Raw genomic sequence first — 60,948 nt, forward strand, 5'->3', positions numbered from 1 at the left:
TAGATTTACTACAGCAGTCACGTCCCCCTGTGTATTTATGACACACCTGAATGACGCAGTTTCCTTGGCATAACTCCTGGGACATAAAAGGCAGGCGAAATGAAGAAGCATGACGAGCCATTATGCAGGTCTAAGACTCCTCTCTGTCTTGTTATGACACGTAGCCACATAAAGAGGAAAAGATTTTCTATGAAAGAAGTCATACAGCCCACTTGTGAGCGTAGCACAGGACGAAACTGTGCTTTGTTTGGGACAATGGTGGATAAAAAGTTTAGTCACTGATATTTCCTTTTCTATTTTTTAAACAAAACAAGACGAAGCTTAAACACAACTACACATTGATTTATGTTATAGAATCCTTCAACTGTCTTTGAAAGTACAACAAACACACAACTTGACTGGATCGGACTGTTAACTCCTTCAGAGGAAGGCAGGCGGAAGAACTACAGTGAGTGCGGATGTGTGTGTTTCGTCACGGTGCCCTCGCATTGCCACCTGGCATCAGCCATTAGGCTGTCTGCCATGTTGGCAATGTGTGGGCAGGAACAGCAGATGCTCCTGCCTAACTATGCTCTGTTAAAATACCCACACATAATTTAGTTTAACCCAGCACAGGGAGACGTGTTTTGTTGCGTCGAATTCAATCGGAGAAATGGTACATCATTAGATAGTAATGGTTTGAAGGATTGTATTTAAATAATTGTAAATCACACAACAAAAGAGGCCAGCCAAGTGCCTGTTGACAAGTCAGACACTCAATCTTTATGAATCGACCTAGTGATCTAATTCAAACGATACCAATAATATCTCTCCACTCAGATGGAGTGAATTATGAACAATATGAAGCCACTGATAAGCTTGTTTGATCTTGGCATGCCAAAGCCACAATAAAGGAAACAAAGGCTTTTGGAGCTGGGGCTTTGCAGTAACCACAGTTATGATATGTGCACACACGTAAAGCACACAAAAGTTACATTGTACATGTGATGTGCTTTCACATTCACAACTATGTTAGTTTTATTTTTGTGCACTCCTCATTGTTTTACTGTTTTATTCTGCTTTATACATTTAAATTCTTCCTTTAATCTTATTTTTGCATTTTTTAATCCTGTTAGAAACTTTATATGTAAAAAAAAGTTATCATAAACTAAGCATCAATATTATTTAATTAATTAATTTATTAAGTATCTTTAGAACTGAAAGAGAATCTCTTTCTTGTCTTTCAGGACTTCTATATGCTAAATCAAAAGACACTGACCATCATTAGGGCAAGTAATTACCAACAAATTGGAATTATAAGGATTTATCTAATGTTAAAAGACAAACTCTAGATGTAAAATAATTATTTGTGTTTGATATGTTTTTTCTACAATTAATTAACTATTTAAACATCCTTCAATTTACATCTACTCCCTCTCTCTCACTGACAAGTCCAGAATCTATTTCAAAAGCTTAACTACTACTCCACTGAAGTGTATGTGCACTAGAGGTTTTAGGTTTCCATGTCACACTTGTTTAAGTTACATACTGGACCGTGATTGGCTTCCAATCTAGTCACATAATCCTGCTTGTACACACATATTCAATTCAGATTTAGATGAATGTGAAAACAGCCTTCTAATGTCAAACTCTACACATACTGTGCAGAGTAAGTACTAACCAGAAGCAAAAAACATTTTTTAATGGAGGGGTACTTTTACAATAGAAGCTACAGTTACAGTAAAGATAACTCATTACACGAGTTTGATACTACATGATACTGTATCTTCTCTCGTTCTTAAACAGTGTGTAATTCTGGGTGACATACCCATAAATTGTAACTTTACTTTGGTAAGCATCGTTTTCTGTACCATTCAGTCTGCCTGCTCACTCCACTGTGGTCCGATGTGACCTCCTGACTGCTTCTTACAAAAACAAAAGGACCGTAATGTGATTTTGAATAAAAAAAGGGAAGGAAAAAAAAATCCACACGGTCAGCATAATTTAATGAGACAGAGTGTGAAAGGAACTAAGTGGATAACCAAATGCAGAGTGGGCTTTGAGTGGGTGGGTGGTGGATGAAGTCAGTGATATTTCAGCATCCCTCAGTGGTTAGCCTGCTGACAGGGGGGGGACTGGAGTGAGAGACAGTTAGGGGGTGGTGTGCGCAGGGGGTTGAGGGGGTGGGACGGTCACTGTGCCAGAAATTAAACCAGCGCCACCGGATTCAACTGTAGTATATGTAGAGCATATGGAGAGATCAGAGGGAGAAAGAGAGGAAGGACAAAAGCAGTGTCATTATTTGAATGTCAGTCCCCCAGCCTGTTTGGACAGGCAGGATTTGCATGTTGGGTTTTCAGCCAGAGCCCTGGGGCAGGGTGGGGTGGGGTGAGGTGGGTGGAAATAGTCATCTTCATGGTGCTAAGGGTGTGGCTGCTCTGGGAACGGGACTTTTCTCGACAGGGGTCTCACAGCACAGGTCACACGTCTGACCTCAGGACACAAGATCACGCAGTGTTCGCACACACCAATGTCAGGCTCCTGTTTTCTTTTTTTCACTTCATAATCACAGAACTGATCTGAGATCAAAACCATCATGCCATAATAAAATGTATATGAACTGTATATAGTGTATAATGAGACATGAATTTGTGATTAATGTATTGTTTTTTGTCCAAATAATGTAATAATTCTGCTATAACAGATTTTATACCTAAATGTAGGTCATAGCAAACATTTTGTATAAGTAGCTTTTTCAGTAGAATAATTTTGCAATAAAACACTTAACTAACGTTTGACATTAATATTTACTAATACAAGTAAAGTGTTGAATTTAAATACAGCGACAGGAGCATAAGTGTAGCTATAATTCACAACTCATAGCAAAGGCTTAACCTGGAATCTGAAATCGAGATGATGTCAGTGTGGAGGGAGCAAATCAGTAATGTGATAAGCGTTTGGATGTGAAACATTAGACGGGGAAATCGGAGTTGTGATGGACTCGGTATCCTCCTTGTCCCTCTTTCTCGGCTGACATGTGAGATTCTTTGGAGGCCTGAGGGTCAACACCGGCCTGGTGTGGTCAAAACTTATCACACAATGAACAGAACACCAATCCTCTTTTCAGCAGACTTTATTTATAGTGAAAGCAGATGGAAAGAAAACAGTGCATACACATTTTAAATAACCCAGGTACAGACACCTATTAAACCAGAAATACAGACAGTTACACATAGAAATATAAACAGAATTTCTAGACAAACATGCACACACACATTCAGACAGGCATGCCAAAAGGGGGCTCCCTTATGAAACAGGACATCCTGAAACTGCCAAGAAAAACACTCTGCACGCCAGCGAGCCATTCCAGTGTTATCCAATGATTTTGCTTTTATGACCAGGAAAAAGTTTTACCCTTTTGCTCTGTTCTAGAGAAAAAATAAGAAGAATCTAAAATAAAACTGAGGCTTTGCGGCAAAAGTATCCACTGGTCAAGCAATGATTTTCAGCTTTGTATAATTACCAATTTGTGGCCCTTAGAAAAACACCCCCTCAAGAGAGTTGTTCCAATAAAATGCAGCCTCCTACAAAAAAGTGTGTATTGAGCAACAGAAGAAAGTACTAAAAAGAGAAGAAGGAAGTGTAAAAGGGAAGGGGAGAGCTGGGTGAGCACTGTGTGTACCATACCTAGGACAGGATGTCACAATGTGATGTGTTGCAATAAGGTGTGTACTATCAGGATTCTCTGGAAATTCAAGGGGACAGGGCCAACTCTCTCTCTCTCTCTCTCTCTCACACACACACACACACACAACACACACGTACAGAAGTATACTATTGACATCACTACATCTGCATTTGCAAACATGCGAGAACACAGTTCCCCACATAAAACCACATAAAAACCCTCAGAGACGTCAGCATGGAGGAAATAAACAATAGACCCATGTCTCTGACGTTTCACAAGCGGTTGGGATAAAGAGAAGTGACATCGCAGCACACGCCTCTAAATGGGAACTGATGCTAACTGAGACAATGACAATAACAGAAGGAGGACAAAACAGGATGCTGGTCAGATGAAAGAGCCCGAAATGTCAGACAGCCTACAGACTGTTGTCGCCTTGCAATCTTAACAGCCAACACCAGTCTGATAAGCTATCTGACAGGCCGAGAGAGTGACGGACATGCCTGAGACGTACGCATGTACGGACACGACAACAATGAAAAAATAAAAAAAAATAAAAAATAAAATAATAAGAATCCTAATCCGACTTACCATGACAGGAGAAAAGAGGAGATGTGAATGTTCTGACTAGAGCTGGTGCAGAGCGCAGGGTTCAGCCTGCTCAACAGTACCCCTCTGTTTTGAATCTACTCGAGTGATTCGTCTCCTGGCTCCGTGACTGGGGCAGTGCAACGAGTTCATTCGAAGGTTCAGCTGAGGTAACGGCACAGACGCTTTTCACTGTGCGCTTGAGGGTTTTTTTTTCTCCCTCCTGCTTGTGCCTGCTCTAGCGCCCACTGTGCTCAGTCCAGCGTAGCACAGCAGCGGTACAGAGAGGGAGAAGAAAATAGCACATTTCACTGGCAATTATGAAAAAAAAAAAAGAAAAGAAGGTACGGCATGTGTCGAGAGCCAGCTGACGTTATCCGATGAGCAAAAAAAGGCAAAACATGAACACTGATCATATGAAATGCAGAGTTTTGTTTTAGGAGCTGATCATGTAATGTCCAACATGAGCTTGCTGTCCTCATCTGGGGTAAAAAGGATTTTTAAAAAAGCTCTGTGGACAAGTGAAGACAAAGAAAAACACTTACCATGACACAGACTGTCTCTAAGTTAAAGGGAACAGCTATCTGCTATACTAAGACTTCCAGGCAGACTCCTAGCCTATTAGTGGAGCACAATCTGCTTTAATCCATAAAAGATAAAAGGGAGAGCAACAAATGTGGCAGCCACGCTAGCGCAACCTACTATCTCCGTCTCGCTCTCTGTCTCACACACAGCCGTAGATCTGATTCAATATATGGCTGCATCTGGTAAAGTAGCCCCGGGCTGACTCATGTGCTCTCTTCCTGGAAGCAGAACAATAAGGGCAGACAAAGGGACCAGCAGGGTGATTCATGGCCGATTTATCATTTCTCATCCAAAAGTACCAAAACGGGCTTTACGGCACAGACAAAAGAAGTGGTCATCTAAAGCACCATGAACAGCATGACACATTCATTAACATCTCTACTAAGACTGACTTCTACAATATGTAGAAATGAGATGGCTCTTAAGTGGACACAATTATTTACAGACAATGTACATGTCTTATTTACCGAAGCCAATACTGCACAGCAACTCTACAGTACAGTCATAAATACAGAATGTCTTATTAATAATCTGGAAAACATAGATAATAAATAAACAGGTTATTGAACAAATTACTGTGCGCTGGTTTTACAGAACACACCTCATAATCAAAAGTAACAATCCTAGCTTATTCAAGTAAGTTGAATTCAAGTGACTCTATGGTCATCTATGGACATTCAGACTTTAAAGTTCTTCTAGTGGAACAAACAGTGAAGCTTAAGGCCTAACTGAGAAGAATTATTGCCAGCAGCTTCTTCTCACGTGCTTAGGAGCTGCTAAAAGCACCAACACAGGCACTTAACAACACAACAGCTTACTTACATGCACCCCAACAAGCACCTACCTTACAGAGAACAATCACGGAAATCACTACCAAATGCAAAGCCTTCAAAAGCAAGTAAATGGAAGTCCGAGTTTTAACATAAACAGGTTGCTACAATAACAAAAGAGAAACCAGATGGAGGCTGATATTTTGCTTCAGATAATGGTGGGGCATCAGCCAGGAGTGAGAGCAGAAATTAGTAGAGGAGTGGTGGGAGCTTTGGAAGTTGATGGTTTGCCGTGATCGCTAGCTGGCCTTCACTCCGTCTTGCCCTCCGAGTACTTCTCCTGCTGCTTGCGCTTGGCGTAGCTCTGGGCCATGGAGTTGACAATGGAGCAGACAAAGAAGCATACCATGATGACCACAACCTTCTCAAAGAGCCACGACAGCCAGCTCTCCTCCTGCCAGGAACCACAGAGAGAGCAGAGAGAGAGGAGAGGAGCTCGGTCAGTAAGTTTGAGGGCCACCTCCCTCACCCCCCCTTCACCCCACACCCTGCTCTCCCCTCTGCTCCTGATGCTGTAGGCTAGGTGGGGATCCAGCTCCATGTGCAGGACAGATAGCGATCAGGGGTAATAAAACACGCGGCAGCCCCCACCATCCTCCCTCCTAACGCCCCCACTGACCCCAGCCTGCAGCCTGCCTCCACCAAGTTAAATTGCCTCGCTTCTCTCCTGTAACTGCAGGAGGCTCAAGTTACAAGAAAAAAGGAACATTGTTCTAGAAATGCCTTAATCTGTCCTTGTGCAACTCAGTCATATCCTTTTTTTCTTCTCCTTCCTAGTAAGCGCATAAAAAAAGAAAAATCGTTTTCAATGAATCACTTAGAGCAAGAGAGAGAAAGAGGGAGTGAGAACTAGAGAGGAGGGAAAAAAGCTTTGAAAGAGAAATAGGCTACAGCTACAACTGGCTTTTTTGTTCTAGACAGGGGGGTTTTGATGGATTGTCACTGGGGGGGGGGGGCTGCCCCCGCCCCAGTCTACAGTCAGTGCTGGGTTCAGGCGGGGCACTGAGTGCAAGTGTGTGTGTGACACATAGGGGAGTGACCACACTCACACACACACTCTCAATTGGTAAGATGGAGCATGAGTCAGCACGCCCCGCGCTACAGTAGTACAGTTCAATACAGCGAGTGGAGCCAGACCCCACACTGGCCCCTCTCCTCCTCCCCTCTTTCTCCTCCCTCCTCTCCAGCCCGCCCAGTGCAGTGCTAACCTACTCTGTCATTCTGGCCCTAAACAAGCCTCTGTAATCTACTGTATCACTACAGGTTATAGTAAAATCTACAACATCAACATTTCTCTTCTGAACATTAAATTAGGTTTAAAAAACATATATGAAACTGACATTGAAATTTTATTTGAAAGCGAACAGTACAGGTAAAGAGGGTGAAAACAGGATGAATTGTGTTGATGAAAGAAAATAGGTCAGAGATATAAAGGAAGGCTTAGATAAAGAGAATAAAGGGACACAAAAAAAGTGGAGGGAGAAGGAGTGGAAGAGGCAAAAGTAAGGGGGCCGCATTCTTTTCTTGGCGCGCACACGTGAATGAATAGAGGCTGTGAGCTGGGGGCTGAGGCCCCTGTACTTACAGTTGGGATCCCCTCTCCAGCGTGATGGTGCAGCTTGGCCTTCTGGGCCTCCAAGTACTCCCTGAAGGGCTTCTGCAGTGCCGCACCCAGCAGTGGAACAGCTCTGCCTCAACCAACAGAGAGAGAGAGAGAGAGAGAGAGAGGGAGAGAGAGAGCGGGGAGAGGGGTGGGGGGTGGGGTGGGGTGGGGTGGGAGGAAAAGGAGGGAAAGAGGGAGGGAAAGAAGAAGAGAGAAAAGGGGGGGGGCATGTGGGGAAGAGGGGTGATGGGGGGGGGGCACAAATCACGTCACATCATTGTTACTCACCAGCCCAAGGGCAGCAACAAAGGGAGGCATGCTGTCCTATGTCCTGTACAGTGTCGGTCTCCCCGGCTTCCTCTCTCCGAGAAGAGAGAAACACGGAGAGAGCAACGAGTGCAATCCCTTCACTGCTCATCCCCACAAACACACACACACAGAAAAAAGTACAGACTGTACCACAGCTATAGAAAAATAGTGCTGCACAAAAACAAAACAAAAAACAGAACAAAGATTTTTCTTTAAAAAAAGGGAAAAAAGCTGAAATAAAGTTGGCTGGTCCTCATACAGCAGCCGGCGGCAGCAGTAGTCACCCACATTCTCCCGCTCTGTTCTCCTCTCCTCTCCTCTCCTCTCTCTCACACACATACTCGGCTTCCTCTCCCTCTCACACACACACATCGGTGAACTCGTTCAACTCCCCTGCAGTGCCTCCTCTGCCGCTGCAGCGAGGAGAAATGAATGACTTCTCAGAACTCTCACATTTATCACGAGTGGTTCCTGTAAGAACTGGTTTGAGCCAATTAATGAGGAAGTGAGTCGTACCCGAACTGTGTCATCACTGGCTGAGATCTGGGGGGATGGCCCACAGAGGGAGGCGCTCCTGTAAGACGGCCCATATTAGGAAAACCCTTTACAAGATTTAGCCACCAACTACAAGCATACTACTACCCCCCTGCTCTCTCTCTCTCTCTCTCTCTCACACACACACACACACACACACTCAAAGAAGAAAAAAAAAAAAAGAAAGACGCGAGAGACTGCAGAGAATGCCCTAGAATAGCGAATCAGTGGCCCATCCCTAGGCTGGAGTTAGTGATTAATCACTAAACAAATACATACTAAAGACCTTCACTTATTCTCTTTTGTGGCTATACACAGTGAATTACATCCTCTGAACTATTGTTTTAAAACATTCCTCATGTTCTACTTGTACGTCTTTTGTTCATGTTAGGGAGGCATCATCAAAGCTCAGAGACACATCAAAGATTTTAGGGCAGGTTTGCGTGGGCAGTCATGTCACATACGGTTGAGTTTATAGCTGATAACTTTCTCTGAAGGAGGCTAGTCATTTCCGCCCCCCCCGATCCACACACACGCAGATACACGTACACACACCTATGTTATGGTGAGAAAAAAACTGGTTGTGTTAAATGATTGAGTTTACAACAAGGAAACCTTTTAGTAATGATTAACTTTATACCAGGTAATGGATATCCTACATGTGAATGGGCATAAAGCAGACAGGAAGTCTAACAGATGGATCACGCTTTAAATTACACAATAGAAAATGGTTAGGACACACGGTATCAAAAATCAAGCTAGAATTTTCTTTTGGAGGGAAACAAAGCCTCTCCTATTCCCATCCCCCACTTCACAAATTCCTAACATCTATACACACAGAAACTTAAATAATTAAAAAATATATAACCTGGATGAAAAGTTGAATATGAGATTGCACAAGAAAGATTAGAAAACACTGGGAAAACACACTAGTTCAGCAGATAGAAGTAAACAGGCAAGAACAAAGAGCGAGAGAAAAAGTTTTCAGAAATGGCGGGCGAATCATCTCCTACACGATGAGCAATACTGAGTCATGAGCCTGGGCAAATCCACCAACAAAGAAGCCCAAAGCTAGCAGTCTAAAACACGTTTTTAATGCCTCAGAGTCAGGGCTGTCTCTTGGTCTTTCCATTAAAAATCTGATGATTTTGTGGCTTTTGGGAATACATTTTCACTTTTTGCAGAAGGGGTTGTGAATTTGATGGATTTAAGAATTTCTACTGTAAGTGTATTCATAATTTATCCGTGAGTAACTGTGCTTAACATCTTTGTGTTTCTGTGGAAGAAGTTCAAAAGAGTATTTCTTAATCTGATATCAAATGAACTTCCTGTTAACTGGAATTAAATGAGACATGTGTGTAACTTGTGCATGCATTAAATATATATAATAAATAGTATTATACTGTAAAGTACTGTAGCTGCTGCAAATGTTGACTTTAATGTTCAGTAAAAGTTTGGAAATTTAAAACAGTATTTATAGTTCTTTCTAAATTGAGACGAGGCGAGAGAGGGAAAAACTAGAAGCTGAAATTTATAACAGCCATAAGATGTAATTTGGCAAACATTAAGGGTGATCTATTTACTCAGCAGCTACTGAACAAACTTTAACAACTGGTTTGTTATAATCCTCTGCTTTAAGTGAGAGTAACAGAAAACTCCACACTTGCATCCGTTTTCCTCAGCAAGGTTCTGAAACACTGTGGCCTTGAGAAACAGGGAAATAAATCAATTTGAACAAATCTATTTACAGCACTCATGTAAAAAGTAAAAAAGTAAAAAGTCAGATTTTTACACTCTAAAAACTTTTGCCAAATTGCTGTATTAACTATAAAAGCTAATTTCTAACAAAAGCTGATCTTATTTTATTGCATGGCGGGCATCATTTAGTAAAAAATACTGATGTAGTCCTGTAGAAGAGCATGTATGTGTGTATGTGTTAATTTAGTTCTTAAATCTATAAAGTACTCATGATGAAAATAAAGCTCATAGATTCATGTCTCTAATTTTATTTAATCAGATTTAACATAAATGTGCCTAAAATTACATACATTTTCAAGTTTTTGTCTTCAACAGTTTTTCTCGTCATTAAATGTGGCAGTAAAAGACAAAAAACTGACAATGGATTTTTCACCATTTACATAAGCAATTCTTGTATGCATTTTGTGAGTCTGTATCCAAAAACATAAATGGGCATAACAAATTTAGTATAAAGTATAATAGGCAGTGCAGTAAATCCAAACAGATCCATAAAATATGACTCTTCTCACTTTATTCTTATAAAGAGAAAAAATATGAGATAGTTAAAAAGGATAATAATTACAATAATGAAAAGTCTTAAAATGTAGGTGGTTTTACAACCTGAAAAGCCTGCATGTGTGGATCCTATCAAACTTTATAACAGTTGTTCTCCAATTCCTTGAATTACTTCCAGAAGTTGTGCAAAAAGCATACGGTGGTCCACTTGCCTGGATTATAAAACTGATTCCCAGTAAATATATGTGGCTTATTATCAACACTATATGTGTATTTTATATACCTGAACATATTCTTAAACATAAACAGTGTGTGTGATAATTCATTTCCTAATCAACCTCAAATAGGTAACGTGTAGGATTCCAGATATAGAACAGTAAATGATAGTAGCTCCATCCAGTCCCTAAATGAATCAATACATTAAGAAGAAAGAAAAACTAACACAATTTTTTGCAAATATATATGTGTTTAGCAGTCAAAAATAAATTAAAGATTTATTAGATGCAACAAGGACACTTGTATTCAAGAACCTATCAGATGTAAAGAACAATAAAAGCTAAGGGGTTATGCATAAAATGCAGAATTGTAGCAAAAAGAAAGAAATTTAAAAAACATGACTATACTGTATGTGACATGTGTAAAGCAGAGCTCTGCAGCTTAAACAGCTTAATTTAGTTTTTTAGTTAGTTAGTTAGTTAGGCTATATGATGAGTTCAAATAAAACAGAAAACAGACATCTACTGTCCATACACGTCTGTTCAAGTCTGTGCCACATAGGTTAACACAATGACTGTGTGTTTGAGAAGAGGATTACCACTTCATCCAAGAATAATTTAAAAGTGGCCCAACACAGTTTGATCAATATTTTTGGGACATTAACAGCTCTCGTCCTGAGGAAAAACCACAGCACCACCGCCGTCCTACAATGCCTCCAACTGATCACTTTTTTCCATTTTTCCAAATCATTCTCAGTGCGGTCAAACAGTACAACTGTGCAACATAAACATATGAGCAAGAAACTGTTTGTATCAGGGTGTTTAGTGAAATTCAACAATGCTGCCAGTTAGTGGACTTTACAATCAAAGTCAATTTTAGATTAATGCATCAAACCAATGAAGCAATAATTTCATTATGTGACCTGCTATTCTGGATTTGTAAGGATAACTAATTAGTTTTCATCTCACACACACACACACACACACACACACACACACACACACACACACACACACACACACACACACTTATTTAAATCAAAGTATAAATATTTAATTTCTTTGTAGAAAACTAAATAATTTTAAATAATAAAGACAAATAATGCTAAATATTAAAAGGTAAGGGATTATTGAAGATGCTGATATTTTGTGAGATCTCTGACCTCTGCAGCTTCCCTTCTTTCTCAACACAACAGGACTCATAACCTCCATCTGCTAAAAAAAAACCCTGAACAGAAATTGAAAAAAAAAACTAAAAATAAATGCCTGTGAAGGACACAAAAGCTTTACACTTCAGGTTACAAACAGATGTTTCTAAGGAACAGCCACCCACTTGTGCCTAATTTTAACTAAGAAAAACTAGCACATACAGAATTTGTATCTTTTGGAGTATAATGCTTGTTGCCGGGCTGCAGGTTACAAAACAGCATCCTCTGCGCTGGATGTATGACTCTAAAAATTACAATTAGGTACCAAAAGCTACATATCTGGTCTCACAACGAATTGAAATTTACTTTTTTTGTTACTGAAGGCTATTCCAACCTCCACTCTCACTGATAACTTTCACCTGCAATAAGACAGTAATGACGGTCTGTCCCTTAACCAAGGAAAGAGGCTCCCTCGATCAATTATCAGTAAAGAAATGAGGGGGAAACAAGGTTTGGAGATATGGAGGGAAAACCCACATCTCTCAACTTCCTGCAGCCTGATTATTGCTGTGAAGGGTTAATTTGTGCACGCCATCTCAGCTTCTCATTTTTTAATGAACTATCATTTCCTGCTGCTGTTCACAGAGTATGAAGCATATTTAGGCGTTCTGTGTTCGTTTGGTGAGAACTGAATTCCACAAGCCATGAGTCAGAGGCGACCTCTGACCTGTCTGCCCCTTCTGAAGGCTGCCACCTCCAATGGCACTCCAACACACACACACACACACACACACACACACACACACACACACACACACACACACACACACACACACACACACACACAGACACACACACACACACACACACACACACAATTTCTTGTTCTTTATGTTAATGGAACCCCAAAAGTGCACACACGCAGGCACACACAAGATCACACACGTGCCCTGACGTTCAAGGCAGGGGAATGATAGAGAACAAGGGCTCACATGACAGCCAAACCCTGGCCAGGTCCAACTGGTTACAACATCATCACAACAACTGGCTTAGGCAATCGCTAGTGTTACCCAATGCTCCACAGGGCCACAGTTCACACCTAACATAACAGCACCAACACTGCAAGACGCACACGCACACTGTGGTTAGGCGGCGCTCTGACCTGAGGTACTGAAAACCGGACCTCTACACCATCTCAAACATTGTGCAAAGCACTGACTCATTTCTTTTTATCTGCTCATGACTAGATAAATCACAACTGCTCCAATTAGATTTTATTAAGTGTTAAAATAACAGAATAATGGAATTATGGAAAGAGAAGTGTGTTTTACTTTACTGTTAGAAAAATTTGGATTCACGTGCAAATGTTGTAAGGTAATATCTGTGTGTGTGTGTGTTTGCCTGTGTGAGTGTGTCTGTTCCTCCTCCAGTTCAATCGGGATTTTTCCCAGTGACTTCACCACTAAAGCATGGAGCCCACTCCTGAACGGAGATCCCCCTGCCCAGTGTGTTTATCACATCCCTGCTCCACAGCCATCCATGTGTCAGCCAGCACACACACGTACACACATATACACAAGCTCGGACACATGCTATCCTCTTGGGAGCCGGCAGTGCTGCCAGGAAATCAGGGGGCACCAATTATAGCAGTCTATTATTCCTCTCACTTCCCAGACAGCCACATAAAACAGCCCTCCAACCCCTATGACCCCCCAGGTTCAGGTCGGCATGCCCACACAGACCCTTTCTGGTCTGGGGTGTGGAGGTGTGTGGAGTTGCTGGGTCACTGCATAACCAGGCCTGGACCCTTCCAATGGTGAGAGAGGGTTGTTCAATGAGTCAGATGTGACTGGAGACACATCCAGACAAGTCATACTGCTACATGTAGAGCGGCAGTGACAGGCAGGCTGGAAATAGAGAAGCAGGAGGTGCAGGATCAGATGAAGAACAAGATGTTTAGGGCATCGCTGGTTACTCAGAGCTCCTCCATCCATCCTGTTATGTCATGCTTGGAGGAATGGCCGCTGTAAGGTATCTATGGTGACACTGCTTCCTATGGGACTATGTCTAGCCCTCTAACACCTAATGATCTGGTGATAACCACATCTACTGTATTTCTACTTAAATGTACACTTTATTAGTCCCAAATGGGAACCTTTGCAGCAGAAAACCCAAGAAAAGTGAAACACAGAAGAGAGGGTTAAATGAACACATTATGACATGTTAAATAAATGCAAAGGGCAGAAACACACCAAAGAAACAAGGTCATGGGGTGGAAAATTCATGGCACATGGAATAAATGAGAACTTGAGACCATGTGAAGCTCAACTGTCCCATAAACGCGATGTATGTCACTAATGTAACACAGCAGGTTAGCCAGCGAGCACAGACTTTTTCAGTATAAAGTACACCGTATAGAGTCTGTGTGGTTCATATACATTGTGACATACTGCATAGATAACCACATAGGTTACTACGTACCTGTCAAAAGCCACAACCTGCTGTATATCTTCCGCTTCAAAACTATGTTCTGCTGTATATGTGAGTGTATCACAAAACATCAAGGAAGCATTCAGCATAAAGACAGGCAGCAAGGTCAAATAAATAGTTTTTTGTAACAAGTTAAATATGTTTGTACATGACAGAAGGAAAACTTATTGTCAAATTTCCAAAAGTGAATATAGTTATTTGATTTACTTTCTGATCAGTTGTTAATAACCTTGCATTTAAGTTTACATGCTGCAGAGGTTGTGGTTAGAAGCCACTGTGTGAAGACAAGTGAAAGTTTCTCATGTCTGTGCATCAACATGCAGGAACAACCCTGAAGAAATGCAGAAAATCTAGCTAAAAACTATTATTTCCAAATAAAATATATTGTGTGAATGTGATTTAAGATCCAATAGCAGTCTAGTCCTAAGTTTTGCAAAGTAATAAATTGTGTTGAGTGGTGAATCTTTGAGGTTTAACAAAATAAAATAATAAGAAAATGATTTATATGTCTGGAATAAAACAAATAAAACACAGCCTCCTCATAATTAAAATTTATGGTTGGCCTGGTTTTCATGGATTATCCACAACTGGACAATACCGAGCATATTTACTAACTATCTCCACTCCCTCTCCATAATTTGTCGCTGTTGTGAATTGGTCTGATGGGGGACAATATGTCTGTTTTGACTGAGTTGTGGTGGATGCAGGATGGAGAGGGAGAGGGGTCCGGACGGCAGCCCGGCTGGCCTCTGAGTCAGGGTCTGTCTGGGATGACTCCTCTGATAGATCACAGACAGACACACATACTCGTGACAACTGGTGAAATACCAGTACACATTACGATGTTCACAGGATTTACAAAACAATACACTTCAGTGGATGTTGCTGATTAAGAGCTCGAGGTCACGTTGTGTTCCCCTGACAAATGAGCCGCTCTAAAAATGAATCAATAGCTTACTGTTTCCTAAAACAACATACAAGCCGGCTGCCATCCTGGTGAATAAATACATTAGTAATTTCATAGCCTTGACCTGATCATGTGTCGTAATGATTTGATGATTGAGCAGCATGTGAAGTGTGGCGCAGAGTGAGAATGGCGACCAAAACAAGTGAATCAGGGATGAATAAAGCAGGAAGTCCTGGGACACACACTGTGCCCGAGAGGCTCATAATATGACACCTGACCTGGAACACACATCTGACCTCTCCCTCTCTTTGTGTCTTAAACTTTTTCTCACACAAACACACATACATACACACTTACTCATCAGGACTACAATTACATTCAGATCTTTGTGTACCCCTTCTGACAGCCCCTCCCTCTGTGTGCTATTAACCGCAGAAATAGGCCTACGGTATAGGGTCTGAACAATAAGTCTTCTTGAGCGATTGAATATTATTCTAAATGTCTGTGGTAAGACCTTTTGGCTCAGAGTCAAAGCTCTCTCTGAATGTTACTGCCTCTGTATTTCTGTCAGAGCTTGTGGGCCAAGGTAATCAGAGAGGAAGTGGGAGAGATGAGAAAATGGACACCCTGCTGGGCCTCGCATTAAACTTAACGACGTTGTATAAAAAGAGAGTCGGCTGCGACCTGCCACTCCATCCCTCACTCCCACTGTCTCACCCAGTTTGCCTCTGATTCCGTCATCCTAAGCGAGGCATCTGACTGTAGAAGAGAGCAGGGCAGGCTGTCGAAGGACTGATCAATGCCATCTTTGTCAGGGCGCGTCTCAGGTGACCAGAGCACCCAGTGACTAATGATGATTAGGTTAACGGGAAAATGTTGCTCATATGGCTTGAGGAGGACTATTTATAGGATCAGTGAGGTGACAGAGGTGTAAATGGTTAAAGAAATACACTGACTTTGTCTGTTAAGGTGCAATACATCACCACATGAAATAACCAGAGGAAAAAAGATTTAGCATGGTAAGCAGTTCACTTGTCCTGTATGTCATTACACAAAAATATACTGATCAATCAAAGAAATTCTTTCCCCCAAATTGGCACATTCTGCTTCACACAGACGTACAGAGAACATTAAAAAAAATCCCTCCCTGCTTACTGAATGTGAACACAACAGCTACCTTCAACCCAGACAACACCACATTCAGTATGAAACCACACAAACCTAGTTTCTATATGAGTTAGGTGAGCGCGCTCAAGATGGGTAAAATTCAGTGGAAACAGACTCTACTACTTTTACACTCACAGATAACTGTACTGCTGTGAAAACCCAGAATAGTTCTATTTGCATGGTTCTCAGCAATTTCACTTCTGCAGTAACCAAACTTTGCTTGAGTTGTTTGATAGTTAATGTCCAGAAGAATGTCCGTTGACCTACAGACTATCAGAAAATAGGAATGCTAAATGAAAACTGATTACATTAAAGTTCATGTTTCAGTCTTTCTTAAAACGATAATTGGGTGTACACTGAAACAGGCTGTAATCATCCCTCCTGCCCATACTGGCATGATCCCTTCCCAAAGTGTGCTTTCAATATAAGTGGGTGATGGGGGACAAAATCCACAGTCCTTGTTCTGTGTATTCAGAAGTTTATTTGAAACTAATATGAGGCTTCAACAGTCTGAGGTAAAAAAATCAAGTGAGTATCTTCAAAAGTTTTCTTTTTATTCAAAAATTCGCTCACATAGACAGAATCAAACAGTGTAAATGCAGAGAGTCATTTGAAAGCAACTGAACTCTGTAAATTGATTTGTGTGTACTCCACTAACAAAGTTTGAGTACCTAATTCAGGTTTAACAAGACCATATATCTTTAACCCATGAAAATGCTGATTGTGATTTGGAAAGTATGACCAGTATGATCCAGCTCATGCAACCCCCGGCTGCCCTGGCCTGACCTTTGACTCTCTCCCCTGGCCTCCCTCTGAGCAGGGCCACCAGCCTGCGGTGAGCCTCTAATGCTGACAGCCTTGTGTGGCAGGAACAGCCATCTGCAGGTCCATTGTGCTGGTAATGGACTCCCGCCTTAGAGATAGACTCACATGGAAATGCAGGCATTCTCATGGAAACGGGTACCCCCCCACCCCGTTCGGCCCCGGCACACCGGTTTCTGCTGGATAACCTTTTCAGGTCTCGACTCTTCCTCTCTGCACCTCAATGCCTTTCACCCCAAGAGCCTGACAATGATAGTCCCTCCCTTGACACATGAGTCTGAAGGATTTGTCAAGCTCAATGCAAGACAAGGTTTCTTGTCTCAATGCAAGACAAGGAGAGTGGCTAACTCAATCAAGATGATGGATTATTGAGAACAGTCAAAGGGAAAAGCCAGAAGATGAGATACCATCAGATAAAACTGTAATAGTTTTTCTTTTCCACATTCTCACAAACCTACCCAGCACCCTAACTCACCGCACACGTTCCATCCCATCCCATACCTCTACAGAAACTAAACTCAGTCCCACCACCGTCACCACTGACAAGGTGTAAACACACCAGACTCCTGCAGACGGTGAATCACCAGCACTTCAACACCAAAGCCACCCAATGGGCCTCATCACTACAGCTGTGTTCATAATTATGGAAGACTTCTATTTTTTCCTGTTCACATATCATCACACATGGCTGCTGAAAAAGTGGCACGAATCAGAGTCAGCGACTCACAACAGATCAAACGAGGAGCCTGGAGGCCCAGACAGCATGTCAAACACAGGAAAGCTCCCTGTTCCATTACTGCATGCAGTGGGTGATTTGGAGCTTTTTCTCCTGTACATCACCACCTCACTGGCTGACGAAGCCCCAGCTGAGATAAGGGATAGGAGGACAGTGAGGATTGGGCACAGACAAAATATGAATCTGTTGCCCTCAGGTTATATGGAGCAGAGCAGCAGGGCCTTTTGCATTTCTCTGAAGTCCTCCTAGGGTTATTGACCTCAATTGCACATTAAATTCAAGGAAATTCAAGAGTAGAAGATGAGCATGTTATGGAATAAGACAGGACACTAGGGATTTTCAAAGTGTTCTTTTGAGAGGTCCAGAGAGTTAAGATATATTGACAATTTGGGTGATACAATTTCTCTTTGTAAAAACTGAAGTACACACATTTTCCAAAATGTATACATTTGATATTTATTTTTGTCAAATCTAAAAACTCTCAAGACTTGTTAGAAATTTGTCTTTACTAGAGAAAACCTGCAAAATGAACACTTTTAAGGAAACAACTGCATGAAACTTTTTGATATACAACTGATCTTGATCAAAGCCCTGCTCTGTGTGAGTTTGCAGAATTCTCTTCTAACTTAAACAATGACTGTACATGCACAGCTGGCCTTGAAGAGGAGACATCTGTACATTAGTCACAGGACATAAGAAACCTAACAAGTCTGATCAGACACACAGCTTCATCCAACCTGGTTATCAGTTCTTCTTATCAGCCCAAAAGGCATCTCAGAAAGGTTTTATTGTGACTTACTGGCAGTTCAAAGCAAAAACTATCTTTATTATTATCCTGCTACTGCTGACAGAGGGTTATAGATTTAACCTTAAATGCTTTGCATGGCAGGAAAACAAGAGTGAAACCCATCTGCCAGAGATATAAGAATCTGTTTCCACACTACACATGAAGAAGTAATACATCAAGTTTAAACTGTCACCCATTTTTTTTGTCCCAAAACAGACAGTAATTGGAAAAACAGTTGCAAAAGGAAGAACACTTCACTTGATTGAACAACTGTCAAAGGACAGAACATATTTTTCCACCAACCTTTTTTTTTTGGTCTAGCTCTCAAAAGGAACATCAGTCATTAATGTATAATGGAAATTTTAAGTCACTTATGTTCAGCTTGTTATAAAAAAGGTCCTTTGCATATTCTCTACATTTTATTTCCAGCTAGTAAAAAAATCTGGAGTTGGTCATTTTTGTTAAGAGAGGTGATGAAAATGGCTGTTGACAGTTTTAGAGCCTCATCATGACATTTAAGCCTCAGATCCAAACCTCTCTTGTGAGACTGAGTTTCTATAACACACTGTTTTCCATTTGTCATTCATAGAAAAACGACTTTCCTGATTTAAACTGCCAATGAATAAATGAACATGAATGTCCATAAGAGGGCCGTATTTGGAAATAACATAATTCATACAATTAATTGAGTAACACATAACATGACTACATCATGACACACATCTCTCATTGCCACACAACTATTTCTAAGTGTCACAGTGTTGCAATACACAATATTTTCTTAATGAAACATCAGAAGTATCTGTGGACACTCCCTGTTGAGTGAGTAAGAAAAATATCCATCGTCTCGATGAGAGAAAAATTGACCTACTATACTATACATACACTATATTGTTGACAATTACACAACAGTTTTTTAATCATCAGCTTTCCATCGTCAAATCTGAGTTAATACATGTGCTACTCAAATATGCAATGCTTGGATAAAGCGAAAAGGTGAACCACACACACACACACACACACACACACACACACACACACACACACACACACACACACACACACACACACACACACACACACACACACCCCTTCTGTTCTTATCACAAAAGGTACTACTATTGAAACTCAAGGTCAGGCCTTTTTCAAAAAGGAAAGGTCACACTATAACAATCAATCAGGGGATTCACCAGCTAAAATTACTCTTATTAGATTTTGAACAAACAGCCACTTCTGATCTACTCATAGTGAAAGATGTTATTTTGTGTTTTTAAGGAAGTTGATTAATTATTTAAATTATATTAATTGTGAAGTAAAATAAAATAAATGATAAATAACTTAGACAACTAATTTCTATTAAGACAACAATATGTCATTGATAAATGTTCTGAGTTTTGTGTTTTCGGATCATTTGAAATGTCATAGTCTTTGGTACAAACATGTTCTGTAAGGTATTACACTCTGAGAGGTTACAGCCACTGATCTCTGTGTCCTCTGAGTGTGTGTGTGCCATCTAGCTCACCTGACAGGCAAAGAGCAGGAAATGAATTGTGTAGTATTGTATTATGTCATGTGAGAATGAAATCACCACGGCCAAAGTCCAACGGTCACTTCAGTCACCCACAAAGACAAATACTATTCTACACAGTCTAAATCCAGAGCCAAGAAAACAAAACCAAACTGAGCCTACACATTCAAATTCCACATACTTAATCATTGAGCAAAAACATTTAGTGCAAAGTGAATTTTATTTTAGAAACAAAAACAGCATAAAAAGATAGCAAATGCTCCACATGCTAATAACAATTAACATGGGATAATCAAAAGTGTTTTAAAGCTACTGAACCACAAATGATAATTGGTTTCAGAAATGTCAGAAACAATTCTTCAATTTCTTGCAGACGTGGCTCTGAATTATTATTTTGGGAATCTGTTTATGCAACACCAAGAAATAAGAATTTTGCTGAAAATTGTTTCCGTACACTCCCTTTACTCTGCAATTCCCACAATTGGTTGAGGTGAGAAAAAAAACAAATAAAAAAAAACAAGGAGTGGAAGTTTAGTACAAGAGTTTAGAGAAGGGGGCATCCAGGGGACAAATGTTTAAGTTTGTGTGTGTGTGCATGCAGGGTTTGTGTTTGTGCATGCACATGCTACTGTGCACAGTGGGTGGGGGCAACTGCAGGTGCCTGCATTTAAATGGGTGCAAAGGTGTAAATTTATTTCCAAGCACCTGCACTGACATTGCGGCCTGTCGGTGCCTAAAGGGTTCAAATTGAAAGGCAGTCACCCATTCATAAGGTGATGTGTGATTGAGAGTGAGAGTGAAAGCGGCACAGAAAATCAGAGGTGAAGGTGGAAAGGCCTCAGTGAGGAAGGAAGCTGACGGTTGACAAGTAGTAATGAGGGAAACTTCCTTTAGAGAAGAAGCGGGCAGTGAGTCAGACTGAAACCTGTCAATAACCAATGATCTGTTGCTTTGAGTCTGCAGCTCAATGAACAGTGACTGCCAGAGGGGACAAGTCTTTCACAGCTCAACACACAGACACACAGACACACAGACACACACACACACACACACAGAGTAGCTAAAAACTTTTAAAATTTCTTGTAAAGCTTGTGCTATCTGAGGTTCACTGATCACACCTCAATTTCAACATATTAACATATTTTATCTTGTGCTGTTAAAACAGGTTGAAGTACTGTCTATAAAAATACATCGAGAGAAAACAACATCATCTTTGTCTCTGGCCAAAGTCTTCCTTAGTTCATTTTAGAAAGCAAATGTGCAAGAAGACAACATGGCAAGGAAGAGAGCTGATGCAATCACATCTCCTGATTTCAGCAAGTGTGTGTGAGAGACCAGGAGTACATGATGAGTATGTGTGTGCGTGTGTGTGTGTGCGTGTGTGTAATAAACGGCACTCCCACCAGCAGGTGTGTTGAGGGCAGTTTCCAGCTGCAGCCGCTGGCATCTCTACAAGGACACCCATCATGGCACCCATCAGCACCCACACCCAGCACCGAGGCTCTTTCAACTCATATTACATTTAGCCCATATATTTTAAAGAAGCGTGTATAGGTGTGAATTTTGTTTTGAATTTTCTGTTAAAAGATTGTACTGGTTTTACACCTTGAAAATCAGTCTGTGTGATGCTTTATGATAAAAACAGTATCTTAATCCTACAAAAACACTTCATTGGTGTATTCAACACTACACTGATGCTGTTTCCAGCTGGGCACATACAAATACTGACACATATAAATTTCCTTTGTGAGATCTCTCTCTGCGGAAACTCGAACTCAATTTTTTCTTTCCTCCAAAGAGGTTCCAGGCTAATAAAAATTAGCACATCCTGCCTGAGAGGTCTGACACCAAGGGCCTTATTTTATCAAAAAGATAAAGAGGATCCTGGTGATCCATCTTCAGACACTCAAACTCTCTCTTGGCTTGTGCTCCCCATGACGTTAGGTAGGTAACAACTGATTGGTTAAAAGGGTGAAAACAGTGCATTATGAGAGATAAAGCACAGAGGAGGTTTCTATGATAGTTCATCCCGTCCTGTGAAACAGCCAGAACATGTTCATGCCCATAGTCATCGAGTGGAAAAATCCAAGCCATTAATCACTGTGTAGACTATTACAGCAGAGTGAGGAGCCAAAAGGAGAACAAATGTGACAAAACCTCTGTTTCAAGGTTTGTACAAAGTATTTCAACCATTATAGCGAAACAAGTCATCTTCCAAAAACACCATGTTCAATTCAAAGCCACCTCTGACTCTGTGTGAAATCTGCCTCCTCCTCTTTGTGACTCTTGACAAATTTCACAAAAGGAACATAAATTACCTGAACACTACCCAAAAGGTCCCTTAACTGTCAAGTTTTGGATTAACTCTTTCATGTGCGATAGTTGCACACCCCACAGGGTACTTTTGGTGAGCAAACACTCAAGCACACACACATACACCCGTCTGAGGCTTACTCACCCGATGAGGGAGACCATCTGCTCCACTATGTGCCTGCTGAAGGTGACGATCACAAACAGTTTCTGTATGACAAAGAAACACACAGAAAGGACGAGTCAGTTACTGAACCATGAGGTCACTACTGGGGTGCAGAACAAGGCAGTATGTGCATCATAGTTTGATCAGTAATTCCTTAACTCCCCCACACACACTGACACACACATCCTACCCATTATGCCCGAGCCCATGCCTTGCACCACCAAGGCGGTTTGGTCTAAAGCTTTTTGTCATGGACGGGCAAAAAATAAAAGGCCTGGGCTCTGACACACAACCAACACCATACACTTGGTCAGCATATCACACTGGCTGTCATCAGAAGAAAGTGTGTGTGTGTGTGTGTGTGTGTGTGTGTGTGTGTGTGTGTGTGTGTGTGAATGTGAATGAACGGATAGATTGAGGACTACAGGAATCAAAGGAGATGTGTCACTGCTTCTGAGGGGGTCTGGAGACCGGCTCCTGTCCGGTCTGATTCCTGCTTAGTCACTGGAATGAACAGACAGGCGACTGGCAGCCATTCTGGCTCATATCATCCCTGTGTCCTCCTGCAGGGGGGCAGTAACATGCACCCAATAATTGACCACATATTTCAAGTTTCTTTACTTGCCCTCTAAGTTGTTGTAGGTTACTGTATTCTTATAAACAAACATAAGCATTTTGACCACTAAAAATGTGGTTTGATCCAGTAACGTTTAGGTTGCCTTCAACATGACATTAGAAAGGCTTAACCCAACAGAGCTTTTAGCGGGTCCATCATTACAAACTCATGTTGTGCTGAAAAGGATTGTTCAAAGCCGCAGAACCTTTTTTTAAATTCTAGATCCCAGATCAAGGTCTCCAAAGATACTAAATATATACTGCCGAATTACAGGGAAAAGTATAAAGTATAAAATGATACATGAGACATCTAGAATTTTCCATTTTATGAAATGATGGAGCCATAAAAATATCATCTTTGATTTGAATATTTCACTCAATATAAAAAAAACGTGAAGCTTCAATTAGAAGAATATATTATATAAAGTGAAATCTGAAAAATGTCTTATCTAAATTAGGCCACAAGTGGTTAAAGATCTCATGTTTTTCAGTTGACATTATTTCAGTTGCAATTACGTATATTGAGCCTCAAGATTAGCAAAAAATTTGTCATGATGCTTTTTGCAGCAAGTTAAATGGTACAGATCAAATAAAAAGGAACACTACTTCCTGACATGCAGATCAATGCCAATTCTGGACCTTGACTGGCTATTGAGTAAGGTAATTATATTGATTAGTAGTAGTTTTAAGGTACATATGCTACAAACTGACTTAATTGGGAGGATTTTAGCAACAATTTAATGAGGACCACCAATAACTTCAGAGAAAATTTAAAAACAATGAAAGTGTTGAATTTATAAACTACAACTATAGGAAATATACAGAGTAAGATAAATTACATGATAAGTGAACAAAAATGAATGTGACATCCAGAACACCACTTTTACATGATTACAATGAAGATAACTCGGCACTAGGACTAATTTTATTTTCATGTGACATGAATCTTGATCAGTGCTTAGATCAAAGCGGGCTGTTAGTGTTCATTGTAAGGTTATGTAATATATCATCCAGGTCATACATGTATTGTCATTTGGTTGTCTTTTAATTTGTGTGGGTCTTTAGCCTCAGGAGCTCACTGATGGTTAGACAGAATGAGCGCAAGACTTGCAAGCAAAATGTTGGCAATGTCGCAAAAATAACTAAACTTATAATTGACATGTGCCATGATAAAAAAAGACTGACGTTTGCTGTTACACTATTTCTGTGCCTCGCAGAAAATAAACATGACACTGTGCAGCAAGTAAATCCCCTCATGGCAACTTTTTAACTGCAACTTCAGTAAGACGCACTTGATTAGAGTTTTTGTTGTTTTTGTTTGATTTTGTGCACACACATCTCCCTAACAAATACTGACAACTGATCTATGATCCCACACAAAGCAAGGAGGAAGGAACAGCAAGATGACCGACGCACAGGAAAGCTGACTAAGATGCCTTAAATGTGTCTGCTCGGAAACTGGTGGTGACATGGTCTTAACTTGCTGATTTCAGTTAACTGATAATTATCTGATAAGAGCTACACACATCCCAGTCATAACAATTTTTTCACATACTAACAAGAAGTAAGTGTTACAGCAGTTCTCAAAAGAAAAGGAAGGAACATTCATTACCAAGAATCATGAGGTGAACTGAATGAATTGACAGTAATATGGAAGTGAGAGTATCCTGCTTTTTTGGAACTCTTTTTTTCACAAGTTGACAATACACAACGTACACACAACTGAAAGAACGACATGTCACGCAGTTGTACATTGTTAAACACACAGGAACACAGAATACAAACCAACCCCTCCCAGGATAAGCACCATGCTTGCATAGACAACACTCAAGCAGCTTTTTTGGAAATTATACAATGCATACATTCTGACTAAAAAGTCATAGGGCGTAACAATAACAATACTCTTATTTAATTTTTGCAATACGAAAGTCTATGCCCTCTGCCACACCTAACAACTCTTCTGTCCTCAGCAAAATCACCTGTCTCAAGAGCCCGACATGTGTATTTCCATGACATCAGCCCTCATCCTCAAGTGACCTGCTGACGTTGGCCATTCAACAATGGACGTCCAGACGTAAAGCTTAATGAGCATAAAAGGCAGAAGCAGCGCAGAGTAAAAAAGCCTCTCCTTGGAGACTGCTGAGAACACACCTGAAGCACAGGTACAAACCCAGATCAAAAACATGCTTTGAAGCACACACACACACATACACACACCCACACACCACAAGCTTCAAAATCCCCTTTTGTTCCCTCTTGGGCCATGAGGGAGAACGTCACCTGCTCTCCAGTTCTTCTAATACTTCTTTTTTTTTTTTACTGAAACTACTGAATCATTTGCATTGGAAGCAAAACCTGAGCTTGAGGTAAATTAAACCAAACAGCTACAGGAGTGACTGGGGCCTCCAGACATGCCGGAGAACTGGGTGAAGTCTTTCTTTCTGTGAGACAGAGATGGACACACCTCTGTCAGTGGGGGCCCCTGGGATCCCTGGGTGTAATCTGGTACTGTGTGTGTGATTGTGCCTGTCATGCATGCAACAACCCCCACCTCCTTTCCTCCCACTTCTCCCCATCTCTCCCTCTCTTTCTCCATCACCTCCCACAGACAATGTTTATCTGCTTTAGCTCGTGCTCACTAAATTCACCCCCCACCACCACCTTTTTTCTCAGTTTGGTGCAGGACAATGCTTTCTGCGTATGATAAGGAATGAGACAGAGTGCAGAAAAAACAAACTGCTTTGCTTTTAACCCTTCCTCTCTGTGTCACAATGAGCAAATTCCAGCGTTTGCTTAGAAAACAGAAAGTCGAGCCCCTGGCGGTAATCACAGACATACTGGAAATTCCTGGACGCAAATTGAGGATTTTCCAGGATTAGAAGAAACTTGTGTGATGCCAAGTCTCCCAACAGCACTTTCTTATTCAAGGGTTAGGATGTATCTTTTATTTTCCTATAAGTTCTCAATCTGTTGCAGTCTGTCAAGTCTACTGTACAATGTACTGGGGGTGCTGCAGCTGCAATCACAAAATGGTTGACTCCCCCTACTTTGGCTGCACAAAATGGCCTCCCTACTACCAGCCGAGTACTACAGCACAGAGATGCTGTGCATGAATGTGATTCATTATTTAACACACTTCTGCCTCTGAACAATATTAAATTAAACTTTGGCACAAATACGTTTTTCTGTGTCTCTGCTGGATGAAAAGTATGTGAAAGAGTGCTCTACTGTACTCTACTGTACACAAGTCTCAACTGTATTTATATGAACTTTTTTGGTGCTGGTGGTGGTCAGCCCAGGCATTACTTACATGAATGTATATTATTAAACTGAAGCTCACCTGAATGTGCATTTTGATGATGGCTTTCCCAATGAGTGTCGCACCAAAAAAGGTCCAGAAGGGGACCAAAAAATGTCCACATGTTATTCCTGCCAGGTCAAACAAAGGATTTGGAATCTGGGGAAAAAACAGAGGTGATCAAATTTGATAGAGTGTAAATTTGTCTCAAGAAATACAAAACAAATCATATAGGGAAAACAATGAAGCACAATATTGAAATCTAATCCATGTAGTATTTTTTATTGCAACAGGTACACCTACACAAGGCCACCGATGCCATGAGAATATCTGATACTTACTTAAATGTACATTTCATAATATTTACTTTTTCTACATATTTTGAACAATTCAGAACTGATATTTACCTCGAATAGTACATACATGTCAATATAAAGTCAATGTGAACATGACAAAATGATTTTGGGGGTGAAAATGATTTCATAGGAAAATTAGTATATGTGAGATTTGACTTACAGAAGCACAGGCTAAAATCCCTAAGAATCCGACCCTCTGGATGAGTTTCTGCACTGCTACTTTTGCACGAGTGGCAAAGTCCTGAAACAAAGCAGAAGTGGGAAAAATGGGATTCAATTTTCTCTCGAGACTTGTTGATATTTAGCTGATACTGATCCCCGGCTGTATGTATGTATACAGTATATATACAGATAGAGACAATATAGACATCACTTTGTTTACAACAGACATCTCAAACTTGGTTCACAGATTTTTACTAAACCGCAAATTGCAAAAATAGTCATTTATTCTTCTTCTAATTACTGTTGTAAATTTTCTATCAGATACATATAGTGTCTTGCTTGACTATGTTTGATGGATTCAAACTGTTTAAAATGATTCATTATTTACATTTCATAAGATAATTATTCACAATTAATATGGATTTGGATTTCAAATCATTAATTGAGATACTGAAACTTTTATTAAGGGCAAATTAGGGCAGATAGTTTTTTCAGTGTCTTTAAAGCAGTTATGTGTAAGAGGGAATATCACAGAGGTGTGTGAATAAATGTGTTTATCCAGCAGCAGTGTTATTTTTGAAGTGATTTTTATTGAATAGTTTGAACCCCAATAAAATGTGACATTAAAATAAGTGAAGAATTTAGGATAATATCTTAATTTTGAATAACATCTTACAATCAAAGATGTGCTTTTAGTATTTCCCCGTCATCTCTGAATGTTAATGTTTCATCTTATTTACAAATTATTGTCTGTGAACAGACAGTAAACCTTTCCATTTTATATCTAAAAACATATTGGTGTCTAAATGAAACGAAAAACCAGTGAATAACTGTGTTTTATAATTTCTGCTTGTTTTTAAATAAGTGCAAAGGAGCAGCAGCTGCAACAGGAGGATTTTCTACTTCATATAAATGTGCCTTCAACAAAAAAAATGTAATCAGTTACTGAATAAGATAGCAACTGACAAACACAATAATTAGAGCTTCGGAAATTAGATGCACAGCAGTGCAAATTGTTTAGAACTTTAACATACATATAATTTAATGGACTGAGCATCAGAGTGGTTTTCACTTAACAAATCTTAAAATTTGTGTTTCTAGTTTAGTCTTAATTCTAAATTATACAAATCTCTAAAACCTAATACTAAAGCTTGCATTTTTCTAAATATTTGCACTGTTGTAATTCTAATTTATCCACATTTATCAAAGTAAATGTGAAAACTTTAAGTGATGAGGAACTCTTGGTGGGGAAAAGTGGCCTGCTTGTTTATATTTATCATAAAAAAACATTAACTCATCTAATAATAAACAACTTCTTCGAGGGAAAATGTATTGATTCAAATATTTTAATGAAGAAAGTGTGGTTCACAATTAAATCAAGTCCAGATTCATGACCGTTCTGCTGGCATAAATATCTTCAAGTTCACAGCTAAAATGCACTGATTCACCTGCCACATATTCTAAAATAATTACAAGGCTCCTCTCTAAACATGATTTTTGATTCTAGAAGAGCGATAAACTGGTTTTAGCACGTCTGTATCTTCTATTGCCAGTTATTAATTCCATTGTCACTGAGAATGTGAGAACAAGACAACAGTCTTTGGTCATTCCAGTGACTAACAAATTCTTATTTTCTTTGCTGGTCTTGCCCTATCCCTTTTGACAGCTCCACAAAAGCCTCTTTTCACAGCAGTGACACAGATTTTTCCCCAATATACCTTTTCTGGGAAGAGGAGCTTTAATCTGTTTGGATTTTACCTAAACTAGTTTTGGGAAGACAGTGGGAATGCAAAGGAAAGCCCCTGATACTGGACCTTTTATATTTTTGGATGGCAATATCAAGGTAATTTATAAAAAAGTTTACTTCTATACCATGCTAGATTTACGATTGTTTAATTAAAATGAATGAATGAATTGTTTTTGCACAGGAATTGTTTGATTCTGGGTAGAAATCAAAACTCTTGAAACAATAACAATAAAATAAACTAAAGACACTTTATTTCCAAAATATTCAAAGCAAGATTTTTTATTTTGTAGGCCTAAATATGTTAATAATTTGATCTGCTGGATTTTACAGCCAAAAACTGCACAATGGCTTTCATTCTTCATTATTTTTAAATTTGTATTAATTTACCTTGAAGTTGTTGTACTTTTATCATGAAAAACTGTATAACAATATTATTTCTCTGTAAAGTTAATGAAATTACTGTAGTAATACTGGCTGTTTTTAAGCGCTGTGAAGTTGTCAATATATTAATGTAATTATATTTCTTTAACACAACTCTTTACAGAATAAAGCCTTAAATGTAAGCTTAATTTATCTTTACATAGAATTATCCTCAAAAACAATACCTTTTTGTTTGTTTTTATTTAAATGTGTGTGCAACTGTAACAAATGCATATAATATAGTTTGTACTAGATATATGAAATGACGTAGATGTTTTGTATTAAGCATCTTTTTGTGCCTTTTAGATTTAATTTAAACTCATCATATATTTGTGAACATAATTGTAATTAATGTAAAAACCGCACAATTAAAAAAAAACCTACAAATGTAACGTTAGTTCTTAATAACAAGCATGTAAAGGCTTCTGTTCCAAAGTTAGACACTCTCCATTTAAAAAGATCTTTCACATTGACTGCTGATATGAACATGTAATTATGCTGGTATTAAAGCTTACATTCACCTTAAGACATTTATAAAATTGTCTATTTTTCCTGAACACATCATTGATGTTTCCTGATGTTTTTCATGTAGCAAATTGTCCAAAAATGCATCTATTGAATCTTAAAATGAAGTCCTCACATAGTTGGTGGTTTGTGGTCTGTGTTTAAATATTTTAAGTCTAAATACCTTTAATGAATGTTTGTGAAGTAGATTTTCCCACTGAACGCATATTTTTCTCACCTAAAACAATATCAAATCAACTGACAAAGAAACAAAGGAAAAAGACAAATTTGTTTCACATGAACATGCAAGAAAGAATTGTGTTTTTCTAAAAAAGTAAGGCCTCAGTTTCTAAAACACCATATTAATTTTGAAAAAATTAGGCTCAGTAGGGGGCTGGCAATGCATGATCATACCTAATATGGTCAACAAAACCAGTACAGTGCTGATGACATTCTTTATGGGGTGCAACCAAGCAGACAGGAAATTTGAGAGACATGGGAGGTCGCCTAATAAGGTGGTGGTGGGGGGAGCGAAGGGACACAGGATCTGATTGGTTCACAATTTGAATTTCTGCCTCCACTGATGTCCAATCATGAAGGTTTCTCTTTGGACTATCTTGTAGTTTTAATTCTAGCCTTTCCCCATGTGTGCACATGTGTGTGTGTGGGTGTGCATGTGTGCGGGGGAGTGTGCGTGTGGAGGGAAGGAATGTGTATGGTTGGTTTACAGCTGAACCGCTGAGGACTGTGTCTGGCCCTGGGACACCTGACAACTGCCGGTGTTGCAGCGCAGACAGAACCCTGCAGAACCAATCATTGCCATGGAGACGGCCTGTGAATCCCATTCATTTTCTGACATCATGACACTTGCATTGTTTACATTAGGTGCCGTAGTTTAGCTTTTGGCTCATGCAGTGAGAGCGAGCATGAAAATATCACCGCAGCGTGAACAAAGGGTCCCTGAGGAGGTGAGGGGAGGGTGTAAAAGGGTGTGTGTTGTGTGTGTGCGAACTTGTGACACTGTGATTTACTATAGTTGAACTATGTACTTGGACTCTCTCTCTATTCTGCATTTCTGGACTGGGGAAGCGTCTATCTTGGATGGCTGGGGTTCAGACATCCAGACTCTGTTGTTGGCGGCTTATGGAAAATCACCATCTTTGCCAGGCAGCTTGCCAAGGGCTGCCTGCACACCCCCCCTCCACCCCCTTCACCGCCGGCCTGCAGGGCTGGGCTTAGCAGCAATTACATTTGGTAAAATCTTGTCAAGGGTGCAGCGTCATTAAAACCATGGAGGTTTTGGTTCCAGGTTTGGCTGCTCGGCACAGATGCTTTACTCAGTAGTCTGCAGAATCACCCCACATGGAGCCGACTTCTGTGGGAAACAATAGTCGCATTTGAGCTGTTGTTTATAGGTTTGGATTCCCCCCCCCATAACTTCTGACAGTCAGATTAGCAAATTCCTCATTTGAACAAGCAAATCATAAGATCATAAGTGCTTCTCAGTAAACACATTGTACCGTTTCTGTCTCTTATGTTTTACAGTTTTCCTGCCATGCGTTTCATGAACATGTTTGTGAAAAATAAAGAGTTTTTGAAATAAAATGGCACAGCATCATTACTAACATAAGAAATGTACCACTTCTGTTTTGATTTAATCACAGTAAGTATACTGTAGATTAATTGATGTAATAAATGATTAATAGCAGGGTGTGTCTCACAAAATTAGCATTAATGGAATTACATCACCAGGATAATTGAAAATTAGATTAAATTGGTATTAGGTGCATGGCAAAAAAATGACTAAGTACAGAAACATGTCCTGTATTAAAATTGGTGAGGATGAAGCAGAGTAAGCTCTACATTTAACGTAATAGTTTGTCTGTGGTTACAGTTGCCAGGTGATGACAGTTATTAGAAAAATCCACAGGGAAAAAACAGCAAGAAGACAGTTTTTTGAACTTGATACAGCAACCCCAAAGTATTAACAGGAAAAACTCTAGTTCTTTGACTTGATACTGATATACTGTTAATGTAGACAGGATCTGTTTTGAGTGACAGGCTTTTGAAATAACTATGATACTGAAGTTTTTCATCTGAAATGCATTATGGTATGATATCTGTTTATTTTGGATCTGCTGAAAAGTTGCTCAGCGGGTTCTCTCACAAAAAACGTGGGCTGTTCATTGTGAAAAAGTTGGCAAAACAATCACTTTGTTTTCAGTAGTCTTTGGTAGTGCTGATGGGGTACAGAGTTCAAACATAGACAAAAAGCAGGCAGCGACAAGGAACTCTACTCCATGTGGAAAATTAAAGTGTCAGACAAGGAAAAATCTATGCATAGCCTATACACAAGTCAACACCCACGCACATTTTTTTCTCTCCCTCTCTCTGTGTTTTCTTTTTTTTTTCTCAATGAAAGTCTTTCACACAGAAGACACACATCTCCGGAGCGGTCGCGAGCCCCCCGACACGATGACGGCTAAAGTTCATCTCATTAACTCCTGACAAGCCCGCGCCTGCTCTCTCTGGCACAGGAAGTTGAGTGATTAAGGACTCCTGACGCAATAGAAGCTACAGTCCCCTTTCAAGAAAAAAGAAAAAAGAAGAGCTACACATTCAAAGCTATCTGGACATACACTCACATACACACAAAAAAATGCACCCCTGAGTCCACGTTGACAAATTCTTTAACAAGCTGTGGTTAAAGGGAAGCTGGTTTTACTCTGACTCACCCCCCTCCTTTCAAACAGTTTACTGGAAATAAAGAGGGAGGAGGAGGGAGGGGGCACTTTCAGAGAAGTCACGTGACGGGGCCGGGCAAACCACAGCACAGAGAGCCTTTGAGTGCAGTAGGCCAGGGGGGAAGGCAGGCATACGCCCAGCGCAGATGGCCCTGATTTGAGTTACAGGAGATACGATCCTGGGAGTTGGCAATCAAGAATTCACAGCCTGTTAACCCCTTCCGTGCCGGATAAAAAAAAAAAAAAAAAAGACAGGAAATAACTTCATTATCAAGTTACAAGCAATCATGGACTCGATCCATGCAGGATCCTCTGGGACGGTCTGTGTCGATACTGAGGATTCCTCTCCAGCACACGAGTGCTCTTGTACCGAGCTAAAGATTTAAGAGGGGAAAAAAAGCTGATGTTCATGACATCAGCGTCTGGAGCCGTTAGAAAAGGCATGACTTCATTAGTCTTGAATAGCTCTGTTGAATGAATGAAAAAAACCCCAGAATACTGTGCTGCTGTGCATCACGTGCACTTGTGGCAGGAAGTTGGCACGTGCAGGCTGGGAGAAATACCACTGGGTTTAAGTCAAACTTCTGGCACCTACAAACCTCTGTGACTAGAGCGAAGGGGACGAAGTCAGCATCTTAATCCGGCTCTGCTGCCACAGGGTGGAGTGTGTGTGGGAGAGAGTCTGACCGTGTGTGTGTGGGCATGGGGGATAGGGTTGAAGGGGTGTCACATCCTTGAGGACAAAAGTTAACCACTTCCTGTCTAATACACAACGATCCAACGATATCAAAGTTTCTCCAGTCCATTCCCAGTGGAGTCTGTTTCCACTTTGGCCTACTACTATTGATTGTAAGCTTTCAATGAAAAACTCTGACACAAATCCACAGCAGATTAATGCCTCCATGTCCACCTTAAAAGGTGGAAAAAGGGTAAAAGGTGGAAAAGTGAAAATCAGAGAGGTCATGCGGGATCTCCTTGAGCGAAAGAGGGAACCCTGAGAACATCCGAGTAACGGTAAAAGCTGTGGCGAGAGAAAAAATGTTTCCGTATGTAGCAGGTCCTCGCTGGTGCTAGCAACCTGCCTCCAGATGCTGTCCAATCACATGAGCACACATTATATACATACACACGGCTGCCAGATATCATCAGAGAGAGAGAGAGAGAGAGAGAGAGAGAGAGAGAGAGAGAGAGAGAGAGAGAGAGAGAGAGAGAGAGAGAGAGAGAGAGAGAGAGGAAGAGAGAGACAGAGAGGGAGCGCAATGCACAGTGGGAGACAAACTCAGTGCATGAGAAAGAATAAGAGCATACGAAGAAAGGGACAGAAAAATAAACAATTTCAGTGAGAGCGAGACTAACACTGACTCCTGAGACAGCAGCATGCAGCGTCACTTCTAATCTGCCCTCATACGGATGCAAGACAAACAGACGATGCTCCTCCTGCGTCACACTGTTAGTTTGTTTGGGAAAAGACACACAGGAGTTCTTCAATGCTGAGATGATCATTTAGACAAGATGTCCTCTTCCCCACGCCATCTGTCTCACGCTTCCACTGTCTCTGCTCTTTTCTCACATTTTCAGTGGGAAGCGCCACTTTATCAGTAAGTGATGTCAGAGCTCCACTCTCACACATGTGGTCTGAATGCCAATGCTGTGGTTGGTGCCAACCTACCCAGCTGTCCACATCATTAGTAAAAGTGGACCATACAGCAGGTGCTGCACCCCGGCCCCTTGTTATCGAGCAGCTCGGATTTTTCTCGCCACATTTTTTGTGACTTGAATCAGTTTCGGCATTAGCGTTTCAAAATATCACTTTAGTTTGTGTGCCGGGAGTTAAACTATGCTGATAATGAATACAAGTGATGCAATATTTTCTTTTAGAAGAACAACACTAAAACTACACACATACAGCGCATCTTATTTATGAGTACAAAGGGCTCTCATGACTCACATGCTTTTATTTTGAAAGACTATTTGAATTATTATTTAAAGGACCAGTGTATAGGATTCAGTGGCATCTAGTGGTGAAGTTGCAGATTGTAACCATATGAATACAGCTCAGCCTCCAAAGCATGTAGGAGAACCTACGACGGCAGCGAAACCTGCAAAAAGATTAACATGGTGGTTCAACATGGTGGCCTCCATGGAAGAGGACTCGCTCCCTCTATAGATAAAAAGCACTCATTCTAACAAATTTCAGGTGATTATACATTAATGAAAATATACCTATGAATATTATATTCAGTTTCCAATTTACAGACCAACTATTGTTAGTTGGGAAACTGACAGTTTTAGGAGTATGTGACCCAGCCAAAGTCAACCTCTGCTTAAAAATGAAGACAAAAACTGCAGTTCCTCCGACAGCCGCCTGAGGCTGGCTGCAAAAGTGAGTCAATCTTCAGAAGCCCCGATGATAAAATGCCCAGCTTCACAGCAGGAATAAATATGTTTACAGCCTGGATAAAAAAACTATAGACTATACAGACTATTAATTCCAAAAGGGATCCCAGTGGTGGTCCCCAGACCTCTGTTTGAGGACCACTGATTCAGTGTGGAAATTAATTATAATTCTTGTGTTTAACTATCTCAAAAGCAAATCAAGTGACATTATTGGTATAGATGGAGTGATTTTCTCTGTTTCAAGATAATAACTTGCTACTAGAAAACTGTGACAGTTATAACAACACTGGAAACAAGTGAAATCTTGCTGGAAAAATGTTCCACTTATTTAAAATAAATAGCGAGAATTTATTAAGTAGTTCCGTCAAATATTATTCCATTGTTTGACATGTTTTGTCATGAGCATGTTGAGGCAAAATGTACTACTATCTATATACAGACTGAGCTCAGGTTATGTACACTTTTTGTACATAACCTGTTTAACGGTTTGTGTACATTTGTTTGACACCTTACAAAAAAAAGAATGTAGTAATTTTAACTTTTTTTTTTTTTTTAACATATGAAGACAGATAAAGGAACAATACACACAGGGATACAAGGCAACAACATGGAAAATACATTTGTTGTATGGGACTAGATCAGAATAAATGACGGTTAGAATGAATTTTTCCCCTTGTTTTTCATTTGCCTTTTGGAATTACTGCATTATCAAAGATAGCATGTCAGTACTGAATCAAACAATATAAATATAATCTGAATCATTCAGTAATCCCCTGCTATCTGGGATTCTCTCTTTAAAAATGTATTTGTCAACAGTCTGGTACTGTCTGTTACAGTTTATTTGCAAATACAAGAGTAAGTGAGTCTGTTGTAAAGTTCAAAACCATTTATGGATGCAGTTGTTTTACTGCACTTGACCTGTCTGACTGTTTGACCCACACTGTTGGAGAGAGAAAAGCATTCCTGAGGATGAAGACTGTCAGGACAGACAGGTCTGATGAAAAGCCTTTATAAAACCACACGCATGTTTCCCCTCATTCCTCCTCCTCCATTCATAATCACAAGAGGGGGAAAAATAAATATTTACAATGAGCTGTTAGGCATTGTTGAAACATTTGCAGGGATGTTTGATATGAGAACATTTTTTGCAGGGAATTTCAAAATGAAGGGCCGGAAATGGTGGGAACATTTTACTCGAGTGCATCATTGCTGTTTTCTTAGTCATAACGTTGTGAAAGCACTTAAATCCCATTGTACCGTTGAGACAGTGAGGTGGGGCTAAGTCAGTGACACACAACACACACACACACACACACACACACACACACACACACACACACACACACACACACACACACACAGGGTACAGCGTGGTTAATCTGGCACACCAGATTTCACTTCAGGGAGATTGCTATGGCCAATTTAGGAAAACACCAGAACTGTGAAAATAAATGAACGCCAAAAGCAGAGCAATTAGAAATTAAATGGTACAAGTGATAACAGAGAGATAAAGAACAAGCGTGCAAGTGCAAAAGAGCAGAGAGGTGAAAATGAAGTGAAGAAGGTAGAAGTAGAAGTTATAGATTAACAAGATGAGCGTTGTGGGGGTTAGAGGGAAGGACATGATGCAGGGTGCAGTGCGTCACCTGAGCAGATTGGGTCTGATCAAGCATCTCCTCAAATCTCTGGTAGTCCTCGTCGTCAGGGTCAGCGCCGGACAGCCGCGCAGCCCGGGCCATGAAGTAGGGAGGAAGCTCTCCTATAGCTGTACCTGCACCCTGCTCACACACAAACACACACATACAGAGATTCTTACTTACTGTTGCTCAGTTGTTCATGTTTACTGTACTTCCTGACGTGAGGTTCTTCTGTATATTGTTTTGGCAGGCGATAAATTCAACATAGCTTTTACAGAAAGAGAGCAAGAGATGTCAGTTGTTTTGAACAGTGCAGGTTGTTTATTTCTTTATTAAATTAGATGCTGTGGCTGATTTCATTGGTTTAAATTGTGTTTTTTTTTATTGTGCATTGAGTAGTTTGGTTGTAAAAATGCTATATTTGTCTTAATATCATGCTAATTATTATAACAAGCATGTTACCATTGTCCCTGGGGGGTTAATGGAGCAAAAATATCAATATCCACTATCCAAAGGAGCTTGCACCGCTTGACGTCTGGGATTGTGCGATCAGAGCACTTAATGGGAATAAAACGGAAAGGATTTATGTGAGCGAAAATCCCACAGATTATTAAACGATCATGGATACATAAAACACAGGCCTAGGGAAGGTGAAAAACCAGATGCCACCTCTAAACAGCATATCAACACACTGTACCGCTAACTGCTCTGTTCCAATCTGCTTTGGACACGTGGAATGCAGTGTTTCTGGAAAATTTAAGAAGTGCTAACAAACCCAAGGGGGTCTAAAGGAACCAAGATATCGATATCTAACAGTCAAAAGGAGCTTGTAGTTATAAAGCGGTGAAGCCCGTGTGATTCAGGGGGGCTTAACAGGAAGAAAGCGGAAGTGATTTGAGGGAAATAAATCCTCAGCACTTGGTCGGTTCACCCAGTTCATACCCCCAAAACATGAGGAGGGGGGGAGTGAGGGGTGAGGGCTACAGACTTAATTAACACAATGAAAACAGCCGCCAAGAAATGCTGTGTTTTTGGAGTTGCTCACAGCTCATTACTTTAATGTTTCCAGGCACAGGGGGAGAGTAGGGGTGCAAGGGGGGATGAGAGAAGATACTAAGGATACAGTAAGTGTTAGTTACTATCACAGAGGGCATATGGATGATTTCAAGCCCTCACACATCCCTGACATCCTACGATCCACAGCAATGAAAAAGTTAAGCTCTTGGACCGAAATAAAGTTCTTTAGGTGGAACACGCACAAAATCATAGCTTCAATCTCTCTCCCAGAAGAACATAACTAACTAATCACAGCCACATTACTTGTATGTAGCTGGATGGCTGAGCCAGAAGATGATTAGTGAGTAGTTAGCAACCATGGCAGCAACAACAAGCCCAAACAATCATTCTCAGGAGGCGGTGCTATCCCAAAACCTGGCAGACTGCATCCTTAATCTGGACACCCTGTTCTGTTGTTAACACTGCAGTCTTTGATGAAATCTGCCAGTTTTTTCTCATAATGGAGACATGCCCTAATCTCCCTGGCAGCTGCTCCATTCAATAGCTCTGCCTCTGTTTGTGAGCGTGCATGCGCCTGTGTGTTTGTGTAGGGGGTAGTGAAATATGTCCACCTGCACAGTGGTGGTGTTTGAAGTGGAGCACTTAAGGGAGCTGCAGTAGTGGACAGAGAGGCTTCAAGAGGGAACAAAAAAAGACAGAAGAGAAAGGAAGAAACAGAAAGGAGAGAGGAGGAGAAGAAGAGGTAAGTGGTAATGGCGGTGGTGGGAAGGGCAATATCTAATGTCTCATCACCAGTGTGTCCAGAAGATGGGAGGCTGGCAGTAGGAGGGGGAATGTTGGTGTGGGTGCTTTGAAACCGGGGTGGGCACAACAGGTGTCTCCAACTGTAGAGCTGACAAGCCTCAACCAAGGCCATGCCAGGCTGGGGTTACAGGGGTGTGGCTGTGACAGGGTGGTGGTAAGTCCAAGGGGATTGGGTGGCACACACACACCCACAAACACGGACTCCTGTATCACACCTCAGAGCATGGTTCTGCTGCTGGGTTCAGAGAAAATTTGACTCCAGTTTGAAACATCAATACATCAAACCTACAGACTTTTTTACGTGTAGGATTGGTGTGCCTACACATACACACACTAAATAGGATGGGGTATGTCTCATAAAACAACATGAAGCTATTATAAGGGGTAAAAGGTGAGGATCACAATATCATATTACAGTATCATTTTTTATATTAGATTAATATTAGGGCTTAGTTTAGCATGTAAAGAAAATGGTAAATGTTTGGGTTAGAAAAGAAAAGTGTGGGAAATTAACTTAATTTTTAACCAACCACTCAATTGTAAATCAGTCCCACTCATATTTTGCCAGCATCAGGCTAGTGACTGGTGCTAAGGGGGGTATGCAAGGGGATGATTATGCAATAAATCAAAACCATTTTTATAACATGGGTATGTGTCCAACTTTGCATTTGTAAGTGTGTTTGTGTGTGTAGTTAATGTATTACTAACAATAAGGAAGCCTGAAGGCCAATTACATTTGAGAGCAGGCTGTGGAAAACCTGCCTGGTTCCTGTAAAGTTCATGGTTGTGACGAAGTTCCCCCTCATCCTCACATCAGCCCCTTCCACATTATGTAGAACAGGGAAACAGATAACAAAGAATGATAAAACTCTTATCACGTGTTACTGACCAAGTTCTCTATTCTCAATGTTCGTCAGTTCTGCCTTTTTCACAATTAAAAAAAAGGAAACTAGCGATAAGAGCGGAAGACACTGCAGTTATAAAGAAGTCAATACAGGAGTGTGACTTCTAGAACATTGTGGTACATCTCTGTTCTTGTTTTTATGTGTTCTGCATGAGTGTGTGAGTGGTACAAGCCATTGTGAGTGGTTTCATGGTAACTCTGAGACATGTGTGAGTCATTGATAAACCACTTGAGCCGAGTGTAACTAGAAACCCAGGTAGAAGGCTGTCCTTTAACTCCAAGGTTTAAACAAACTCTGGCATTATAAAAGCCAGAGGTATTATGAAAGCATTGTTTTGCAATTAGCATGTTATTTTTATATACTTAGACAATATAATACAAAAAAAAAATTAAAACATTTTTATTCTGGTCCTAAAATAACTTCATAGATTGAAAATATTTCATCTTTCTCGGCAGCCACAAGGCTGGTTAGAGGTGTGAAACCACCAACACTGCATGGGGGGAATTCACGGTAAGAAACTGGGGTTTTCCAAGCAAATGAGTTATTATCAATGAAGACATTTGCACCCACAGTGTTATTGCAAATTAGCATAATTTCTAGCTTGATCCTTTATTGGTGGAGATACAGCAAAGACAATAATGAGTACGTAAATAATACCACAGCATAAATTGCATGTTAACTAAGAAAGACATAATTTGTGCACCTAATTTGGAGTGTACAGTTTGGTCATTTTCATGTTTCTACCACAATCTCTCTCTTGACATCTTTCAAAGCAACTGGATAAATTCAGAAATGCATGGTGGTCAATCTGAAAACTCCCAAGAGTTGTCTCCCAAGAAACTGGCATTTGGGAGATATGGGTTTTTTACCTGACAGCAACAATATTTCAAAGCACACGCTCTGAATACTGGTCAAAGCTGTGGCGAATGTGCAAGGTCACTGCAAACTGCGACCAAAACTGAGACATATTTATAACTCTGTTGCCTGCTGTTTAGCTTTTCCAGTCTAAGGATGCACAACCAGTGTGTAACAGGCACTCACCCACATGCAAGCTTCGAGGCGGACTTTGGAGATGATGGTCCAGAGAGAGATGCTTCCCTGGATGGCTGCTGACCCCACCAACCTGTCTCCCCCTGAGGCCTCCACACCCACCTGCTCAGCGTCAGAGCCTGGTGTGGGTGCTTCCTGCTGGGGACAGACAATTTGGTCGGGATAAGGTGGCTCGGGGAAATCCACTGAGCCACATTCATAGGCCGCCAAGGTCACTGATGCTATGTGTGGTCCCTGAGAAATGGAGAGAGAGAGAGAGAGAGAGAGAGAGCGAGAGAGAGAGAGAGAGAGAGAGAGGCAAAGAAAAAGGAAGATGAAAAAAGAGAGGAGTGAAAATTAAGAGTGGGAGTGAGTCCACCTTTTAGAAGTAGTTTTGAGTCAAGGGAAGACCCCATTGTTATTAGCACAGGGAGACAAAAGTGACAGCAGTGAGTCAAATACTGATTGATAACATCAAGACAGTTAATATGTGGGCCAGTATGTAGGCTGTTATCTCACGTAGTTCCTACAGCAATGGAACTCTTCCTCTGCTTTCACTGTAAGCTTTAAGAGGGAATTTGCGATCGAATTTGATGATTTAAATAGGCCATCAGGAAATGGAGAAAAACAAGTAACTATGATTAAGCTGGAACATTATGCAAAAGGCTGCTTGTTTCAAAACATGCAAGAGAATCAAAGTGTAAATGGATAAAGAGTGCAGGGCCCCGGGTGGAAATGATCAAAGATGGAAACCAAAGCTGGGGTATAGAAACCATTTCTCCAGTCACCTTTCCCAGGTGACATGGATGCTTACACATACACACAAACACAGCCGTGTAGCCATATGTGTGCCCACATGAAAGCAGTAATAAAGAAAAGAGCAGCAGAAAAACAAGCAGGTTCTAAAAATGGACTCTCTTCAGACAGAATTTATTAATGTTTGACTGTTCCTATTGTAAGAATGAGACATTAGCATACTTAAGGACCTGCAGTCTTTGATAAGGCCTGGTCTGGTTTATATTTCTGGCTCTTGTTTATTTACTCGTTTCAATTAGGCTTTCAGTGAGAAAACAGAGGAATCAAAGGAAGGAATAGAGGTGCAGGATGGATTTCTGGTGCATGGTGAAAGTTTATTGAGCTGCTGGCTTTGTGTTCTTGACTCGGCAAACCCTAAAACAATATCCACAATGCCGCTGAGTAGAGAGACTCCTAAGGCCACACACACACACACACACACACACACACACACACACACGACTCACAATTAAACTCAATTACACAGAAATACCAGAATGAACACATCAAGAGGGGAAATCTCCATTTCAACACACTTCTGGCATTTTTTAAATAAAGCACCAGCATTGGTCATTTGAAGTCTCCTCTCTCCAATTGTGCCTCTATTATTTTATGAGCAGTTCAACAAGTCAAAACTCCAGCAACACTTGTAGTACATAGAACAACTTTATTGTTAAGACCAACGCATTCTGGCTTCTGGCCTTAATCATTATATTTATCATTTAACACATTACAAACAACATTAAATAGGGTAGATATAAAGCAGATTAATTAATCATTAAATGGTTGAATTTAATTTAACACACCTGTTTTGAAGGGCAATTTCATGTAGCACACCTGTTTTCAAGAGTAATTGAATTTCCTATGTAGTCAAAATGTGAGCCCTGCCTGCTGAACAGAACATGGTACAAAAAGTACAATTTCTGTGAAAACCATGTAATTCCTGCAGCCTAAATTCAGTTAAATTTACTGTCTGAGAAAAAGAAGGAAACTATTTGTACAAATGGCCTTTGGTCATTCTACACTGACTCATTAGGACAATAGGGTTGATAACATCGTCTGAGAGCAAAATGTTTGATTAAGTTTTATACTGAACAGGATCCAGTCAGGAAAGGTCATGTAACTTTGCATGTAAGAAAGTATGTTACACTCTGAACACTAGTGAGATCCCTGCAAATAAAGGCAGATCCATTGAGTGGGCCGATGTAATTGTGCACTGTGTACTCTTTCTATTCCATGTGTTTACGCTAATGCGTATGTGTGTGTAGGAAGGGTGCTCCCAGTGACGCACAGGGACAGTTTGGCATTATGCAATATAGCACCAAAATGAACAGTCAACCCTGGGGTGGGGCTGGAACTTCCGGAGCTGTATTGGACAAGGCAGGACAGGACGGGACGTGGGAGGGCAGGACAGTGACGTGTGAGGCAACAGGAAACAGCAATGTCTTCTCTAGGAACAGTGCACTCCCTTTGATGACACAGATTAGTTTCTATACACACAGTATTAGCAAGTAGGCACAGTCCCATTTTATCAATACTGTGATCATATCTAAAAAAAAAAAAAAACACTCCGAGGACTTAAAGAGAAAGGCTCTAATGCTTACACACTTGTTTTCTTACAAAAGCACTAGACAAATCGGAAAATCTTAAGTGACCCAGAGGGAGAAGTCAAGAAACTCCCAGCACTGGCCCAGTCAGACTGGATACTCCCTAGGCCCATATCCAGCCCACTGACTCTCCAGTGGGATCACACTGATCTGACACACACACACACACACACACACACACACACAAAAAAAACAGACTCCTCAAGCAGAATGTTTGTGTGGCCAAAAAAGACCATATTCCTTTTGCTCACCCCTTCCAACTCTATCGCAGGTAATGTGTGTTTACCAAACACACACGGACAGCCTGCCAAGAGAGAGTGTTGCGTGACTCGGAGTACCTGCTCTCTCTTGCTCTCTCTCTGTCGAATGCTGTGTCACTGCTTCTCACCTTACACAAAAGCCCAGTCATCTCATGTTGTCCATGTGACTCACCATTAATCTTCAGCCCAACCTACAACATCCAGGTAGCTGCCATCTGTCTCATTTTGTTTCTCACTTGGTGACACACAAACACACATTTCTTTTCCTACGAAGGCATAGTAGAGGATTAATATCAGGAGAAAAATACAAAACACACAGTGCAGGAAGCATTTCTTTCTCTCTGAGAGAAACTATTGTTCTACCTTATACACTGTTTACTATAAACAAAGTGGTGGTGAGGGTTTATGTGTGTATGCTAAAATAACTATTCCACCTCCTAACTGTGTCTACTGTGAGGTTTGTCTGATGTTGATGATGTTTGCAGCCACTAAAATACACATCAGTACTGACAGAGGCACAAAGTTCCTCTCTCTAACCCAATGGGATCCACAATGGAGGCAACATTGCTGGCATTCCTGTGGCGACCTGCAGAAACCAACGCCTGGCCTCCAAAACGAGTGGGATCCCCACTCCTGGGTATGAGTGCATCCACACAGACTTTGAGGAGACACACAGTTTGGAGTCTGAATAAGTGTCGACAATATAGCTTCCCTATAGAACACTGCGCATGTCTTTTAGAGTTCACGGTCAAAAGAGAACAGAACTAACTGTCAAACAACCAAAGTATGATATCTTTGTGTCAAAATTCAAAAATGCGTTCAAATGTGGTTCATTTTTGAAGTGTAATTACCTGTTTGGAATTTATAATTTACAGTATATAAGTGCAACTGTTTAAAGTAGTTTCTCTTGACCTGTCAGTAAACTAAGCTAGTAATGTTATGCTGTTTACTACTAAAATGGAGGACACTAGCAAGCAAAGCAAACATTTTTCACCCCAACTCTCGTAATAATTACCTACTGTTTTCTGCAAACTCACTGGTCATCCATTAATTTAAATCTTATTTGAAGCGACATCCTTTAAGTTTTTGCTTTCCAGAATGATGAGTGAAATAACTGAGGAGGACAGTGAATGTTAAAGGTACCCTGTCAAGTGTTTGACCACTTTTAGCGCCATACACATTTCTGTTATGCTATTCTACGTTGTACACTTGGCAAGGTGATGCACCAAGAAATTTAGCCATGCACCAAAGACAGGTGTGGGGCTACATTTGCTAACACTCTGAGGTGTTTGACATGATGAGGCTGAACTGATAACAAATTGATTCTGATTCTGTGTAGTAAATTGTTCTTTCACCTCTATCCTGGACAAGTGACAGTGATTGCCTGTGAGCACAGCAGTTGCTCAACCATATAAACGGAAAGGAGTTTCCTTTCAGTGCCACACCCAGAACAAAGTCTGCCTACTGAAGGAGGATGTGAAAGCTGGTTGGCCAATAGCTGCTGCTGAGATGAGCTACTGGCATGTACTGTCGACCACCTTCTCTGGTCCACAGGATGCAACACCATTGTTAGAATAGTCTTGACTTGTTAAACACAAAGTGTTATTTGCATTAGTTCAGCAGACACACACTCATAGCATAATGCACCAGTGTAGGCATGATGACTTGAATTGCAACGCAACTTGTGCAAGAAGGGGGCTTTTTACATTTGAAATGATAAGTACTGTTTCACTCTATACATGGAAATAGATGCAGTGGAGTGAATGAGCTTATAATGAAATTTCATCACATTGAATTTCAAAAACCAGTACATTCCCATTAGGAAGTAGTAGCACACAACAGTCAGATTCAAAGTATCAGCTGTCTGTAGGTTATAAATAATTTTTTTTTTTTAAACCACAGAAATGTTTGCAAACCTTCCCAATTTAAATGTTCTATACTAGGCTACACTTTAAATTATCAAGGATGAAAGAGATACACACTGTATGGGGGAATACGAAATTATAGGATCCCTATTGTATTGTTGTTAATCATGAGACCCTACCAGATGCAGCCCATAATTGTACCGGCAACCAGTCATGGTGTGGCCTCCTCTTGTTAGTTCACGGTGGCAAATGAAGTTTCTTCCGAAGCTCCAAAACCAGACATTAATGGGTGACCATAAACTGACCAGTTCTCAGTGACCACGACCACAGGACGGTCCAGTCATTAACAGGTCGCTGTGGTTGTCAAGGGCCATTTAAGTACATTAGACACGGTCCGGCTAGCATAACCTGTTAACCGCTTCTTACAGTGGGAGACTGCTGGAGGCAAAGCAGGACAAACATTAGAGGTTAGTTCGTTATGAAGAAGCCCTGGTCAGGATCTCTGAGGGAGGTAAGAGAACGCTGGACTGAGGCCAGTGATGGAGCAGAGACAGAGAGGAGGGGTAGGGGGTGTTTAGAAGTGGGTGGTAAGCACACACACACACACACACACACACACACACACACACACACACACACACACACACGATGACTGTGAGATGCTGGAGGTTTGAGGGGCTGGTCCCAATGATTTATACATGTGGTTTCACAATATGACTTCATGTTCAGAAACCTCTCCCTGACTAGCAGACAGACACACTCACTCTGACCCCCCACTGAGTGATGGATTATAGACCCGAAAGACAACACTTTAATTTCAATCCAAACGATCTGAAGCTGACTTTATATTTATTGTTTGTCCATGTATTTTCAATGTTGTTGTGTATTATCACAATCACAACTGAAATGATTTGACTGATTAAATTAAATGGTCATTTTTTTGATAACTAATTAATCATTTAAGTATAGTGTTTGTGTGTTAGAAATGCATTCTCTGGTTCCAGCTTCTCAATTGTAAGGATTTGATGCTTTTCTTTGGGTTTTAGACTCTTAGTTGGACAAAAAAAGGAATTTGAAGACATCACTTTGAGCTTTTAGCCTTTGATGTACATTAAAAAAAAAGATTCTGAAATCCTATAGAAGACAAAAAATAATCAGCAGATAAATAAAAAATGGAAATAATTATTTGTTGTAGCCCTAACCACAATAAAAAAAAGTTACAAAAAGTAAAATGCAAAAAAATCTGTTTCGTATGCATTTTACATTTTCTTTGTGTTATGATGCTTTGGATAAATTAAATCAAAGCACCAATGGATGTACATTCCTTCTTTGAGTATGTTTCTTTTTTGCCAACTAAAACAAAATGTTGGTCCCCATAGAAAGCCCTTCAGAATAAAAATAAGGCTGAGGCAATGACCACGACACAAACGTACCCAAGGGTGTTTGATGGTGTGACGGGAAAAGCACCTTGGTGACCTTTATGGTAGAATTTCATAACAAAACTTTTGCTAACTGAAACACCTGCAGTCTGCCAGCATCACTCTGGTTTGGTCTGGTCAGGTTTGGCTTATTCTGGCAGGGTTGTTGGTGTCATTCCAGACTGGCTACACACTAAGCCCACTTTGGCCCAGGAATGGCTTCCTGTAGGCTGTGTGTGTGTGTCTGTGTGTGTCTGTGTGTTCGCGTGTGTCTTTCAGAGCGAAATAGTTATTGTACTTGGTATTAACAGGACCTGGGGGGGCCTCCAAGACACAGACAGACAGACGCATGCCTTGGATGGCTAGAGTGTGACAGTTAAGATTGAGAAGCCATTAGAAACACTACACACACAGTATACACACATCCCTCCCATTTACACATCTCTCTGGTATTCATCTTTAATGGAGTTTGGTGAAGATGAGTAAGTCACAAGACGTTCATGGGCAGATCCATGTCTCCAACCTTATGAAGAAGAAAATTAATTACTTACAAAATCATTGATGAAAACAATTGGGCTTCTTTTTTGCCAAAGGTAGTAAAAGCCCTTTTGTGGTATTTTATATTTAAAACCCAAAGTTAGATAATTCCCCTCACGAGCAGCTGCAGAGCATAACTAATACCAGTGTAAAATTCCCAACCAACGTATCTTTATGGTATGTAAGTTAATACTGCCTGTTCAGTAGTGGGAGGATCCAAATCCAAGCGATAAAGTTCTGACACACAATCTAGATATAGTTAAAAATGAATGGCTTCAAATTGAATTTAAGAGGTGTTGAAGTTAAAGCGAGAGATCCGTTACTGCCAGTCAGTGTTGGGTCAAGAGTAGCTTTTCAGCTTTTCAAAGAACTACTGAATTTGATCCTGATGTGTCACTCATGTTCTGGATAACATGCATGCAAGGTATCAGTTCTCACTTTGGTGAACAGAGTAGAGATTACGCGACGTTGAGTCATGTTTGACTTAGAAAGCATGTACAGTGAAGTCAAGAACATTGCCTCTCTCTCTCTCTCTCTCTCTATATATATATATATATATATATATACACACACACACACACACACACACACACACACACACACACACACATCTGAGTAAAGTATATAGTCCACACCCATCACAATAAAGTCAACACTTTCTGAAGAGCCGACCTGGGCCTTATCGGCTCTGACTTTAGAAACAACTCTCTAATCAACACTTGCCAGGTGATCAAAACCACAAACAGACATTAATGAATGGTGGAAAATTTAGTCCAGGTCATACAGACCAGCAGAAGCGTGTGAGTCACAAATCAAACAAAGCAACCAGGTTTCTGTCTATGTGAACGTGAAGGTTCCATATTGTTTGCTTCTGGGATTGTAGCAAGGCTCGTCACTGTAAAAAAGCCAGACAATGGTCAGGTGAGTGAATGGTAGCACACACGCTCACACACACACACACACACACATGCACACCAGTCCTTTGTCCGATGCCATGCTGTGACCGAGTTTCCTTCACCCACATATTCTTGTCAGACTGTGAATGTGTGGGCGGAGTGCACTTAACTGTATAACAGCATATGAGCAGGACAACTTTAAGAACCTGAGCAGCTGTGTGTGTATGAGTGAGATAGTAACAACAATGCAGGGACAGTGTGTTGAAGCCACACTCTCAGACCTGCTCTGCGCTTACAGCGATAGCTGGCGCTAATTAAAGCTGTGCTTCTGGTAATTGCCAACAGCCAAAACTTAATTTTAGGTGGTTTGCTGGGGAAAATCTGTATATTCTACACAAACCTCCTCTGCAACCTATAATTTAGCAATCCTAAAAGAAACTGAATATAAAAAAAACTGCACAATGTTCCTTTATTTAGATGAGCTGCTGGTTTATTTTTTTGAAAGACAAGGGACTGTAAATCATGAGTCATAAACGCGCTACAAACATGGTTCGATTTTTTGTTTTCCCATAAGATCAGTGGTGTTTTTTTCCCGGTCGCTGCTGATATTCATGCTCCCAGAAAGACACAATATGTACACCTCTCACTCATAAAACAGCACAAAACCAAGAGGCAGAGAAAAAAAAGACTACCCTAGTTGCTATTATGTAAACAGCAACATGCCCGGCTTCAATTATAATGACTTTAATTCTTTGTTGCTGTTGATTTAACGTTGAGCACAACAATTTTCATGCTGCCCATAATGACTTAATGGCAACAGCCATTACTGAAAGTAATTTAATGGTGGATGACTCAGATGAGCTCTCCTCTAAAATATTTACAGCATTCCCAAGCTTTCAAGAGTCACACTCATCGCTAACCCCTTCTCAGATAAAAGAGGATTTATGGAGAGCAGTGACACTAGTTGTCACCAGAAAACAAATACTAAAAAACTTAAGTGGGGATGAAAGCCGGTCCCACTCATAATTGTGATCTTCACAATCATTATGGCGGATACATGCGCAGGTGCAGGACTTTTAGTGTGTATGCTTGTGCATATGTGTGTGTACTGATCCTCGCCTCTGCAGCCCCTGCCGAAATGAGATCTCTCCAGTGTTCCTGCGTGATTTTATTGTTTTCATGGTCTGTATTATAAGCACCCACCCACTACCTCCTCCCTTAGAGCAGCTGGATAAAATACACTTGATGGTCTGCCAAGAAGTGTGCTTTTTTTCTTCTCTACGCTTGAGTTGCAGGGTTTTATCTTTCTCCAATAACCAGTCCTGTCCATGTACAATGATCTCCCGCAGTCTCAGCGGGACACAAACACAGAGAGGAGACACAGGGCAGCAATTGCCCATGTCAGGGAACAGGAGAGCTGCCACTTCTGCTCTAGTTTCATTGACTTGGATGGTTTGCATGTTACTGGCTCTGCATCCCCCTCTGCCGGTGGCTTTACAGTAGTCATGTCAACGTCTGCTGCTTCCCGCCAGCCACAAAGGATGTGTACTGTTAATATGTGCTAATTTATTTTTAACAAAACACAGATTAGCAGTAAAAGACTGCAATATCGATTCCACAGAGATTAAACAGAAACCTTGCATCAAGCAGTGCCCAGTTTAATTAAGTCAATGCTGTGCCGGCAGAGAAAGATGTGACCACACATTTACTGTAACTGGAGGAAATGAAAGAATTAACTTCAATCAAGGAGTTAAATCCTTTAAAGAAGTCAGAAAAAGGACAGACACATGATGACAACTAGGAAGGTAGGGAAAGTCACATGACAACACAGAGTCATGTTATGTCATGTGAAAACAGCACTACAGAGGATCTTAATGGTTACTTGGCCTGCTAGTATTCACGCCTTTCCACATCTACAAAGAGGTGGGAATTAACAGAACTGGCGATGTAATATTAGTAGAAAAACTGGAGTGCACTCAAATTTATTTGTTAGTTGTTAGTAGTGTTATGGTTCATACAATGGTCTTAAATAATGTGATATGTCTTTTCAGTTGCCATGTCTTCTTTGGTTATTCAACTGCTAAAAGTCCAAAGCTTTCAAACTCATTTCTGTTTTCCAGATCTTTATTGACAGGGAGACAATATATGACTTGTCAGCTGTTGCCTTTATGTGAATACAAATATTGATACTTGATATCAATATAATGATACAACACTGTGAAGTATTACAATAATAGTTTGCACTGATTTGTCTGGTTTATTGACATCTTAAGACCACTGGCACCCTCTACTGACTATTAATAGTAATGACCTGAGTCAGTTACAAACATTTTACTACTGAGTTATTTACAAATACAATGGCTTAAATTCATTTCCATTAATTAATTATTTTATGAATCTACTAATTTCCATATGCAATATGGTAGATTGATTCTAATATACAATACTATTTAGCAGAATTAATGTTAATTTTTTGTTATCAGAATAATTTGGCGGGGCAGCAGGTAGCAATGATTTTCTTTAACTATTTTGTCCGACCAACAGTCCAATACCACAAGAAAGTCAGTTTACTATAATAGAGAAGAAAGATAACCAAATAATAATTATTATTATTAATAACCAAATATTCAGGTCTGAGAGGCTGAAATCAACCAGGGAACTTTGCTTAAAAACTGGTCAAAAACTGTTTTTCTATTGGTCAAGTTTATTGATAAATCGATTATTTGTGCTCTGCCCTCTGGTTTACTCAGCTCCTCTCAATCAGGCAGATTGATGAAGTGAAAATGTTTGCGTTTCATTAAGTTGTAGCCTAGATGAGAAGCTGCACAATAAAAGCTTACTGTAGCACTGTATATCTCTAATGGTAAGCTTGTAGAACACTTACAGAGTAACTGTGGTTGTGTTCTTTCCAAATGTTGACATGGGAGTAAATCAAAGTCAAGAGCTGGTAAGCACCAGCTCTCATCAGTTCTCATTTGTAGCATATTATTAAGTCCTGGACAAGAAGGAAAACAGTGCCAGACAGGTCAAGCTGCAAGAATTACACTTGTAAGTTTGAGGGGACATCTTAGCAAGTGTTCTGAAATTGTTTGACCCAGTTATAATCACTGACCCAGTCCTAGTTCCCCAAAACAGGACAACATGTCTGCTGGCATCTTGCTGTTCACTTACCACAGAAATTCTTAGAAATATCAGAAATATCTGTCAGGACCCAGAAATCTACAAAATCACTTAGGAATCTCAATGGCTCCTTTAAACAGCCCTTCTACAGAAAGGAAGATGTATAATTATAATTCTCTGAGGTCAGTTTTGTGCTTCTTACTTGTGGTTTAGGCTCACAGTGAGGAAGAGAGGAAGCACATACTAGAGCAGACAGGGTTCCTTATTCCTTATTTCCCTACGGGGATCAATAAAGGATAATTTATATAAACAAATATGGTTAGACTAATAACTCAGGCCAATATCAGGCTCCAATTTGATCAAAAATGTGAATGCCGGCCATTTAAAGACATTCATCTTCAAAGTAATAAATGATCCTCACTGACAACAGGCAGTTTTTCTAAAATATTATCTAGATGTCTGACCTGAGAATTTATTCCATTGTGGACAAGTTGGGTTGCCATCAACAGGTTTGGGTCTGTCAGTCTCTACAAGCCTGCAGTTTCTACGTTTAGAGCACTGTCTCTTGGTCAAAGAGGCATTTCCAATCTCCAAGAAGTCCACTTGATGAGAAACAGAGAGAGCCTGTGCTATTTTTATATAAAGGTATATAAAGTATATTTTAAAAAACATTCTATTTGAATATCCACTCTGAAACATGATTAATCAGTAGATTAAACCAAAACTATCTGCACTAGTATCAGCCTTTAAAAAACAATATCAGTCAAAGTCTATAAAAAATGCACGACAGCAGCTCTAGCAAGGAGCACCAAGTTCTGTCATGAACCCAATGACACCACAACCTGCAGTAGCAGCCATGCTCACTAGATGGGGACATCCCACTTTAAACCATTCTGAAAAACTGATCTGGGCCACTGAGGGAGAGCAGAAAAAAAACTCTCAAATTACATTTGGAGCACCAGAGTTTGGCTTTTAAAAACAGCAGAATGGAGGACACGCACTTCAAAGTTTCCAGTTCATCTCCACTGGGCAAGGGTACACAAGTGCAACAGTGGACTCCCTGATGACAGATGGACTCAGAGCAGTGAAGACAAGCAGATGTTTTGGGACTGTGATCTGATCAGCAGTAGAGACCCAACACCTCTCCACGCTAAAAACAGAGCAATAACAGTCAGAGCTGGGGGAAAAACAGAAAGAAAGAGGAATGAAGAAGGAAAGGGGGGACTGTAAGCAGCGGAGAGACATAAGAAGGAGAACGAGTAAGGAGTAGGAGCATAAGAGAAAGTGAGAGTTAGCGACACAGTGGGGAGTAGAAGAGCGGGGAGAAAGGAAAGTAAAAGAACTCAGAGAGGGGGAGGGAGAGTGTTTTTATCCTCATGTGCACTCAGTCAGAGGGGTCAGTGAGTGCGATTGTTCCTGGACTGCCTGTCAAAACAGTGCGGCTACCACAGTGCCTATTCATCTCCGCCCCACTCTGAAATGCACGCGCGCACAAACCCATAGTAACACACTCACGTATGCATGAGCAAATGCATAAGAAGCCTCCAAAAGCTTTCAATAATGCTCTTATTAAAGCCTTAGCAACAACCCAACAACAGCATCAACACAGCCTTTTGAGACCTGCGTCACTGCACCACCATCTTCCACTGTGTTTGAGTTTCAGCTCTGTCATAAACATGCACAGGCAAGTGAATAACTGCAGTGTGAAAGTGACGGGCAACTTGTCGTGGAGAGTCAGGGAAAACATTTTCTTACCAGGTAAAGGAGGAACGTGTGCAGGCCAGTGCCAAGACCCACCGAGGACAGGATACCCAGGCCAACCCAGTAGGCACACCACAGCGTCTTCTTCTCCATGTAGCGCACATACTGCAGAGGCCAGAGAGAGGGACGGTCAACCACATGGCAGAGACACATGCAAAGAGTGTGAGGAAAACAAGTGGTGGTGGTGGTGGTGGTGGTAGGGGGGGGGTTGGTGCACAGAGAGAGAGGAGGGGAGGGACAGAGACAGAGTGAAAGAAGGTACGAGAGTGAAAGTGTGCAAAACAGAGGGCACTTAAAAGGGTGGGAGAGGGCAAGTGAGTGGTAGAGAAAGAGAGTGAGAGGAAGAGAGTGAGAGAGAGACCTTTAGAGACAGAGGTTGTTGTTGAGTTTAGAGGACAGAGCCGTAGGGTAGGAGTGTTCAGCACACAGACAGAAGAACAGCACCATTATTCTTTTTGGTGGCAACCAGCTCTTACACAACTAGTGAAGTAAGGCAAGCCAAGATCTCTCTATCTCTCTCTATGTTCCTCTTCCTCCTGTTCATCCACCACTATCACTCCATCTATCACTCTGTTCACACCTCCTCCCTCGAGCCAAGGCAGGTTGTTTTTAGAAGGAAGTATGGAGTGTGTAGATTACGGGAAGAAGGGAGGGGACTGACGGGTGGAGTGGATTGGGGAGTGGGCTCTGACCGAAAACTCAATTTCCCAGGAAACCGAGCAAAACAAAAACACCACATACTGCCTCTCTTTGATGGCAGAATGCTGGGAAGTGCAGTGCCAGCCATGGGCAATTGTTACGTGTATTTACTGAGAACTCTTTACACACTTCCTGAGTCTCTGTGGATAACATAAAAAAAAAAAAAAAACGTTTTATGGCAGTTGGTTTCAAAATACTACAGCTCATAGAAATAAATCAGAAAAAGGGGAAAAAGGAAAGGGGAAGGGTTTCAGTCAGATATATAGCATAGTCTAATGTGGTTTACATTCGCAGCTCCGGTAGTTTGCCCTGTGCACATAAGAGATTGGCAGGTAAAACTGAGCTTTGTGGGAAGTTAATAATTAAACCAACGTGATGTGGGCACACTCACACAAGCACACAGTTGTTCAAGATGATCTTCATTTATGTATCCTCATAGGCATTGTGTTTCTACAGTACAAATCCCAATCTCTGTGTCGATGACTATGATCAGACTTAATAAATACTCATCACTATGTGGGACCAAAATAAATAGTAAATGGACAGAATTAAATATAACTTTTCAACCTTAATAGGAGAAAGCATTGGCGCTTCTTGAGTGTCATGTTAAAGAACACGTCAAACAGTGGACAGGTGGACCGTGTATAGACACTCACTCTACCCCCTGAACCATACCCCAAATAACTGTCACCCCAAATATACAATATGTATTACATTTAGCGTTATGGTTTCAAAGTAGGAAACCGTAACCTGCACTCTGTGAATATAAGACAAGCAACCACCACAAACATGAAACATGTACTGAATTATACCTTTCCTTAAAAGGAAGGCTTTATGATGTATTTCAGCCTAACATGGTGGAAGAACTGAGCTCAGGTGCTGAACCTGACAGCACCTAAAGCATGGTTATAATCCATGTATCATGGAGAAAATATAAATATTTAAAGTATTCAGTCACCTCCTGGTGTGTTCCTTCAATACAGTAGGCAATGGAGAGGAGGATAAGCAGGATCAGCAGGCCAAACACAGTCTGTCTTTGCTGCCAGAGCCTGGGTGAAGAAGAGGAACAGAATGAAGGTGGAAAATCATGAATGCAAGTGTGTGTGTGTGTGTGTGTGGGGGGGGACGTGAATGATATTCAAGATGGGGAGAATAATGGTGTGTAGAGAGGACAAAGTGTCAGAGGTCAGATGAAAAAAGATGAGGAATCATTACAAGCATGAGTGGAGCAGTATTAGTGTAGGAAGGAAGGGATGCAATAATTTAGTGGAGAGAGGACATCATTTTCATTTAAACTTTTGGGGGAGAGAGACATCTGCTGGCAACTATTCAACCAGCAGGACCGGCATGTTCTCAACAGGATAATAGTCATGTGGGTAATACCCTGCATAAACTGTATATATAACCCTTTGGTACAGTACTGAACATGCTAAACCTGGCCTTAAGAGTGCATTTAGCAGTTTACACAGTAGGGTGGCCATGTGTACATAAATAAATACATTAAAAACACCACTTAATCACTGATGGTTGAGAGTGGGGTATGACCATGTGTGCAGACAGATTACATACAGATATTAAGAGATAATGTATTATATATTATTGTACCGTCTCTAGTAGTGGTCGACTACATTTACATTGTACTGTAATTTTACTAATCTGTAACTTTGAGGTATGAGTTTCCATTTTCTGCCAGCGTTACTTTCACTCCACTACATTTCATAGGAAAATTCTGTACTTTTTACTTGACTACATTAATTGACTGCTACTGTTACTAGTTCTTTTACAAATTAAGATTTGACATTAAAAAAACATATAACCTCAGAAAATACAATGCCTTCTTTAAAGTCTAAAATGTAGACTACCCCAAGGTTACCATTTCTGAACTAATGTTAACGGTTACATTACGTTTTCAGTATAAACTATTAAAATATTAAAGTATAATAGTAGCTCGTGTTAGAATGTTTTATGACTCGCAGGGGGCATTTAACTTTGATACTTCAACTACATGTTGCTGATAATTAGTTTTTTCTTAGTTTTTAATGAACATGTTTGTTGTTATGTAAGCTAGCGCTAAGTGTGTAACGTTAATTGTGTTTTGGCTAACGACTGTCCGTTAGCTACCGTTAGCTACCAGCGGTCGTACGCTTCAGTCTGAATGGTGACTGATTATTTTTCTTACCGGTGTCCTGAGCGCCTGAACTCTATGTAAAAAGTGAGATGGACATAAATTCATGAGACACCTCTGCCTACATTCCCCGTCCCCGTCAGGTGTAGGTAGGGTTAGTAGGCCTGTTCACAGTAGCCGACATGAGATAGTAGAGTAAACACAGGTGCTACCAATGACACTAATTAAGGTTCCGTTCCATTTAGTGCAGTAGAGACTTTCCAGGAAGCCAACATACACAACAGCAGCACCCTGACTCTGTTTGACCTGAATGGAAAGCAACCTTAATTAGAGTAACATGTAATTGTGATTACCCTACTATTTAATGTCAAAACGGCCGTTGTGAAGGTGTAGGCCTACTGAAGGGGACATTTTGCACTGTCTGGCATAAAGTTAGGCCTGTGATGAAGGGACTCAGTTATCCCTACGAGCTGCTGCAGGTCAGTTAGTTTATTCCATATTATAGCCAGAAATAAGACAGCAGACCTTGTTGATCTTTGTTTAAAACAAAGAAGGGTCAGTTACTCAAGCAAATACAATGTGAGGAGCAAAAAAAAAAAAAAGCATTTCGGTTTCGAGTATTGAGCAACACCAGAAACATGCAGTGTGTCCATAAAAATGCTTCCAGTAGATTGACTGTATATTATACTGGGAATGGGTTATGTGTTTAAGCTGGTCTCTAATGTCTCATACTTTGTGTCTCAAGGGCAGCACCAACTCTATCACACCTTCACTGTCTATATGGTTTTTAAATAAAGCATTTGCAGTAATTTGACCATAATGATTTCTTACAAAATTTCTTTCTTAGTCTCTCATATACCCACATACTCCTTTTGTTTCACAACCATCGTCCCCATTTACATCGTAAGCAAAACAAGTGCAAAGCCACAACAATGAACAGCATGTTGCCCTGAGGACTCCTTGCGCACATGCAATAAATTACAAACCACATCTATCAACATTCAGGATAAACTTCTCCGTGTGCCTGTAGACTCAACTATAATGTGTTCACATGTATTCCTCTGCAGCAGTTACAGCACCATGTGTTTTGAGTGTTGGTGAAAAGCAGCTTCGTTCAGTCAGAGCACTGCTCGTGGTGCTTGCGGCTCACCACATCCTCTTGTAGTTTAGAAAATAAACACGTTGTCCTCACACGTAACCACAAAGGCCTCCCAGTGCGTACACTGTGACCTTCTTCTGGGCCCTCGGTGTCAACAAAGATTATTAGGTGTGTAAAAGACATGTTGTGCAGTGAGGAGGAATTGCATGTAGTCTGATCTGCTGCTGTTGCTTTGTGGGTGAGGTAACATCAGTCAGTGAGGTGGAAAGACCTTGTCAGCTCTATCAGTAGTAAGGATGAGGAGTAGTGAGGGGGGAAAACATAAGCAAATCCTGTAATGTGTTGCATTATAGGTTCCATTAGGCCTCTGTCTGAAGACTAAACTATGAGGGAGAAGGCCTTCTGGGTTGATAGCACAGAGAGATTCAAGGTCACCTCCTGTCTGGTTTTATGTGTGTTTGTGTGTCTGTGGGGAAGAGAGTACGGAGGGTGTGTGAAGGCTATTTTTTTTCACAACCATCATATCCTCTTTTTGCCTAAGACTGACAAGCAGCACTAGCACCTTTATAAATAAAACTAACATCTAGCTTCTGTCGTCACTATAGTGTAGTATCAATGCATAAATAACACATATTAAAATCATTATTTTTTGCGGCTTTCTCAGTCAAACCGGCCTTAAAGTTTATAGGGTAGAATGACCAAATGCACAGCCTATTATGTGGCTTCATCTTTGCCTTTTTAGCGCTTGAACACATGCATTAAATGTATATTGAATTTCTTCAAACAGCTTGTACATCATATCATATACGGTTTTAGTAAAAAAAAATTGGCACTGTGGCACCAAAAGTCTAAGCAGTTTTTTGTATGAACATAAATATAGTTTCGATTTTCTAATTTAGGTGTAAGCTTTTATCGACCAAATGCATTAATTGATGATATGCAGCCGGTCAAATAAAAATAGAGGTAACAGCTCAAGTGGAGTTCTGCAGAAACAGGGAAGTCTTTTGGGGGGAGGTTGCATCCCACCCTCTGCCTCACCTCCATATCCACTCTTTAAGGGTGATGAGCAGTTCCAGAGTGAAGTACTGCAGTGTGAGCAGAGGTTTCTTCCATAACACAAGAGCTGCACGCTCATCGTTGTCCCTCTGTCTCCTCTCATCCAGAGACAGCTCTGAGCCTAAAGCCGCACAGCGTGGGTATTGCAAACACACACCCACATAAGGGAGTTAATCATACAAGGAATTAAAATTTCAAAATAAAAAACATGCAAATACAACAAAATGTTTGACCCCTTCTTAAAGGCTTTTTAGCACTAATGGACTAATAATAAAAGTATCTTTAAGCATAGGTTAAATCTATTGCTTTATTAGACGTCTTTTGCTTTTACCTGTCAGCTCTCCATTTAGCTGTTCCTTGACTCCAAGGCGCCTCTGAGGTAGCTCACCTTCAGCCCCACACTCTGCCATCTTATTCACTAGGTAGGAGTCCTACTGAGAGAAGAGATGGGCCTTTAGCACAGTATGACCCACCGTACATTGCTCTCCAGATCTGAAGCGGAAGCGGACCCAAAACAAATGCACATTCAAACATGCCTGTATATACTCCCACACACCGGCTGCTGGTGTTCCTGTACTATCCTGCAGATTACTGGTAACCCAATCAGGCCTGAGCATAACCTGATGAGTACTTTAATTAGAATCAGTGTTGACACTGGGAGCACATCCAAGTCTTGTTCATTTTTCTGTGTACACTTAGTCCACCTCCCATGGTGTTCAAAAGGCGTACACAGTAGAAGGAACAGTGATGTGAGAAAATTCTGGGTGAAAAAGAATAAGACATGACTTTGCTTATTGTTTCTTCATTACATTTACTCAAAGGAGATACACACATTTATTCACGTGCTTACAAGCATGTGCACAGAGTGTCTCACTACAGAGCCTCAAGTCTCTCAGGAATCTGTCAGTGAGTAGTGAGATGGGGACTCTGACGTGAAGGTATGCAGCTTACCATCTGGTGGAATTGTCAGTTTCTTGCACACACACACACACACACACACACACACACACACACACACACACACACACACACACACACACACACACACACACTCAGACTCAGAGCTTAATCCCTCTATCCTGTGCCCTAGGTCTGGGCCTCTGGCTCCTGTTTCCATGTGTTCACCCTGGTAGGGCCATGATGCCTCTTTAGAACCTGTAGGAATTTGACTGATACACTTGTGAGAAATATTTAGATTTTCTTTCTATTTGCTTCAGATTATTATGCATACATCACGAGCACCTGATAATGAAGTTGTCGCTCCTTTGTAGTCTAGTTCATGCAGCTGAAGTGTCGTACAAAGGAAAATAAAAAGTCTTCTCAGACGATTATACTGCTAGGCATTTGGAGAGCTACTCTTGGCCTTCTCAGGGAACTACAAACAAAAGCTTTTCAGCACAGACCTTAAACCTTGCACACACATTCACACAAGAAGTACTGTGCCAATGTTTCCTGCACAATAGTACTTAATGCACCCTATCATTTCTCCTCTTGCACTGCAAACATTGTATTGTCCAACAAAAAGGGCTCAACAAGTGCGTCAATGTGTGATATGCTGTCAACAATACTAATAGAAATTGATGCCAAATAGGTCACTTTGTACGAAACAGCACCTTAACTGCTTGTGCTTAAGTATGTGCTTTATTCTACACAACAGTTAATTTGATTATTACTTGAATTCTGATGCAGTATTCATAATCAATACCTAGCAAACAGTTCCATAACAACTCTACTGCGTGTGTAAAACACAGTAGCACAGCACTGCACTGCCCCGTCACTTGATTGCGCAATTGCTTCTACCAAAACAACCCAGACCTGTTGAGTAACTCTTGTGCGAGGGACAATGAGAAATTTAACACAGAGCACATACACTTCAGGATGAGAAAGTTGATAGGCTGCAATCAATTTTCACATTTTAAACAGAGATGACCACAGTGAACTGGAGAGACATTAATTTCACAAGGTGTAAAACAAAGCAGAGCTGTAATATAACAGCATAGTGTATTTAAGCAATGCATTATGCAGAGAGGGTAAACTCACCGTTCAGCTGATGATTAGTCCACAGTAAACTCTGAGCTCAAATAAAACCTGTGGTGGAGCCCCAGTGGCAATGTAGGGCAAAAGTACGCTACCCATGAACTGCATCATAACATGAGTGCAGGGTGTGGTGATGGAGGGGGCCAGCAAGGGATAGATACAGAGTTGCCGGGGGAGGGGAGAGCAAGCTGACAGAAAAGAGATGGACAGAAAGACGGAGATATTTCATCATATGCCTAGTAGAACCTCCAGAGAGCCAGTCTAATTAAAGGTCTATAAATAAGTGGATCACTTTCCTGGAGCACACTTCTAACACTTCTCAGTCCTCAGTAGGTTTCACACAGAGAGTGAATGAATGGCATTTGGGCAAAGAGAGCTCAACTAATTCCCAAATTGAAAAAAAAAAACACCTCAGGACATCGCATTTTTCAGGTCATAACTAGAAACAGAAGACCTCAGCTGTATATCATGTTAGAGTTTCAGCGCCATCTTGTTTATCAGAGTGAGAAAAGTATTACAGAACTCTTTCTGGAGTGGCCTTGTGGGTCATTTACGAAATTCGCCATCAGACTTCAGTGACAGCGAGTATATACTCTACGTTGAAGTGCAAAACATGGATGATATCAGTGTCAAGCACAGCCTTTGGAAGCTGTCCAGAAGTCCTAGCACCTCAGTCAGATCAGTTACCTCCAATTAGGTCTTGACTTGTAATATTGTTGAGAGGTCACTTAGTTCATGTAAGAGAGGCATCAGGTTTAAAAGAAAGAGTCAAACTAGAGACTGATTCAGGAAACAGTAATAGGTACCAAAGCAGGAAAGAGTGATAAATTCATCCGGCAGTTTAAAGGCAACAAGTACACTGTAGCAGGGAACTTCACAACTCTCACAAATAAGGGGGTAAAGTTATTTATCATCGTTATAAGCAAGGTTTTTCAAAATAAGACTAAAAGCTGTCTGGTGAAAACATCCAGTACACCCAGAAAAAGACAGTGCTGGACCCTTTGTCACTGGAACAATAGCATCTTGGATTTGCCCCAGTTAGAATCATTCTAGCCTTTTTTCCTGAGAGAAAAGAGGCTGAAGAATATCTTCCCAAAATGAATAGACCTCCACTTTTAATTTTTTCACATCCATCCATCCAGTCTCTATATTCCAACCCATATCCAGGGTCATTCGTAACACTTCACATGCATGCATTGCTCTGTCACCTCCCAGCCAGCTGACACTATGCAGTCATCTGAGTTTACAGCAGCAGTCTGTCCATGTGCAGCACACACTCTATGGCCTGGATCTTGGCAGGCCATATTCGGTCTGTGTCATGTCATATTTAACAATATACACTGCACTAAATTACATGGAGCCTATACCTGCCTGACAAATAGGAAGAGAAGGGTGT

General features: G+C 40.7%; 1 protein-coding gene across 3 annotated transcripts; it reads right to left on the reverse strand.

The window, feature by feature from the left end:
* Nucleotides 1-3,096: 3,096 nt before the first annotated feature.
* LOC127363643 (vacuole membrane protein 1-like) lies at nt 3,097-59,678 on the reverse strand. Of its 3 annotated transcripts, none has more exons than XM_051400382.1 (12): nt 59,556-59,678; nt 57,847-57,946; nt 57,498-57,636; nt 54,194-54,284; nt 52,531-52,641; nt 40,290-40,532; nt 36,532-36,663; nt 27,072-27,152; nt 26,598-26,714; nt 22,625-22,686; nt 7,253-7,355; nt 3,097-6,061 (listed from the first exon to the last, which is right to left on the reverse strand). In XM_051400382.1, the coding sequence occupies exons 2-12, from the start codon at nt 57,923-57,925 to the stop codon at nt 5,918-5,920; spliced, it is 1,302 nt and encodes a 433-aa protein (XP_051256342.1). In that variant the 5' UTR covers nt 57,926-57,946; nt 59,556-59,678; the 3' UTR covers nt 3,097-5,917. The 3 variants fall into 3 exon arrangements, with proteins under 3 accessions (XP_051256342.1, XP_051256340.1, XP_051256343.1); XM_051400380.1 differs by having other exon boundaries at nt 57,847-57,949; nt 59,556-59,659; XM_051400383.1 differs by lacking the exons at nt 52,531-52,641; nt 54,194-54,284; nt 57,498-57,636; nt 57,847-57,946; nt 59,556-59,678 and adding an exon at nt 42,931-43,276.
* Between the last annotated feature and the right edge of the window lie 1,270 nt (nt 59,679-60,948).

This window comes from Dicentrarchus labrax, unplaced genomic scaffold, assembly GCF_905237075.1.
Source record: "Dicentrarchus labrax unplaced genomic scaffold, dlabrax2021, whole genome shotgun sequence".
In the NCBI taxonomy this organism is placed as follows: Eukaryota; Metazoa; Chordata; class Actinopteri; family Moronidae; genus Dicentrarchus; species Dicentrarchus labrax.

Bases quoted from the DNA above. Each gene is read 5' to 3' on its own strand.
- LOC127363643 (XM_051400382.1), bottom strand. From the start codon at position 57,925: ATGGCAGAGTGTGGGGCTGAAGGTGAGCTACCTCAGAGGCGCCTTGGA. The intron at 40,533-52,530 runs GTAAGAAAATGT...TCCATTTCTCAG, and splicing joins ACACGTTCCTCCTTTACCTG to GGACCACACATAGCATCAGT. The intron at 22,687-26,597 runs GTGAGCTTCAGT...TTTGTCATACAG, and splicing joins TCATCAAAATGCACATTCAG to AAACTGTTTGTGATCGTCAC.